General features: G+C 34.1%; 4 protein-coding genes across 7 annotated transcripts; 3 read left to right on the top strand and 1 right to left on the bottom strand.

The window, feature by feature from the left end:
- Window positions 1-14,746: 14,746 nt before the first annotated feature.
- On the top strand, window positions 14,747-22,748 carry FAB1C (FORMS APLOID AND BINUCLEATE CELLS 1C). 2 transcript variants are annotated; one of them, XM_088098418.1, is made up of 11 exons: window positions 14,747-16,221; window positions 16,654-17,451; window positions 17,566-17,719; window positions 17,805-18,149; window positions 18,328-19,083; window positions 19,158-19,489; window positions 19,592-19,715; window positions 19,887-20,057; window positions 20,240-21,700; window positions 21,789-22,055; window positions 22,144-22,748. In XM_088098418.1, the coding sequence occupies exons 1-11, from the start codon at window positions 15,635-15,637 to the stop codon at window positions 22,393-22,395; spliced, it is 5,247 nt and encodes a 1,748-aa protein (XP_087954544.1). In that variant the 5' UTR covers window positions 14,747-15,634; the 3' UTR covers window positions 22,396-22,748. The 2 variants fall into 2 exon arrangements, with proteins under 2 accessions (XP_087954544.1, XP_047148164.2); XM_047292208.2 differs by having other exon boundaries at window positions 20,228-21,700.
- Window positions 22,749-35,840: 13,092 nt separating this feature from the next.
- LOC124820583 (uncharacterized protein At1g66480-like) lies at window positions 35,841-37,776 on the bottom strand. The gene is made up of 2 exons (XM_047292306.2): window positions 37,086-37,776; window positions 35,841-36,221 (listed from the first exon to the last, which is right to left on the bottom strand). The coding sequence occupies exons 1-2, from the start codon at window positions 37,635-37,637 to the stop codon at window positions 36,162-36,164; spliced, it is 612 nt and encodes a 203-aa protein (XP_047148262.1). The 5' UTR covers window positions 37,638-37,776; the 3' UTR covers window positions 35,841-36,161.
- A 12,931-nt stretch (window positions 37,777-50,707) lies between these two features.
- Window positions 50,708-65,870, top strand: LOC148192969 (actin-related protein 2/3 complex subunit 3-like). 3 transcript variants are annotated; one of them, XM_088098036.1, is made up of 7 exons: window positions 50,708-50,914; window positions 50,985-51,119; window positions 51,585-51,658; window positions 55,387-55,443; window positions 55,557-55,665; window positions 55,748-56,017; window positions 65,556-65,870. In XM_088098036.1, the coding sequence occupies exons 4-7, from the start codon at window positions 55,441-55,443 to the stop codon at window positions 65,696-65,698; spliced, it is 525 nt and encodes a 174-aa protein (XP_087954162.1). In that variant the 5' UTR covers window positions 50,708-50,914; window positions 50,985-51,119; window positions 51,585-51,658; window positions 55,387-55,440; the 3' UTR covers window positions 65,699-65,870. The 3 variants fall into 3 exon arrangements, with proteins under 3 accessions (XP_087954162.1, XP_087954163.1, XP_087954161.1); XM_088098037.1 differs by having other exon boundaries at window positions 50,985-51,137; XM_088098035.1 differs by lacking the exon at window positions 50,985-51,119 and having other exon boundaries at window positions 50,709-50,914.
- LOC148192970 (uncharacterized) lies at window positions 56,024-65,351 on the top strand. Its single transcript, XM_088098034.1, has 2 exons — window positions 56,024-56,390; window positions 61,605-65,351. Exon 2 carries the CDS (start codon window positions 63,440-63,442, stop codon window positions 64,055-64,057), a length of 618 nt encoding a protein of 205 aa, XP_087954160.1. The 5' UTR covers window positions 56,024-56,390; window positions 61,605-63,439; the 3' UTR covers window positions 64,058-65,351.
- Window positions 65,871-72,089: the final 6,219 nt, after the last annotated feature.

Below are 72,089 nucleotides of genomic sequence, written 5' to 3'. Positions count from 1 at the left end.
AATTTGACTAAGCTAATTTGTAATAAGCTAATTTGCAATGAATATGATTTTATAAGCATTAGATCTTAACTTGATAGACACAAGTGTATTATTTAATCAAATAGATGCATGACAATTTGCTTATATAACTTTGTTTAATTAGTTTATACTAACGATAAATTACACTTAGACTAAAGCATTTCATAGTACACGTTGAATACTTATAAATTCCTATTCTACGTTTCTTAAGAATGTTCATCTCTTTGTTTCATAGTAGAAAGTTGAAAATAAGACTGATTTATTATTCTCAATCATAAAAAATACATTTTGATACTCTCTATTTGTAATAATCTAATTCTCCTAAAAAGGGAAATAGGGAAATTAGGAAAGTAAAATAAAATAAAAGATTATATATCTAGTTCCTCTAATTCGGAAGATTCTAAATATATTATCTCAAATTACAACAAAATCTCACAATGTAGTTTCTAAAAAAAATCTCTTGAAGAACATGCCTAAAGTTGTTCTATGCAAACAACTTTTCTAAAAAGGTGAAATGTTAGTCTTATGAAAGAGAATGTGAAGCTACAAAGAGAATTAAAAGAGATAAGAAAACATAGTGACAAAGAGATGCAAACATTGAAAGCATAAAATGCAAAGATGAAAAGAAAGTTGAGGGAAGAAGAAGAAGAGGGAAGTCAGATCAAACCTGCCAAGAAACAATAGAGGATAGTGTCTTGGGAATGAACTAAAGGACACTTAGCACCATCAACACATTTTCTAAATTATTAAGCTTTAGGAGAAACTCGTTTATAAATGACATAGTGGAAAAATCATTACCATTAATTATGGACGTAGCTCAAGTTGAGTGAACCAATATAAAATCTGTCTTTTACTACTTTGTTCTTTGAAACGTTTTTCATTTACGCACTCTATTAAAACCAACATCTAAACATCTCATACAAATTATATTTTTTATAAACCATTAGACGTTGTTTTGTGAAAGATTTTCAAAAACACTATTCATCTCCCCCCCCCCCTCCCTGGACCTCTAGTGTTTTCTTGTGATTTCAGTTGGCATTAGAGCTTACCTCTAGGGTGAGTTGCTAATAAAACTTGAGAAAAATATCCTATTGGCCATGGAAAACGAAGGATATGTTGTCAACCAGCCTCCTTTATTCAAGGGGAAAAAGTTTGACTATTGGAAACAAAGAATGATTGCATTCTTTGAATCTTGTCACATTGACATGTGGAATGTGGTTAAGAATAGAAACTATATACCTCTTGATAATAAGGGAGAGTTTGTGCCAATAATTTTATGGTTTAATAAACAAAAACACATGTACCTTCTTAACTCTAAAGCCATAAATTTGCTAATGTTTGTTTTATTTGAGGAAGAGTACATGAAAGTATATATGTTCAAGGGAGCAAAAGTGGAACACCTTAGTTGTCACATATGAAGGCTCAAGTGAAGTTAAAAGAAACAAGTTGAGCTTACTAACTCGAGAGTTCAAGTTATTCTTCATGTTGCACAATGAGAACATCCAATCGATGTTCAATCGATTTCAAATGATCATAAACAAGTTAAGATCGCTAGGTAAGACCTATGATAATTTTAATGACATGCATAATCGTCTTACAATATAAGAACACAAAACCATTTCCATTCTTCTTACAATATACATAATCGTCTAATGACATAACGATGTACTTCTGGAAGACTTGTGCATTTAATATTCTCTAGAATTTTTTACATGTCCTATGACAAGGTTGATTCTTGTACGATCTATGAAACATAGTTCTTTCTCATGCCACTGCTTCAAAACATAAGAACTTTTATTAACTCTCATTATCAAAATATCTTCCTCTATGTGAGTTCAATAATTAATAGAGTTTAGATAATCTCATAATTAACCATCATTCAATGCACCATATAATCATACACATAAAATTTCCTCAGTGGAAATAGTTACACTTACATGATACATATATATAAAATTAGCAATAACTCTCAATAGATTATGGAACAAGTCTTGGCTCTACTCAACCCCGCACATATATATAGATACATGTGTCAATAGTAGATATATGGTCTTTTATCCTGGTTGTACTCAACCCCACACAAATATATCTATATATAATTATATATCCATAGTAGATTATGGCTTGTTGTCTTGACTCTACTTAGACTCATGCGTGCACGCGTGCTCACACATACATATAAGGTGTTAATGTTATTACTAGGGTTTTAAAAGAGTGACTTTTATGTTTTTTCAAGCATGCTCTTGAGTGGTAAGGTGTCAATGCTACTAGTAGGGTTTTGAAGCTTAGTTCATCCCTTCAGGTTTGTTAAGGGAAGCGTCCTTCAACTTTTGAGGTTTTCAAGAAAGGTGCAATTTCATCTCTTGTGATTTTCAAAAAATGTTTGATTTCATCTCTTGTGATTTTCAAGAGAGGTGTGGTTTCATTCCTTGTTCTATGTCAAGGAAGGTGTTTTCATCCCTTTTAGTTATTCAAGAGAGATGTATTTCATCTCTTCTGATTTCAAGAGAGAAGGTTTATTATTCTTTGTGAATTTTTATAGAAAATGTGTATTTTTATCTTGATTGTGATTTTCTATGTTTCACTTGAGATTACTAATTGTAATATCAAATTTAGGATAGTAATTTGTTATATATTGTAAATCACATGTTTCACTTGATATTAATGATTGTAATATCAAATTGAGGTTATTGGATGTAGGATATATTTTGATATAATATAGTATAAAATTTTGTGTATGACTTTTTTTTTATTCTTATTCTCTTTGTTCCGGTGCTATTAATACTCTCCTATATTTATTACTAGGTTTCTTAAAAGACAAGTTTTAAATAATTGAAAAGTTTAAAAAGTTGAAACTTTTAACTTCAAATAAATCACCTGTTTTTTTTTTCAATCTTCCCTTTTATTCTAACATATCTCTCTCGATTTTTTTTAGAACTTAATTTTTGCTTAACAGTACTTACTATGATCCAATCTCTTAGAAACTACATCATCTAAGCTCATTCCACGAGTTTGACACACCTAATTAATGTATCTATTTTTGTTATAGATTACAGAGTAAAAAGCATATATTATGATCGTAACGGGCTATTAACAAAAATAAATATAATGTTTTAGAAAACATTTTTTCCATTTGATTTAAATTCCTTATCATTACTTTTTCGTATTTTTGAAAAACAAAATAAATGTAATGTATATAGTGAAGACGGTTGCTTATTTATCTAAAAACTTAGAATATTCAAATAAAACTGGAAATTTTCTGAAAAACTGTTTTGTTTTTTTCGTTAATCATGCATTTCCTTTATAGTTTATGATTTTTATTATATAATATATTAAAACAATAATAAAAATAATACTCTATCTTTTAATTTTTTATTTTTCTCTTTTAACTACACATTTTTAAATGAGTATACTTTACATTTAATCTACATCCACTCTCTTCCTTTAATTTCTCATATATTAGAGTTGATTGTGATTGGTAATCAAGCAACAATTTCAATAACATCTTTCATTCTCAAAATCATGAAATTTGATTAAGAATTTTTGTTATAGAAAAAAAACAAATCTATTTTATGTTTATTTATCTGAATAAAAAATTAAAAGACATAGTAGATTGTATAAAATAAAACAATTCAAAATAATTCTTTGTTCTTTCCAACCTTTTATTATTTAAAAAAGTTAGAGAAAATGCCTTAAAACTAAAAGAAGTTATCACTATTCAATATCAACTTAAAGTGTATTTACATTACCTGAAAAATAAAAATACAAACAGCTTCCAATTTTTTCACTACTTCAGAATATTAATTTGCTATATTTTTCAAACTAGCTTTACACTTGCTATAATAAAACAACACCTCTAAAGATTATAGCCACTAATTTAAATATGTCTTTCTTTTTATATAGTATTTGGTCTTGCTATTATTGTAAATATAAAAAGTGATGAACTAAAAGAGTTCAACTTGATGCTGACTAATATAAACAGTAAACAATACAACAGCATACGAATCAAAACAAGCAAAGTTTAAAAACCAGAGAGAGAGAAAACAAACAATTAATTAACTAAGGGTACGTAGTACGATTGAAGATAATGTAATTATAATAACGAATAGAATTATAATTATAATTATACTAACTAAACCTAACTAATGCAATAAGCATGCTGACATAGGGCCAATATATAGGAAGGGAGAGAGGAATAAAAAAACAACTAGACTGTTATAATTTAGGCTTTAGTATCATCTGAAAAGGAATCATAACTTATTGTTTATTTTGAGTAAATTACCATTTGATGATTGAATATGTGATGTGTTATTAATTTAATACATAAAAGAATCTCGTAATTATGTCTTATCATTAAATCGTGTGAAACGATTTAATTATTGAAATATATGTTATGTATAAGCACGGATTGTTTTATTATTATGTTATGGAAATAATTTGTTTTTATTTTTCATATATTTAGAGTCTAAATTAAAATTTTCAAGAGATTTTCTCCCAAGCTAAAGGAATAATATCTCCATATATTAAGATTTGTTCTGTTCAATATGTTTTTACTTTTAATACGCATATCCTAAATCGGATTTGAAATTGTTTATTTAATAAATAAAATATTTATTTAATAAATGAATTATTTATTAAAAATAAATTGTTTATTTAAAATACATATATTTCTAAACATGAAAAATGATAATATTACTATTCATTATTATATTTAGTTAGGTTAATGATGAAAATTTAGAGTTGATTGTGATGGTAATGATAAAATTGTTTTGTGTACATGTTTATATTAATAAATGGAAAGAATTTATATATTTGTGTTAAAACAATATTGTCTAAAGAATACACTATTTAAACAACTTACGTTTTGAAATTTAACAAAAGTATCATAGAAAATATCATTTGAAGAGTTGTTTAAAGAAATAATTTAAAAGAAAAATATTTTGTAACTTCTATTTTAGACATAGTCAAGTTTATGAACAAGATTTTCTAGACAGAATTGTATAATGAACTCAATTTATGAACATCGTCTAAGAAAATAAAGTGTCTCTCTTATAGATATTCAATAGATTATATGAGTAACAACCTAAGCATTTTATGAATAAGAAAGTCCATCTCTTTATAACATTAAAGCTAATGAAAGTTTTACTCAATACAATGTTAACTCAAGCAAAGTGTCTTATGATATACATAGTCGAATGCGTCTAATGTTTTACACCATCTGATAATCAAATATATGTATGTTTTACCAAACGATGCATTTATTAATGAATGGACAAATAATAAAATGTTTTGAACATGCAATACAACCTAACACTTATCAACGTTCAAAATATTAAATGCATGTACGATAAAGTGTTTTGATCATTGTATACCTTGTTCTTGATATTTATGCAAATCACTAAAGCAGAAAGATATGATCAGAATCATTGCACCCAACAAAAAGATGTTGTGAGAGATGAACAACATTCTAGGAATGTTTCTCTTGAAGCCTTTTGCTCTCTCACATCGTACAAGATCAATTTTGCTAAAGGCTATGATAAAACTCTGAACCTTTACAAAGTAGACTAAAGTTCGACTTCCCAAATAAAGGTTACCTGTTCTCCTGAAGTCAACTTTTATGTCTAACGATCATCTTTCAAGAAATGCTATATATAAATGAAAGTTTGAAGAGAAGACAAGAAGAATAAGAAATTGAACTCATCAGAGTTATTAATCTATATATTTGTTCATAAAACTGTTATGTTGTAAATTCTGAACAGAATTAAAACACTTGGTGTTTAGCTCAGTTGAGTTAAACAGTTTAGACGTGTTGTCTAGGGTTGAAACCAGGAGTGGTTAGAATACTTATGAACCAGAAGTGCTTAAACTCACACTAGTCGTGTTGACTAGGTGAACGAGGAGTGGTCAGAATAATTGTTATAAACCTGGAGAGGTAAAACTCGTGTAATCTTTTTAAAAGATTAGTGGAACCCCTTAAGAGTTTTTAAAGGAGAACTAGATGTAGCTCAAGTTGAGTGAACCAGTATAAAATTTGTGTTTTATTTCCCTACTCTTTAAAACGTTTTCCATTTACACATTCTACACAAACCATCGTTTAAACATTTGATACTTATGTTTTGTAAGCCATTAGACACTACTTTGCAAAAGGTTTTCAAAAACACTATTCACACACCCCTAGTGTTTTCCTATTATTTCAATTTGGTGTTGTATTTGTGTAGAAAGTATATAAAGTTGTATATTTTTGTTATGGAATAAAATGTTTTTTTTTCTGTTGAATTGAGATAGATGTATATCTTTTGTAAAATAAAAAGAAAATTATGTCTCAATTTAATTTACTTATGTTAATGTGGCTTAAGCAATATAACATTAATGGAGAAAAACCTTTTTACATAGGTTTAAAAAGGCTTTTTATATTGGTTCTCAAACTGGTATAGAAACAAAGGTATAGAAAATATTGAACTTTTTATACTGGTTCCATAATCGGTATAAAAAGCCCATTTTTTATATCAATCCTATAACCAGTATAGAAAATTCTCTTGGGAAGGGATGTTCTATATGAATGACCCAGACATTTTATATCAGTTGTAACACCAACTAATACAAAAAAAATTCACATTCCATATTAGTAAGGCCCTAACCAGTATAGAAAAACATCTCTTCCTATACCAGTTTGGGAATGAATGGTAAGTTTGTATGTATTACCTACCACATACAAACCTGCATACAATATAGTTCAAAACACCCAAATAATGATAATAGTCAAGAACAACCAACCAAAATAATGATAATAGTCAAGAACAACCAACCAAAATAATGATAATAGTCAAGAACAACCAACCAAAATATATATGTCTTCAAAGTTCTAAACTTTACAACAAATATAATACAATTTTAACCTCATAAAATCAATATACATATAATAATGATTATATTTCTTAAACTCATCAAATAATGACTATACATCTAATATTTACATAAAAACTTATAAAATACCTAACATCATCTTCTATAGACACTTAAAAGGAATGAAGCCTACTACTCATGAACTTCCTTCAGGACCTCATGCCTCAATGGAGACGCATCACTGAAAATCTACACAATGAATAGTTTGAGTCCACTTATAGTGATAAATACTTAAGATCTTATTTATAAATTGTATAGATTACCATATCTCATGAGTCAACAATGTTTACGAATATGATTTTTTTACATGTGTTTCATCACATAATATCTAGCCTTAAAGTTTCCAAATTAAAGCGAGCACTACAAGTTAAATTCATAGAATATCATAAACTTTATAATTGTATTTCAATAGTTTGAAAGATTAACTATTTACAATTGACTCAATGAACTACAATTTCTTTCTAGAGGTGATATGTGTTCCTTACAACCTCAAATAAGTCTCAACCACTTTCTAAAAGTTAATTGTACATTTAAATTTGTGCCTAATAAAGAACTTAGTAAAATTAAATCATATAACACAACAAATAAATTATGAAAAAACTTACACTATTAGTGTAATTTTAATTGTCAAAGTGTTTGGTTTCTTGTGTAATGAACACAAGAGAACCACAAAAGAGTATTATGGAAGAATTAGTAGCAATTGTTAGTGACCACAAGAGAACCACAAAAGAGTATAGTGGAAGAATTAGTAGCAATTGTTAGTGACCCTTGCAAATTCAAATAATATTATATACAATCATGTTTTACATAAATATAATTTAATTTATTAAAACCATACTTACTATTGCAAATAAGGTGCTAAGTACACTTGTTTTTTCTTTCCTTTTCAAAGGCATCTAATAGGTACTATTGCACCTCTTCACCTTCATTCCCAACTCCTTGAATGACAATAAGGTCAATAAATTCATATATGTGATCATTCTTTCTCTCAATACATATATGATGTAAATACCTTAAGCATTCAAAATGAATAATGTTAAAATAACATATTGAATACATTCAAACTTCAGAAAAAAACAAATTTACTTAACACCACCAAAGTTTTAATACGAATATACATAACATATCAGTGCTAGAGAAAACTTCAAAAACATCCTTCTGACATATAGAAAAAGGGAGGTGGGATGTCCTGTTTGTGACTTTAGAAGGAATTTCTAACTCTATAGGTGTTGCTACCAATTCACTAAGTTGTTCTAGAATTGTCTATTATGGTGGTTGTGACGATTGTGGTGGTTGTGGCAGTGATTAATTCACATCTTCCTCCCATTATGCTCAAACCTGGTATACTTATTTAAATACTTAAACACGATTAGTATTCACCAAAAAAAAAAATGCGTAACTAATACGAATGATTACCTCTTTTAGAATTGTTTTTGCTAATCTAACTGGCCAAAGGATAAAATTTCTAGTGGCCTGTCCCACTGTCTCAACCTCTTGAGTGGGCACACACACTCGAGCAGTACCATCTCTAATGTCTACAACCACCAACCTTATCATATCAGTTGTAATGGTTTCATGGTGATGGTGGACCCAATGTATACATTTTACCTAAGGTAACCAAATAATATTTGTAAAATAGAACAAAGAATATAATTCAACAAACTCCATCGCAACACTAAAGCAACTAATGACCAGGGAACCGCAAGCAACGACGAGGGTCAATGATGAACAAAGCGCGTGAAGCAACATGATTTAAGTTGGGATACTAGAGAAGCAAAGAAATGGTATAGGAAGCGCGAAAGGGTTGGAAAGACGAGGATTAAACATTCTATATTGGTTATAATGACTAACAAGTATAGAAAGTCTTCTCCAAGATTACAAAAGTGTCACCGCTTAACTTTCTATTCCAGTTCTAGGTCTAACTGGTATAGAAAAACTTTGTAATTTATTATAGTATTACCACCACACCACTTTCTAGATCGGTTATATGTCCAACTGATATAAAAAACTTTGTATTTTGTTATAGTTTTACCACCATGTCATTTTTTATACCAATTTTGGGTCTAACCAATATAGACAAACTTCTCACATATACGAAACTACCATCACGCCACTTTCTATACCTGGTACATTATAACCGATATAAAAAGGTTTTTCTACACTAATGTGACATAAATATAATGTTTTAACATAATATTATTGCTCAAATGTTTATTTAGTTGCTTGGACAATATGATTTTTCACTAAAGTCATTATTCTATCTTCTAAGAGTTTGCATACTCACTTGTTTGGACACTAAACTGAAAAGGATAAAAAGCAATTCACTTTCCTATAATGTTATTTCGCTTGAAAAATGTTCAATTGACATATCGTATGTGATAATAGACTTTTAATATGTGTTATGCATTAGTTATGATGAAATTTGTTTAATATGTGTCTTTTAATAGATGTTGTTATCCCTTTATCCTTGGATTTTATGCAAAGAATGAAAATGTGAATATTGTTTTATGTGGAAAAGACTAACATGCTAACTTCAATAATCCTTAACTAGATGCCTATACATGAAGTTATTTTATGTGGAAAAGACTAATGTCACACAAAAAGTTTTAAGTGAATTAAATATGTTACATGGAACGGAATAAAAGAGCTTTTAATTGGTAAAATATAACATCATATATTATAAGACTTTAAGTTTTTTTTTCTTGAAGATAGATTTGAGGGGAAAGACGTGAGAAAGTAAGGTTGTTTGGATTAAGGGAAAGATGATGTGAAATGAAGAGAAATAAACGAAAACTTTATGAAAGTTACTGAGTGATATGATGAGTTTGATAAATTAAAATAATGTCTTAATTAATGAAATTGGTTGACAAGTAATTCAAAATAAAATGTAATTAGTGCAAATTATGTTAAAATAAAAAGTGACTTATTATTTAAAATAAAAATAATAAAATGATACCCAAGTTATCATAAATCAATATAAAAATAGAAAATGTTTTAATTTTATTTTTAAGGACCTAGAAAATAGTTTAAGAGAAATAATAGTTTATATAGTGATACTCGATTATTTTATTCATAAAAAGCTTAACTATAAATAGATTTTACTTTAATCAAGTTTCATTTTACAAAACCCACAACTTCTCTATAAAGATTTTCTAGAACTTTTTATGCCTATTCTCTAACTTTATGAGTACAATATATTCATGGTAGAGGTTAACACTTTTGATCGATCAAAATCTCAAACAAAATAACTTCACTTTTGTTTTATTTGAGTTACTTTAGGATTTTGATGCACACATAGTTCTAAGATCCATGCATGTTACTCAAAATATATCAAAGTGAATCTTTGTTTGGTTGTGATCGTAATGATATACTCAAACCTGTGATCTGTTGTCTATGTAGTAGTAAGAGCATAATGTGAAAAATAGAGCTTTTTAAGAAGAAATTATGAGTTAAAGGATTTTTTAACAAAGGGAAGGGGAACTAATATTATTTTGCATCATTTGATTTTTCTTGTTTAAATTTAGGTTATGACATATAGACGTATAGACGATTTTGTCTTAACATTGTAGGTGTCCTACTAGCTAGCTTCTAAGCTTTAAGGGCAATGCTTTTTTCTTTTCTCAAAATTCAATCTTATTAGAAGCTCCAGCTCATGGACTTTCAAGATTCCAACAAGTTCCTCTAAGCTCATACCATCAAGATTTTTTTAGGAACTTAGAGCGATAACTTCTAGTCTTTATTGCTTAGGAAGACTGCAAAGAATTTTGTCAATATTATCAAAATTTTCATAAGCCTTACCTAACGATCTTAGTTTATTTAAGATCGTTTAAACTTGTTGAACATAGCTTGAATATTTTTGTTGTCAGCATGGAGAATAATTCGTACTATTGGGTTAGCAAGCTCAACTTGTTTCTTTTTACTTTACTTGAATAATGTTTTAAAACTTTTTTGCAAAACAACGTTTACTGCTTTAGTAGGGGTTGGTCGATCTTCTATAATTGTTAGACGCTAGTGTATTTAAGATAGCATTTAGGAAAATGTTTTATAAAGCAAAGCAATAACACGATTTTTATACTGGTTTGCTTCAACTTGAGCTATGTCTAGTTTTCCCTTAAGACCTCCTAAGGGGTTCGACTAATCTTTAAGAAGATTACACAAGTTTAACCACTCTTGGTTTATAACAAGTATTATAAACCTCTTCTGGTTTCAACTCTAGTCAATTTACTAAATCGTTCAACTAAACTAAACTAAACACTAAGTGTTTTAATTCACTTTTGAATATACAACACAACCAAAACGGTTTTTCAAACAAGTTACAGATTTGATAACTCTCAAAGAGAGGATAAGTTTTCAATATAAAGCAAATATAAAAGACTTGTAAAGATTTTCTTGTTGAATGAGAGCTTTAGACAATGTAGAGAGACAATGTAACAACTAGCTTGATTATATGCATGTATTCTTCATTTCTTCTCTTCATGCGATCATCTTTATATATATATTCTTCTTCAAGAAAGATTTCTTAGACAAAGAGTTGACTTTCATGTAGACTTTTTAGCCTTTTTAGTTAGGAGTCAGACTCAGATCTATGTTGCAGAGCTATTGCGCTTTAATAGAACTTTAACAAAATAGCTTGTATAATTTTGCAGAGCTTGAAGCTTTAAGGAAACATTCCCAGAATGTCTTCCTATCTCTTAATGTCTTTATCCTTCTTATACATGAATTTTAGTAAAGGTCTTGTACTTTAATGATCTGCATAGATAAAGAAGACAAAGCATACAAGCAAAAAGACATTTTTTCATACATGCAATAAATGTTTGTAAACGTTAAGATATATTGTGTGTTTAAAACATTTTGGCACACGTCAGCTTGTTGATAAAAGCATCGTTTAAGGAACAAAGTGTTTCATATAATATCTTTAGACAATAAAAAATGTTATATGCTTATTTTAAAAAAATTGCTGGTACTTAGTAAATCCTAATATTTGTGTTTTCGAGTGTCGTACTCTCGTCCGTGCGAAACAATGGAGATGGGAATGATGCTTTGCATGGACTCCGACTCGTTTACTAAGTTTAGTGCCCGGTATACGATGTACCAACATTTACTCGTAAGTCCTTGAGAAACAAGGAAATAGGTTATTTAGCTGCAAGGGAGAAACGACTTGAACCGCCCTGCTTGGTAGAGTAGGTGCATGAGGTTAGGTATAAGAGATAGAACAATGTCCTTCATGATGATGTTAATGTTGTTGATGTTGATGATGATAATGGTGATGACGATGTCACTGGTGATGATTTTGAGGATGAATGTTTGGTTAATGTGTTGTGTTTATTTGTCATTCCTATATTGTGTTGTTATTAATTATTTTAACAATAGTTTATCCTATACTTTTTTGTATTTATGTTTATGTTTATATTTATATGATGATTGTATGACTTTTGATTCTACTATACGGGAGCAAATGTTATTAAAAATATACGTGATGTTGAATAGAGACACATGAAAGACTTGAAACTTTTCATTCAAAAAATTATTTTTTTCATAAATTTTTAAAACTATATAATTAGATAATATTTTATTTTGTTTTATTTGCGCTCATTTAAATAATGAATTTTTTATATACCGTTTTTTTTACTATTAGAATTTAGAATATGTGGATTTTATCACGACTATCCATTTGGAGTATTAAAAAAATATTATTTTACTGTTTTATTTTTTACAATATCAAATTCAGTTATTTTCTAAAATTAAATTAATTATCTATATATAAAAAGAAGACATGTATGCGTGTACTACAATTACTATAATAATAAGAATATGATTTAATGTTTCGATAGATCCTTATTTTCATCCAGAATCTTAAATAGGTCCCTTTCTTTTTCGGCGTCTCAATTGAGTCCTTATTTTTTGAAAATTGCATCAATTAGACCTTACCACTAAATTGGACTTAACAGCGTTAGTGTAAACTTGACGTGGCACGGTGAACTTTCTGTTTTATTAACGTGGTAGAATGATGTGGATTTGAGTTATTTTAAAATTAAATTATTTGACTCTTTATTTTTTTCTCTACCCTCGTATGTTTCTTTCTCTTCTCTCTCATTCACCATCTCTCTTCTCTCTCATTCACCAGAAATTGAAATCCTCTTCCCCTTATATTTCTCTATCTTTTCTTTCATTCACCAGAAACTGAAAAAAGAAAATAATTATTTCATCTCTAAGAGTAATTACAACAAATAAAATCTGGTAAAACTGGAAAGATTCTATTAGATTTCGATTTCCATTTTTTCTTTCCAAAAATTCCTCTTCACCATCACCGTTCCAACTCCCCTCCAACATTAGATACAACCAATCTTCATCTTCATCATCACAACTTCATATTCCATTTTTCATTTCTCTTCTATCATTCTCCATGGGCATCAATAATTGTTGCCTTTTTCATCATGATTTTTCACAAACACAAACAGATACTCTCCTATAGTTCTAATCTTCTTCTCTTCCCATTCATTAATATGATCAGAGAGTAAAATCACACAAAGGGCAAACATAAGAGTGCCAATGGCCAGTGACCACCTTCAATTGCCGTCGAAATGGCGGTGGTGATGTAGAGGGGAAAAATGTCAGTGACATGGAGGAGGACTAGCGTGGTCGTGGTTGAAGCCCCGAGCGGCGCGGTGTTGTCTTCGGTAGAGGCTACATGTGGATCCCGATTTGGGGCTTAGTGGAAGAAAAATGGAATAGTGTCGCCCGCAACGGGCTCGACGCAATAATGAATGCAACTGATGGAAGCTGGTGCGGTTGCTGGAGGCGATTCAACCGATAGTGCTTCAGGTGAAAGGTATGGCTCGCATATTGGGAGAAGGAGAAAGGGGGACACACGTGCTTGATGAGGAAGGAAGAAGAAGGCAACATAAGAAGAGAATGTCGCCGGAGGCTTATCAGGCCGCGAATTGGTGACAAATCAAGGGAAAACTATGAGAATTTTTTAGTTGTAGACACCAGTTTCAATCTATGCAGAGAAGAGAAGAAGATAAAAAGTCAAATAATTTAAACTTTCATGAAGATGGATGCAGAGAAGAGAGAAAATAAAATAATTTTAACATAATTTAAACTTTCAAATAATTTTAAAATAACACAAATCTACATCATTCAGCCACTTCGCTTAAAAAGACAGTCCACTATACCACATCAAGTATACATTAACGCTACTAGGTCTAATTTAACGGTAAGGGTCTAATTGATGCAATTTTCATAAAATAAAAATTCAATTGAGACGGCAAAAAAAAAAGACGTATTTAAAATTCTGGACAAAAATAGGACCTATCAAAACATTAAACCTAAAAATATAATAATAATAATGATATATTGTGTTTTATAAGGATATTTCTATCTTTTTTTAAGTTCAGATACAAAAAAAATTATAAAAAATTATATTTCTTCATAGAATTTTATAACTATAAAACTAATTTTAATATGAAAACATATATATTTAAAATTTAAAAGATAAAGCATATTTTATTCGAAGGGTGTGCGAGAGTAATGGGTGTTCTTTTTACCGAAAATTAGTAAATTAAAAGTGATAAATATTCTTGATTATTATAATTATAATATTTATTTTAAATTCGAAAAATAAAAAAAAATTATTTAAAACTTATTAGAGCTTAATTTTTTTATGAGAAAGTAAACATGAGGGAGGGTTTGCGTGTTGTTTTTTAGAAATCAACAAATGAATGACATTTATTATTCAATATTTTTTTTGACTCAAACATTAATTATTCATTATAATAATAATTATTGTTATAAAGTAATAAAATAATAATAAGGTGGTGTGGGAAGAGAGGTTGAAGGGAAAAGAAAAGAAAAGAAAGGAAAGCAGTGAGGGAGAGAAAGATGGGTAAGAGGGAAGTGGCGTTGTTGTTGTTTGAGATGCGAGCCTATTCCGGTAGAAAGGGAACCTTCTCCGTACTTCTTCTCTTTCTCCTTTTGATTCTAATTCTTCCCATCATTTAAAGTTTCTTCCTTCCTTCACACTTTCTCTTCTCTCTTTCTTCGTCTTTAGGGGTTCTGTTCTAAGACTTCGCCTTTCAGCTCTAAACAGAAATATAAACTCGTTTCCAATTAAGGGTCTTACTTCTTTTGTTGGGGGTAATGCTGGAATCGGTTCCTCAGTACATTCTGGGTGATCTAGGGATCGGTTAGTGTTGTGGGGTCTCATTAGCATTTCAAAGTTTCGTGCTTTCCTTGCTTTGCTGGGTTTGGAGACAGATTCGCGTTCCTGGTTTGTGGTGTTTGAAATAAAAACATTGTTGTTCGGTGGTTCTTGTGATTCCTCTGGTAGGATTTTATTTTTCCGTGTAAATATTGATTGATGGGTGAATCCTAGATTTTCGTCGTTATAGGGTTGCCTCCTCCTTTGATATTATTTGATTCCCTGGAGGATTTGCAAAATTAAAACTTAAAAAAAAAATAGAAATTATTTTTAATTTGATTTAAAAAAAATACAGTCACCCCCCTAATTTTATCGTGGGTTTACCAATACTCATCACTTGATTTTTTAATTTTAGACAATTTTAGTGATCAGTATTCTGGTGCCAAACGGATTTTCCTTTTTATGTTTTTGGTCTTGTGAAAGAAAATCCCTATACTGAAGGGGAAAGTAGAGTTCTTTTTGTTTTAGTTTTGAGGCAGTGGTTGAGTTCTTTGTTGGGTCATTACATCTTATATGGGAATACCTGATAGCTCACTATTAGATCTAGAAAAAGTAAGGTCTTGGGTTTCTTGGGGAGGAAGTGATTTGTGTTATTTGTCTGAGAAATTTGATATGCACCATAGCGGCAGCAAAATGTGTTGTGAGTGCAATAGGAATTTCAGTGAGATGATTCAGCACAGATACAATTGCAAAAGCTGTGGTCGTTGGTTCTGTGGGAAATGCATCGGGGTTTGTGATCTCCCAAATCTTAAATCTGGAAACACGGGATTCAGGGAAACTATTCGTTCTTGCAAGTTTTGTTTGGATGCCAATATGAGGATGTGTTTTGAGGGCCAGAGGAAGTGTAGTGAGAAAGTGCACCCTTCTGTCTCTCCTCAAGAGAGTCCAAGACAAAGTCCTGAGCCATCTTCTCCATGCTTTAGTGTTGAGAGTGATAGGATCAGTTCTCCTCTGAATGCTGAATTGAATCAGGGATCTCACTTTGAACGCTATTTTCATGACCATGATTATGGGTATTATCCTTGTTCTGAAGTCAACAAGAGTTTGACTTCATCTGCTACTCACCCTTCGTCGCTATCTACTCATCTGTCTACGTTCAGGTAATATATTTCTATCTTTGTTACAGAAAGTTACATGTTTTTGTTTTACATTATCTGGAAGTGCATTAATAAGTTATTACTTATCTGATATCCGAACATAATGATATTCCATGATCTATGACTATTGCAATTTAAATGGTAAATTTTCATTCGCATTTTAATTGATGAATATAGATATATGTTCTCACACATATGAGCATGACGATGTTCCATGATCTATCTATGACTATTCCAATTGGGAGGGTAAATTTTCATTGACATTTTATTTGAAGAATATAATATATGTTCTCACATATATGCTTTCTTATCCTTGAGTTTAGGAACAAATGATCTTTTACAATTGTGTGAAACTCCAAGTGACTTGCATAATTAATTTAAGTAGCCCTTCCCTAATATTCCCCTGTGCTTGATATTTGTTGTGTGTAAATGTAGGAGTAACGAAGAGGGGATGGAGGATTCTGGGAAGGACTTTCTCAGCCAATCACGTACATATTGTGATAATTATTCAGATATAGATTCAAGTAGCGTTAGTGCTAGACATGACACTTACAACTATAATTCTGTGGGCTCAAGTCCTTCAGATAGCCCTTCTAGGATTGGTTTTACTTCTAGTTGGGCTGGGATTCCTGTACAGAAGGAGCAGGAGAAAAGCCCCATCCCTCAGAATGATGGTCCCATTAGTCAACAAAGTATGGCTGTTTTAAGAAAGCCTGAACAAGGGACCGAGGATGCATATACTACTGCTTATTTTTCAGATGACTTGTCTATTTTCCGGAACCAGGATGAGAATATGCAGAGACCATTGGATTTTGAAAACAATGGTCATATTTGGTTCCCCCCACCACCTGATGATGAAAATGATGATGCCGAAGGTAATTTCTTTGCATACGATGATGAGGATGATGATATTGGTGACTCAGGGGCCATTTTCTCATCCAGTAGCAGTCTATCTAATATGTTTGCTGGAAAGGAGAAACATAATGATGGAAACAAGGAACCTTTAAGAGCTGTCATCGAAGGGCATTTTAGAGCTCTTGTTTCACAGCTTTTACAAGGAGAGGGAATTAAAGTTGGTAATGAAAATGATTCTGATGACTGGCTTGACATAGTTGCAACGGTAGCATGGCAGGCTGCTAACTTTGTTAGGCCTGATACGAGCAAAGGTGGCAGTATGGATCCTGGTGATTATGTAAAGGTCAAATGTATAGCATCTGGAAGGCCAAGTGAGAGGTAATGTGTTTTATAATTTGCCTGAATACCTTATAAATCGGTTCCCTGTTTCTTGGCGCTTCTATGGGATTCTCCAATCAACGTTGAATTATAATTTTTTGTTTTGTTTTGCAGCACCCTTATCAAAGGTGTAGTTTGTACAAAAAATATTAAGCACAAGCGCATGACCTCTCAATACAAAAATCCTAGATTACTCCTTTTAGGAGGAGCTCTAGAATATCAGAAAGTTCCAAATCAATTGGCTTCTTTTGATACATTGCTACAGCAGGTACCTTCATGACTGATGAGTTTTATGTCTTGTAGTTACAGTTTTTTATATTTGGAAAGAAGTTCTGATTTGTAAATGCTGGCAGGAAAATGATCATTTGAAGATGGTCATTTCAAAAATTGAGGCTCTTCGACCAAATGTTTTACTGGTAGAAAAAACTGTAGCTTCGTGTGCCCAAGAATATTTGCTCGCAAAGGAAATCTCCTTGGTGTTAAATGTCAAAAAGCCTTTGTTGGAGCGTATAGCTCGGTGCACCGGTGCTCTTATCACTCCATCAGTGGATAATTTATCTAAAGCACGTCTGGGGCACTGTGAGTTGTTCCGGTTAGACAGAATGGTGGAAGATCATGAGACCGCTAATCAGTTAAACAGGAAGCCATCCAAAACATTAATGTTTTTTGAAGGTTGTCCACGGCGATTGGGTTGCACGGTATTCCTTTTCCTTTTATTTTCTTCAATGGTTTCTTTTACATGTTTCTTTATATGTATGATGTGGATACGAATGTGTAATGGGATTGATAAAACTTTTGAATTTGATTAACCAAACAAATACTACTTTGTGCTATACTTAGCTCAGCATCTGTTTCTGATTTTGATTTTCATTACAGGTCTTGCTGAAGGGCACATGTCGGGAAGAACTAAAGAAAATTAAACATGTTGTGCAATATGCTGTTTTTGCAGCCTACCACTTATCTCTTGAGACCTCATTCCTTGCTGATGAGGGTGCTTCCCTACCTAAAATGATAGTAAAACATTCTACTGACATGCCTGAGAGTGCAACTGCTGACACTGATATTTCCATGATGTCTAACACCTTTTCTACAAGCATGCCCCAATCAGAGGTTGGCGATGCTTCTAGAGTGAAAGACATTGTTGGCATTGATTTAAAACTTGAAACTTTGGGATCTGGGCCGGAGCATCTTGATGATCTTAGTTGTCATTCATATACAGACACCATGGCAGATTATAGAACTGAGAGTGTACTCTCTGATTCATACTATAATAATTTAACTTCTAATTTGACTGTAGATTCTGATTATATACATCCGCCCAATGAGTCAGACGGAGACACTATTTTTAGTTCAAGAGACTTTTCGCAATCAGGTTTACTTCAAACCATGGTTCAAGAGGAGGGAGAGTGTGGTGAAGTTGTTGACTCAGCAAAAGACAAGACTAACGAGGATGAGCTTTCTGGTGAATACTTTTCTGCCACTGATGGTCATCAGAGTATATTGGTATACTTTTCAAGTCATTGTGTTTCAAAAGGAACTGTATGTGAACGTACCAGGTTGCTGCGCATAAAATTTTATGGCTCTTTTGATAAGCCGCTTGGAAGATATCTTCGTGATGATCTGTTTGATCAGGTGTGTAGATTTTACTTGTGTTTTGGTGATACTAGTTAAGTCTGAAGTGAACTGACATGAAGTGCTTTTTTCAGGCATGCTGCTGTCAGTCTTGTAAAGAGCCCGCAGAGGCTCATGTCCTTTGTTTTACTCACCTGCAAGGAAATCTCACAATCAATGTTAAACGCCTTCCCTCGGTGAAGTTACCAGGGGAAAGAGACGGTAAGATTTGGATGTGGCACCGGTGTCTGAGGTGTCCATTTGAGGATGGAGTTCCACCAGCAACTCGAAGAGTTGTCATGTCAGATGCGGCTTGGGGATTATCTTTTGGAAAGTTCTTGGAGCTTAGCTTTTCAAACCATGCAACTGCAAACCGAGTTGCAACCTGTGGACATTCCTTGCAGAGGGATTGCCTGCGTTATTATGGGTAAGTCATCCAGCCAATGTATCACCAATCATTTATTTTTGTTATGTAATTTATTCTGGTTGTCAATACTTGAAACGTTACAAACAACTTGATGTATAACAGGTTTGGGAGCATGGTTGCTTTCTTCCGGTATTCTCCTATTGATATTCTTTCTGTCCATCTACCCCCATCTGTGTTGGAATTTGGCCATATCCAAGAGGGGTTTATTAGAAAGGAGGCTGAAGAGGTGATATATCAAAGCAACTATTACTATTTACTGTGCTATTTTAAACGTAGTTCTGAATATATGTGTGTGTATGTGTATGCATGTGCGTATTTTCATTGCAGAGTAGCTTTAAATTTTAGTTAATGTGCTCCTTGGCGTAAACATTTAATTTCACCTTGTTCTTTTTTGCAGCTTTCTATTAAAGTGGAAACATTGTATGCGGAGATATCCAATGTGCTTGGACGGCTGGAAGCAAAGATTGTATCTGCTAGTATTGGAAATGAATCATCAGATACATGTGACATTCAGAACCACATACTTGATCTCAAAGATATGCTTCGAAGAGAAAGAAGTGACTATCATGTGAGCCTACTAATTTATATATGCTGTCTATCTAATTGTCTTATTGTACTTGGTCTTGAAGAACCTCATTGTGTGCAAGTGTTGTATGTTCATTATTTGTTTTTCTGTTAAATACAATTGTATGTATTTTCTTTAATTTTCTTCCTCTTTTCTCATGCATTTGTACGAAGGCTTTGCTGCAGTCAGACATAGTAGCTCCACAACCTGGGAAGACGGCATTAGACATTCTGGAACTAAATCGCCTGAGGCGATCTCTTCTTATCGGTTCACATGTTTGGGATCACCGACTATACTCATTGGACTCTCTCATTAAAAGAAGTTTTAGCTCCAAGGTTAAACAGGAAAATGAACTTTGTGCAGATGTTAAGGAATTAAGAGTTGATTCATTTCACAAGGATCAGAATATTGACTGTGGATCAGAGCAGAATAATACCCGGCTTTCAAAGTTGCATGAGTCTCACAAGAGTAATATGCTTGCAGAGCCAGATGACACACTTGAACCTTGTGCTTCGGGATCATTGACATGTTTTATTGAGGGAGAGAAAGTACATTCAGATGTCGAACTTAACAAAACATTTTCCGAGTGTATCTCACGGAATGAGTCCAATCTTTCTGAGAAAATAGACTCTGCATGGACTGGAACGGATCAACCTCAAGCCAATGCTGTCCCAGCTGGAAGCATTCAGCAGTCTAATCAACATGATAGCCCTCCTTTTAGAAGGTTGACACAGCCAATGAGAGTTCATTCTTTTGATTCAGCAGTAAGAGTTCATGAAAGAATCAGAAAAATCTTGCCCTCATCTTTACATTTATCAACACTTAGATCCTTTCATGCTTCTGGAGATTATGGTAATATGGTCAGAGACCCCGTCTCTAACATATTGCAATCTTATGTTCAAATGTTGCCATGGGAGACACAGAAACTAAATCTGATTCTGAGCTCCACTCCAGCATTCATTTCCTCTGTGTCTACCATAGCTGAAGGGGCTCGATTGCTGCTTTCCCAAACTTATCACGGTGATAGAGTCATTGCTGTCTATGACAATGATTACTCTAGTATAATATCCTATGCCCTTAGTTCCAAGGAATATGAAGATTGGGTGTCTGGTAAGTCAGATCTGACTGAGGGTAGCTGGATTGCTCGTGAGAGAAGCAAAGAAGATTTAGCTGCTTCCAGCTTTTCTGCATGGGGTAGCCTGGACTTGGATTATATAAATTATGGTAGTAGTTATGGGCCAGAAGATGTTCCATCTTCTGTTGTTGGTTCTCTTCTCTGGGACCCCAAAAAGTCTGTACACTTGCAAATTTCCTTTGGTGATGATTCAGTGGGGGCTGGAGGTAAAGTGAATTTTTCTGTCACTTGTTATTTTGCTAAGCAGTTTGAATCACTTAGGAAAAAGTGCTGCCCTAGTGAGGTTGATTTTGTGCGATCCTTGAGCCGATGCCGGAGATGGAGTGCGCAAGGGGGGAAAAGTAATGTATATTTTGCCAAGTCATTGGATGAAAGGTTTATTATTAAACAAGTGACGAAGACAGAACTGGAGTCGTTTGTAGAATTTGCACCTCAGTATTTCAAATACCTGATGGATGCCCTGAACTCCGGGGGCCCAACTTGCCTAGCCAAAATTCTTGGTATTTATCAGGTGAGAACTCATTATTAGGCATTGTTTATAATGGATGGATGATGGACGTAAAATTAATTGTTTATAATGTTTCTTGTTTTGGTGGCAGGTAAGTGTGAAATACCCAAAAGGTGGAAAGGAAACAAAAATAGATCTGATGGTAATGGAGAATCTGTTTTACAAGAGAAATATATCGAGGGTATATGATCTGAAGGGCTCAGAAAGATCTAGGTATAATCCAGACACAACTGGGACAAACAAAGTGATGCTGGACATGAATTTGTTAGAAGCATTGAGAACAAAACCAATATTTCTTGGGAGTAGGGCCAAGAGAAGACTGGAAAGAGCTGTATGGAATGACACATCCTTTTTGGCGGTAAGATTTATTTTTACTTGCAAACTTCCCTTGAATGGTTAAAAGTTTGATCTAGCATTTTACAATGAAGTTTCTTTTTGTGGTGCAGTCTGTTGATGTTATGGACTATTCTTTGCTGGTTGGGGTGGATGATGAGCGGAAGGAGTTGGTTTTGGGGATCATTGATTTCATGAGACAATACACATGGGACAAACATTTAGAGACATGGGTGAAGGCTTCTGGGATTCTTGGTGGTCCAAGGAATGCTGCCCCCACAATAGTTTCTCCTAAACAATACAAGAAAAGGTTCAGGAAGGCCATGACTACCTACTTTCTCACCTTACCTCTTGAAAATGTATAATCACATATTCTTTTCCCAACAGTGTCAAATGTACATGTTACCCATGTATCCATATTGGATACTTCTCCAAGGTTTTCGGATACACCCTTGTTGTAATTTACCTTTTCTCCCTCAATCTATTATTCTAAATCATAATATTACAATAATTTCCTAAATCAATGTTTTCATACGCTCATTATCATCACTCATCACTTGCTTTCTTCTGTCTATTTACCGTGCCGACGGAGAAGGTTACTAGTTCTTCATATTTTACTTACTTGTGTTGTTGATGTTGAACAAACTGCTCTATAACTTCAATAAGTGAATTTGACTCGCAAAAGAAAGGGTCTACTTGCATCAAGTTGATTTTCATCTTTCTACAACTTTTCATTCGTTGCTTATGCTGCTTCATTTTATTTAAACGTCAATCGACGAATATTACTATTTTCACTAAATTAGTCGGATTCATTTTCATTTTATTTTTCTGGACTTGTAAAACTTTACTTAATAATAAACGTACGTTAAAAATTCAAAGATTGTATTAAATTAATCTAATTTGAAATAATTGACCCGACAAACTAAGAGCATGTCAAAGAAATACAATAATAATTTATTTTAAAAATAAAATAAAATATAAAGATTCATTTTGAGGTTTGTGAATGGACATAATGGGTATTGCGTGCATGCGTCCCTTTGGGTTTTTTTTTTTTTGAGTAGAACATCGTGCTTACGGAAGCTTTAACGGTTTACGAGAATAGTCATGTAATTTTATTTTATATATTTGCACATGCTTCAATCAGAAAGGTAGGTGAAATTGCTTCTTAAAAGAGATAATAGACTTTTCTACATGTTCAAGCCACATTTACTGAGTCACTTCATTGACTTGTACGTGAAGTCGTACATTTTGGACTCCACTTTTTTTTATATCACAAACCACTAACCTAATGAATAAACTACATGTTATAATTTCTTAAAACGAGTTAGGAGCAACTTGAAAAAGAAAATTAAACAAATAGGAATACAACAAAAACAATAATTTTAGAGTAATACCTATATTCAAGTATAACATTAATTAATATTAGGGATAAAAACGGTATCTTGTTTTGGTTCGTAAAAAAGCAAATTTAACTGACCTGTCTCACATAAGAAATGTGAACTAGTTTTTCTAGTTTGTCTTGCGTAACTTTTGATCTATGGTCTGCATACAAGTTTTAATATTTTTTTATTTTAATTAAATTAGTAAAAGTAATAATTTGTATAAGCTCATTTATTAAAATAAGTAACATTTATAATTTTATAATTTAAAATTTTTAAGTACAAACCTATTAGAAATAAAATGACGTTAAATTAGATTGAAATAAGATAAGAATACGAATGAAGAAACTATTTTTGGATAAATGAAATGCAAAATGACCAAAGTATATTTGGATGAACTCGAGAAAAAAAATGTGAATGAACAAGTTACTTAAAAGAAAACACACCACATCTTGTATTGGTGTTGTTGGATTTTAGGAAGTTAAGTTAATGTGAAGTATGCAAACCAAATGCATATAAATTGTTATTGACCCACATGTGGTGTTGGTTATGGATGGACCTAAGCGGACTAACGGATTAAAATACTCAATCTATCTTACACTTTTTTCTTGTAAAACAACCATAATCTGTCCAACATTGTTATTCCTAATAAATTTCGATAACTTTTTTAATAATAATAAACTAATATGGTCAGGGAAGTTGACTCTCTCCTTCTCTTTCAATGGCAAACACAAAACTTGAGTTCTAATTCAAGAATATTCGATCATGGTCTTGAACTGGGACAACAATTCCTTCACCCCAAAGTTTCTCTATAAAAACAAAAATGAAATTGTTCGTAAAATAGTAAAAGACATAAGAAATATTCAGCAGATTTAAATTAGCTGCAATATTATTTTTTGTCATATCATTAGTTTCCTTCTAAAAGTTGTTAGTTACATAAGTCTTTGAATTATTTAGGGTATTCTAGGAAACCTCTTTTAGAGGTGTTGTTGAAGGAATTTTTTTCATATTTAAATGCAAAAACTTAAAGGCATATACTGCTACTTTATTTCCCTCCAATTTACAGAATATATTATGTGATAAAACTAGTTTATTTATTCTTATGTTATCATCTATGCACTAGTAAAAATTGCATTTTTAACTCGCACATTACGTTTCAGTTTTAGAAAAACGGAAGCGCATCAAAACACGGTGACTGTTTCGAAATTTTCATAACACTATATGCCTCGGTTGTCAAGCAACCAATGCCTAAAGAGCATATTGTCTCGGTTGGCAGGGTAAACCGAGGCATAAACCCCACGTAGGGATGACAAAAAAATCCGCGCCCATGGATATTTGCGGATAAAACCCGCGATGGATAGTTACTATCCGCGGATATTTATTACCCGCGGGTAACAGGTAGCAGGTATTTTAATATCCGCTTCTAAACGGGTCGGATGCGGGTATTATACTATCCAACCCGCGGATCCCCGTTACCCGAAAAAAATAATAAAAAAAATTTAATTAATATTTTTTACAATTAATTTTTTATTACTCTTAAAAAAGGTAAATTTTAATAACAATGACTTAGGATTCATTTCAATTACTTTTTTTTAAAGAAAAAAAAAAGAAAAAAGGGGTTACATTACTTTTGACCTAACCCTAATAGAGATTTCAGACATATTCATAGAATCCCATTAGAAAATTCTCTCTTAACAGAGGACTCTTTTCTTCTTCCTTCTGGTTTAGCTTGTGCAGGGAGTAGGCTCCATTCCCTCGTTCTCTCTCTCTCTCTCTTGGTTCTGATTGGGGTTTTGTTCCGATTTGGGATTTGAAATTAGGATTTTATTTGTTCTCTAATTTTAGGGGTTTCTTTTGTACGTTTTGATTCGTGTTTTGGGAGTTCGTTTCTTGATTTCTTCCCTGTTGATTGGTGACGTGATTTTGGAGTTATGATTTGAATGAGTGTCTTGAGTTTTTTTGGATTTTAGTTCATTAATGCAGATTGGATTTTTGAAGACCCTAGTGCTTATTACGGTTTGGAGATTTCTGTAACTGAGTTCGTTTTCAGAATTTGGGTTTAAAGTTCCTGTTTGCATTCTCTTGGAAATTCTTTATCTCTTTGTTTCATACATTGATAGGTATTTGTAGGTTAATTCTGTGACTAAATTGAGACTTCAGTTACTGGGTGTTTCTTCCTCATCTTTTTTTTCTCAAAAGTTGTTCAATATTTGTTTTCTTTAACTCTTTTAAAAATTACATTGTATCTTTTTAATATGTAGCAAATATATTAAATTGTTCTCTTTAACTTGTAATTTAATTTAAACCTTATTTAAAAGTTCACAAAACATATTTTTTTAAATATTTGTTGGTTGAAAACGGGTATCCAATGGATATCTGTGGGTTGAAAAAAGTTCGTGAATTTTTTTTATACGGATATCCAGCGGATAGCGGGTACGATTTTTTGCATGCGGGTCGAGTTGCGAGTAGGCATTATCCGTGCCCGACTCGACCCGTTGCCATCCCTAACCCCATAGATATTACACCTAAGTCAAACCTTTCTCTTGGTACCTTTTTGGTGGCAAGATGAACCGAGGCATATAAGCCTATACAAAGAAATTAAGTCAGACGTAGCGTCTAACACCTTTCTAATAAGCGGTTGGCGAGCCTCTTGGGCTTGGACCGTGGGTTTTCAGTGTCTCACGCGAGAGGTGGCAAGGGAAGCACCTCATCTCTTCTCTTTTTTCTCGTGAAAAAGATCAACGACGACGTTGCGATGGCGGCGATAGAGTATCAACGATGCTGTGATGGCAGTGAGAGCGCAGCGACGGTGCGGCGAGGGCGTAGTCGGTGGAGCAGTAATGGGCCGACTTTGGGAGGTGTTCTTCCTTTCTTTTAGTTGGGCTTCGCGGAGTTTCGTGAGATCGGGAGGAAACTCTTTTCTCATGGCGCAGCGAGGACGTGACGGCAGCGGCGTGGTGGCGGTTAGGTGTTGGATTTGCGTTTTGCGTCATTTCCTTCTCGACGAAGAAGTGCTCCAGTGTCTTCGTAGTCAAGTGGAATCATGTTTACGACCTTGAGGTATTGTCGAGTTATGATTTCTGGTCTCGGCGTTGAGCTTCTCTTCCTTGGGTTTTTGCTTCTGTTTCTTTGTAAGTGGATGAAGAAATGGATAATGTTCTCCTTCGTGATCCTCTGAGTTGGGAATTTTCATGTGTCTCGATGTTCATCTTTAGGTTGATGTTTGCTGTTTGGATTCGCCTCTTGAATTGGGGGTTCTACTTCTTAGTTTTCTCTACGGCTTCTGATTGCTAGTTGGGAAAGGTCTTGCTTAGGGTGGATGGTGATGATTGGGGTTGAAAATCTGGGTTGTTAGTGTAGGTTGGAGTTTGCCTGAAAAGAAAGTATGGTTGAGCGAGAACAAGCATTGTCAATGGGTTGTTGCCAAGAGGCTCGCGGTTTGGACCTTTTTGGGTCTGCGAGACTAAAATTGGTTGATATGTGTATAAAGGTGTCAGGCACTACGTTTATGAGATTAAAAAAATTAAAATCACTTTACTGCCTCGGTTGCCCGTAAACCTAGACAGAATCTGAACCCTTTTGTCTCGGTTCAGAACCGAGATAAAAAGCTTACCCCTTTTCGTCCCGCCTGTATATGTCTCGGTTGCGGAACCGTTGTCTATAAGCGAAAATAATTGTTGTCGTTTCTCTTGACTACACTAGTGATTTAAACAACAAAAGATGCTAACTACATTCCAGGCCAGTTCATTCCATCCAAATATATTATAAATGGATAATGTTTACAAATGTATTTTGGTGTTTACATTCCATCCAACATAAATGTAATTTTCAAAAGGATATTATTTGAGTACCCTACATTTTGAATTTTATTTATTTTGATATTTGCAGGTTTTTTCTCCGACAATAATTATTGGAAAGTAGGGTCCTTTACTTGGACATAAAAGTAAAGGAATTTAAAAGAACTGTCACAACTCTAATTATTTTATTTGCGTCTATAGAGCTTCTACTGCAATTAATTACCAAGCAAGTTACTAAAAAGGGGTTTATCTCATCGAGTGTTGTCAATTTGACTTGCCTAATGAAAAAGTTTCAACTCCAAAGTACTTCATAAGGTGAGTTACGAATAAGGTCAAGGAAGATTATCATTTCGAGTATTTGGACACATAAAAATGAAGTTATGTTTAGAAATACAATACTTGATGTAGAGGAGAATTTGGATCACAAATAAGTATTCACCAAAAACTTTTTCTTATTCAAACTAGTGTTTATGTTCTTTGTCATGCATATTGTTCGTTTAAAACATGTAGAACATAATATTATGCTCAATCATTTTACGTTATGAGGTTTCACTAATACTCAAGGGTTATCGTAAAACAACACATCTTTTTCTATGTGCAAGTGTTCATCTGGTGTAGGTTCTTGGTGAATGTAGAGGAGTGTTCGATGAAAAAAGATGCACAAATACAATGCCTTTATGTTATACTTCATGTTATCTTGCTCAATTATGTATTCTACTATTTTTTGGGTTTTCTGAAATTATTGTATTTGTTTTGATTGACGTTGTAGGACGAATTACTTGTTATATATTTTAGATTATTAAAACAAATTTTTCATTCTTACAACAAATTTTCTGAAGTTTGGGAACATGTCAAATTGTTATACACTAATGGTATTCAACATCTTTATGGTGTTTGTCATTATCTTTTCAATGTTGTTGCTCCTCGCCATCAAGACTCTATGGTTGATTAGACCAGTAGCTTATGAAATTCGCTCAAGGAAACTATCTTTTAAGTTCATCGGTCAATATCTGATTTTGAGAAGGATTAGACCAGTAGCTTATGAAATTGCTTTGCCTCCTCAACTAGTTAATCTTCATTCGGTTTTTCATGTATCTTAGTTGAGAAAGTACATGCCTAGTTCATTTCATGTATTGGAAGTTGATAATTTGTAAGTTAAGGAAGACCTTTCGTTGGACGTGTTGTCTGTTAGTGTTGTGGATCGCCAAACGAAATCACTTAGAGGAAAATTAATCAGTTTAGTCAAGGTAGTCTGAGACAGGAGAACATGTGACTCTACTTAGGAGTTAAAGGAGGATGTGAGGAAGTCATATCCATACCTATTTCCTACTAAGTTCAATTTTTCAGGTCGAAAATTTTTGTTGTTGGGGAGAATGTAAGATCCTAAAAAATCTGGTATTGGATGTGGTAGTGTGTTTTAAATAATGATACTCCATTATTTTATTTCAAAAGTATCAAGAGTATAAATAGAATTTCTTAATTTGGATTTTCATTATCTAAGGAACTTTATCTCTCTATATCTTTCTTCTTTAAATTGTTTTCGCCTTTTCTCTAGAAATTCTAACTCCCTATCCATCTATTGGAAGATCAAAGACCGCCTGAGGGTTTCTTGTTATGAGATCTTCGTGTTTAGCCAATTGATTTCATATATAGAGTAAGTCGATTTCTGCCATTTTTCTTAAAGTTCGATGTCTTTACATATAGGGGTTTTCTTCACTCTTTTGGGGTCTGAGTCTTCTTTAAGACTCTCTAATGATCAGTGGTACTAAGGGTATACTCTAATCAAATTCTCATGAATTGTAGGAACAAATAGAGATCTTGGAGCTGTAGGAGAAATTTTAGAGTTCTTGGAATTGTCGGAGCGTGAACCAAGTAAGGGAAGCTAGTTTGTTTGGTTGGATTTGATATGCATATAATATTTGATGTTTGTATAATGATGTGATGATTGAGTTGTGAATTTTAATTAAATTGTGAAATTTGGTATGATTGGGGTGCATGAGAAAGGTGGTGTATTGAATTGAAAACTTATGCATGTTGGGGGTCTAGTTTTTTATTGTTAAAACTTGTTTATTGATGAATTTGTGAATGTAGATTTAGTAAGTTTGAGCTTATATGCTTTTACAAAACTTGGGTATGGAATAAAGTAGTACAAGGGTGAGTTTTGGGCATAAAAATAACGAGTAAGATTCGAATATCATGGTGTCAACACTCAATTTTGTCCGGGTTGTAAAAAATGTGTTTTTATTGGTTTTTTTTTTATTATTTTCCTTTTATTTTATTTTACCTTTTTGTTTTATTCTATTTTAATGTATTTAGCTCTTTGCTTTTAATTCAATTTCTATTTTATTTCTTATATTCATTTTTGTTTTAATAGAGTTAATTAATCAAAATAATTGAAAAATTGAAAAATAAAATTAAAATTAAAAATTAAAAATAAAATAAAATAAAATTGAAATAAAAATAAGAAAATAAAAAACGTGGAGGAGGTGGGGTATGTGAGGCGTGTCTGGGGTGAGGGAGACCAGGTGGTTAGGAGGAATATTTCCAAGATTTTTGGAAAGGAAAAAAAGGGAGGAGGATTCTGGTTTTGGAAAAAAAAGCAAAGGAGTGGATACGGCTTTTTCGGACCTTCATCTTGAGTCATCATTCAGTCACAGAAAGGCATCCACCATTGGCACCGGCAAAGAAAGACAAGGGCCAGAGGAGGAAGGAGAGGAAGTCACCGGATACTCGCAGCTAGCAGCAGCCTTAGAGCTCCGAGAGGTAAGCCTTTTGCTCACCTGTGTGGTCATGTATGCTTACTGTATAACTGCCTTTTATGCTTATTCCATTTTGCTTATGCTACGGTGAGTCTGCCACATTCCCCATTCTATAATCTTATAGCACACGATCCTCCTTTACCTCACGGCCATCATCAATCTTCACCTCCAACACTTGATTCCCCAATACCCGTGATCATCTCCATTCCCTGCTACAACTCCCACCCATCATCACAGGCACACACGCAAACTTTGTATTCCTCCATTTACTCAACCAAACCTCATTCCCTCATCCAATCATCAACCATCATCCATATTCACCCACTGTCACAACCATCTTGGCACCCACGGCCACCACCTATCTTCACTCGTCATTGACTACACCATTAACTGCAAAGAAAAAAATCAAAATCTGTCTTCATTGCTCTGGCAACAAACAACACCAAAACAGATTCAAATCACTAAAAGAGGAAAACCTAAACACAGAGATAAAAGAAATTTGTAGAACAATCATCTGCCACGCCGGCGACGGTGGCTGGGAGTTACGCCGGCGTGAGTTAGGGTCGAACAAGGGGGGTGCCGATGGCGGCGTTTCTATCCCAGGCGTGAAAGAGAGACCCGTGAGGAGACCTGTGAGGAGTGAAGGCGTTTCCAACATTAGCGTTTGCCGTCGGTGATGTCTCTGGTCCAGCTATAGGACGCGGCGGTGTGCATCGGAGGCAGCGGTGGCCACGAACGGAGGGTAGCGTCGATGTATGTGGCGGAGGCAGGACCCTCCCTCAGGATCGCCGTTTTCGAACGGAGAAGAGAGAGAGAAGGTGGTGGCGCCGCGGCCGGCAGTGGATACGGTGGCGTTCGGTGTCGCCGACGAGGCTATGGGATGAAGTGGGTGCTTGAGTGGTGGAGCGAGTATGTGAGGGAGAGACTTGGATCTTGGATGTTGAGTGCAAGTGATAAAATGAGAGGAAGGAAGAAGAACCCCTAATGAGTTTCTGAGTAAAGAAGCTTTGGGCCTAGCCAAGAATTACGTAGCGCACCCCCACTGCCCACTCGCACCCCTGTTCCGTTTTGGGCTTCAGCCCATTCTGTTTCTGCAAACAAAAAATAAAAGAAGAATTGGGCCTGAGCACACCATTTCGGGATGCACCTCCAGTTTCATCCTTACACCCCTGACAGATACAAAGTTGGAGAAGAAAGGTTTTGGCCCAAACTAAAGAGCTTCAATTTTACTCCGCACCTCTGGCTTTTATCTCTGCACCCCTATTCTTATTGGGTTGTTTCTCTTGCTTTATTTTTATGCTTTTGTTTCTTTATTTTTATTATTATTTGTTTGGTTATTAGTTTTTACTATATGTAACCCCTTGAATGATAACCCCCACTCCTATATATGGTGTTTTATTTTTATTTATTTATTGGGTTTGGTTTATTTGCTGCACTCTAAACAAAAAAGGGGGGGGGGGAAATATATATAAAAAAAAAAATAACAAAAATATGTTTTAAAGGTTAAGCACACGTGTGACCGCTCGCATCGTCCTTGTGCTAGAGACCCTTTCTCTTTCTTATAAAAAAAATAACAAAAATATGTTTTAAAGGTTAAGCACACGTGTGACCGCACGCGTCGTCCTTGTGCTAAAAACCTTTTCTTCTTTTTTTTTAAAAATAAAATTACAAAAAATATACGTTTTAAAGGTTAAGCACACGTGTGACCGCACGCGTCGTCCTTGTGCTAAAAACCTTTTATTCTTTTTTTAAAAAATAAAATTACAAAAAATATACGTTTTAAAGGTTAAGCACACGTGTGACCGCACGCGTCGTCCTTGTGCTAAAAACCTTTTCTTCTTTTTTTTAAAAATAAAATTACAAAAAATATATGTTTTAAAGGTTAAACACACGTGTGACCGCTCGCGTCGTCCTTGTGCTAAAAACCTTTTCTTCTTTTTTTTTTAAAATAAAATTACAAAAAATATACGTTTTAAGGGTTAAACACACGTGTGACCGCTCGCGTCGTCCTTGTGCTAAAAACCTTTTCTTCTTTCTTAAATAAATTTACAAAAATATGTTTTAAAGATCGAACACTCGTGAGATCATCCGCATCGTCCTTGTGTTCAATACCTTTTTCTCTTATAATTAAATAATGATATAAGTACTCGTGCGATCGTCCGCATCAGCCTAGTACTTAATATCTTCAATCTAAAAAATTAAATAATGGTATGAGTGCTCGTGTGATCGTTCGCATCAGCCTAGCACTCAATACTCTTAAGTCTTCCTAAATAAGTAGATAACGGTATGAGTGCTCGTGTGATCGTTCGCATCGTCCTAGTGCTTAATATCGTTATTTATCTTTTAAAAAATAATTAAAAATATTTAAATACCATTCTAAAGGTATGAGTACTCGTGTGACCGTTCGCGTCGGCCTAGTACTCATTACCTTCTTTTTCTCGAAAATGTAAAAAAAAAACAAATATATAAAATCTTCCAAAGCTAAAAACATCGACACTTTCAAACAAACAAACAATCTTTCAAAAAGAACTACGTAACCCTGATTTCTCATTTTGAATGAGAATACGTAGGAGCAAGGTCAATCCTTGTCGGGCCCAAAAAACTAAAAAAAATATATTTTTTTTTCTTTAATTTTTTATTTTAGGGATAATTAAACATTTAGCAAACCACATTAAATTCGCGTATTTAATTAAAGGAACTGCCTTAGGCAAGCATTGTAGGGTGCTAATACCTTCCCTACACGTAACCGACTCCCGAACCCGAAATTTAGTTTTCGCGGACCTTGCCTTATCATTTTATGGTTTTTCCGTAGTTTTCCAGAATAAACTATGGTGGCGACTCCAAATCTCTTTTCAAAACCCGTTTCTTTTTGGATCATCGTCCCGTCGCGATTCCGGTTGCGACACATGGTTTAAAGGAAAGTCTCCAGTTTTAGAAATTGTCTTGGGGTCATCTAGGGCTTAGTTAGTCTCTTATTGTACAAAAATATGGTAGATCGTCTGGTAAGAAATCGTTTGGGTAAGGGATCTCTGGTAAGAGATCGTTAGGTAAGGGATCGTTTGGTAAGAGATTATTTGGGTAAAAGTCGTCTAGTAAGGAGTCGTCTGATGAGGAGTCGTCTAGTGAGGGATCGTTTGGCAAGGAGTCGTCTTAGTAAGAGATTGTATAGGTAAGGGATCGTTTGGTAAGAGATCGTCTAGGTGAGGAGTCGCCTGATGAAGCGTTATTTGACAAGAACTAAGTTATGGGCAATATCAAATTTGGGGTTCCAAACATCCGTTTTGTCGTTCTTTAGGTCATTTTTGGGGGCGTGGTTGAACCCTTCCGGAGTTGTTGGTGAGGGTTTCCAAGTTGTTTTTCTTGCCTAGAGTGTGTAACGAGCTAATATGAAGGAAAATTATGTTATGGTGTGGTTGTGATTTCCAGAATATTAAAAATGATTTTATACTTGAAATACCTTGAGTATGTGATGATAGTGATGACTATTATGAGGTGATTAATGGAGATGTGAATACGTATATTTATGATTTATGATTTATGAACATGTTTGTGGGTATGTTTGTGGTTGATGAATATGATGATGATAAGTATGTTATGAGAATGAAAGATGGGTGATGTGATAAGAATCTCAAGGAGAGATTTTGTGTTTAAGTCAGTTGTGGTGAATGTTTGATAATGAGACTTTGGAGATAAGGTATCCTAATATTCTACCAACCATTCAACTCATGTCGAGTGAATGGGGTGGTTGAGAGAATGACATAAGGTCTTACCCTGGCCCTTTGGGTCGTGTAAAGAAAGATTAACCTCATGGAAAAGTAGGTCGTGCAACCCTTGTTTATGATTCTGCAGAGTATAAATACTACAATAGGTACAAACCTTCAATGAATTTTGTCGGATCCGAATCATTTAGTGGAGAGGTTAAACTATGATATGATCATGTGTTTGATAGGTTGTTATGGATGTTGAAATATGGTTTCTTATATTGAATTATAATATGTTGATTTCTTTGTATACTAGCTTACCCTTGCTTTTGTGTTGTTTGCTTGTGTGTGCTACAATCTCTTTGGCAATGATCATCATTTGGTGTGAGCAGAGGATGTTGTAGGTGTTAGCCCACCATTGATAGAGCTAGACGATACGATCGAGTGATATTTGGAGTTTAGCATATAGATAAGTATATAGATGTAGATATATAATTACTTAGACGTTTTGTATAACAATATACCTCTTTGATATTCTATGTTTAGGAGGTTCTAAAAATATGTGTTTTTATTGATATAGTTATTACTTTATATAACTGTAACGATAAATTACATGTTTTCTTGTTTATATGCTATATTTTATCAAATCTATAATATTTTTCTTAGTAGATTACTCTATTAAATGGGATGTTACAATAAGTATAATATAAAAATATTGATTTAAATATAATAAAATTACAACATATTAAACTATCTAATAAAATATATTATTTTTTACATGTATATAAATGATATTGCTTCTAAAAGTTAATTAAAGTTTTATAGTAAAGTCAAACTCACTTTAGCCGTGATTCTAACTCAAGTTAAGAAGGAAGTAGAGGGTTGAATTTTTTATTTATCTTCACTTAAGAGATTTCTAAAAGAGAATTTTTTTTAAAAAAAATGGGTTAAAACTGGTACATGAGTCATGGGTCAATTATATAAATTAGTTTATATATAGATTAATTTTAATTATATAGAACTTTATTATACTTTTTTCTTCTAAAAATATTTGCAGAAAATTTTGTCGAAAAACACACCGTTACTACGTCAAAACAATTTAGGTTTAATAGCCAATTTAATCCTCACTTTGGTTGAAAAATCTCAATTTAGTCCCTCGTTATAAAAGTGTTTTAAATTAGTCCTAACTTTTAAAATAGTGGGTCAGATTGGTCCTTTCTGTTAAATATAAGTTAACAAAATTAATGGATGATGATGTGACACAACTTAAAGCTAACGAGGGACCAATCTAACACATCAGCTTTAAGCTGTGTCACATCATCATCGATTAATTTCGTTAACTTATATTTAACGAAAGGGACGAATCTGACCCACTATTTTAAAAGTTAGGACTAATGTAAAACACTTTTATAACGAGGGACTAAATTGAGATTTTTCAACCAAAGTGGGGACTAAATTGGCTATTAAACCAACAATTTACTAGCTAGTTTACCATTGCAGAATTTAAATGACTTGCTATCCTTTTCATAAATTAAATTCATTTTATGATTAGAGCACAGATTCATGTAACGTGCCCAAGCAAGTAGCTTTAAGGGTGCGCGTGGCGTTATCTTTTTCCCATTTTGTGATAATTGGTAGAAGACTTTAAATTGGCCACTCTCACAGCAAAAGCAAGTTGCCATTCTTGCACTTGTAAAACTGAATCAACTAGTTCACATAGTTTTCCATTCATAGTCAATACAAACTAAATAGAGTAATCAATACTTCACAATGTTTTGTATTTTGTTCACTCATTAAGGTCTATTTGAGTAAATTCTTTTATAAACAATTCAAAATAATAATAAAAAACAAATCCTTACATAAATTAAAATTAGCTTGTATGTTAATGTATAAATGTTCTCTTATGTTAGAATTTGTTAAAAGATGTTTCTTTTTTCATTCAAGTTAATGTTAATTAAAAGAACTTTCTATTTTTTTATTCTTAAAAAGAAATTCACTCAACCAAGAGGAATAAATCCATCGAAACCTATTCTTAAAATGAATATTCACCTTTACTTGACTTCTGATTAAGTCATCTACTAGTAATTTACCATTTTGTTTCAAGTTCTTCTTTGGCTACTAATTATAATTAATTCGAGCTAAACAATATGGTAATGGTAAACAACCGGGAGAAGTGTAAGACAAAAATTAGAAAGTCAATATCAATTTATAATGTATAGTCTCTATGTGAGGAGATCATATAGACACCCCAAAATATGTACACATCATCACGAAGTAATGTTATGTATACAATACATAGATTTAGAACTAGCCACAAATCAAACAGGTGGTGCGCAACATCGGCAATTAATTTTCACTAACATTCTTCTGTTCTGTAAACTGAAACACAAACACCTAGAAAAGTGTACCAAGTTGAAATTGTATGCATTGTATAAATAACATGACTCTTATTTAACTCTGTGTAAGAATAACTCCTTGGGTTGGTGAGTGGTTAATTATGAAGCCGCAGCTATTGGAGTCCCTCCTTCGTTGATCGGCATAAAGCTCACCCTCTTCTGCAAGAGTTTTGAATCGCAAAACAAATTAGTCTTTACATATAGATTTTTGATACATAATATTGTATAAGATGGTTCACAGACACACTCATACATGTATGTATAGTCATAAATAATAATCTTAACCCCATTATTTTTTTCAAGTCAATATGCACTCTGCAAACTACGTGCAACCATATCCTCTGCAGAACCAACAAATTGAATTTCACATAACATTTAATATGACTCAGATGTCATACCTCTTGTTCGGTTGTTGCATGTTATCAAAAAATAAAATACTCTTTGAATTTTTTTTGAAAAGTAAGAGAATCAAAACACTTTAAAATCGGTATCATATTAAGAAAAGAAAAATGGAATTTTAAGTCTAACTCAATTCTATAAAATTAGGTTATAAAGTCAGTTTTGCACTATATAAATTCACGTTATCTATTGTTGAACTTCCAACAAAAGAGAAAAAGATTGATATTCTACATGGATGAAATTCTCCGTTGAAGTATACAATCTCCGGAAAATTCAAACATCATTAGCCTAACAGATATATTTTATTTTTGGAGAACCTAGTCAGTTAAATGTCTCCTCTTCTGAAATCTACTTTACCATGAAATTCTATCAAACTAAAGTAAGTTTTTTTCTTTTGCAAACATGGACAATGAGGAATATTGTCAAATAAAGGGAATTTGAAAATTCCACAACTTTCATACATGACAGTTGTTTAATGAAGCAGAAATTCCAATGAATTCTTTAGACTGGTTTAGAAAAGTAAGTTTGTACAAATCCAAAATGATTCTAACAATTAACGTTAAAAAAACTGAGGTTTAAGGAATAAACAATCGACAAGATGGCATGAGAACAAATATCACATACCTTTGTACTCTCCTTAGCTCTGTCACCATTTTCCTCAGTTTCTCTGCTGCCATTGGCCATGTACAGCTTAACGATCCTCTCTGCTGCCTCTTCCTGATTTTTGCTACCTTGGATTAACTTCTCCACCTCAGCTTTTGGAAGCCTCATTTTCAACCTCACCCCACCATTATTACTATTCTCCTTGCTGCCTTGTTCACCATCACCCATGTTGCTTTGTTTCATGATTGAAAGATCAGAAGCAGACCTTCTAGTAAGCACAAGGTTCTCTAGACGATCTTTGGCACTCATGTTAATGCCAGAACGAACCCTTCTTGGCTTCGTCTCTTTGGGAAGCTCCACAAGAAAGTAAAGCCTCTTCGGATGCAACTCCTTGTGACCTTCCAAAGGCTTTGCTCTCACCCCATAGTGCTTAACTGCCTCAGAATCTAGCAAAACAAGGCCAGGGTGATCCTTAAGAACTTCCTCAACTCTCACCGGGGTCTTCAACTTGAATGTTTCACCATCGATTTTCATGACCTTTGCGGTCTTCTTTGCACCAAAAGTGTTACCCATTGTAGTACCCCAATCAAACAGATTTGTCTTTGGTTACAGTTTTGTGAGGCTGAAGCACTTTAGAGTACAGAAATCGACAATGAAACAAATTTTCTTCCCGGCAATCCTCACAAAAAACCAAAGGGCTACTAACAATGAAGGGTTCAAGACAGAGACATGGTTTTATAGGTGTTCCTGATTTACTATCCTTGGTCAAAAAAGTAGGCATGTTTTAAAAAGGAGACAAATTTTTGACGAATGGCCAACACAGAAAATACTAAACTACGTAACCTATCGCTTTCAAGAGAACAAAAAATATAATACAACCAACGACTCTATTGGTCTCTCAAAAGGCTCAAGTTCAATTTTGTCAACAACCATGGTTTAGTCTTCACACGAGACCCCAGTTGCCTAAGTTATAAACGCTCCCACAAAGTAGACTTTCTGCATTTTTTAAGGTAATTGTTTGGTTTTGGATATCTTCAAACGGTAATCGCGGCGTGGATTAAAGGATTCATGAAATTTCAAAGGCGCGGTGGCAATTTGTTCCATGTGGAGAAGAGATTTAATTTGACTTTAATTTGTTTGCACATGTGGAACTAGTACTTCATTTCATCATCCAAGCTTGTTTTCTAAGACCATAATTGAAGATTGATTCCAGTTCAAACCAAAGGTTTAACATACACCCAGAGAGAAACGATAATGTTTAGTAGTTGTTACGTCCAAGTTTCATTAAATTAACTGTGGAATTTGTTTTACCTTTGTGAAAAGGAAGAAAAGTTGAAATAGTTGCTATAAAAAAGAAATAGAATACATATTTGGCAATTGAATGTAGACACTACAGGCCAAAACAGAAGTCCATGCAGATATTAGGGTCATCAAATTGGAAGAGGTTGTCCTTTCAATAATGAGATTGGACCAAATGGTAAATTCGTTGATTATGCGTAAGAGTACCTTCAAATGTTTGATCAAATCCAAACATCCAGAAGCCCTTCAACTGGCGGGTACCAGTTGTGTTATTTTCAAAATTCTTTCTCAACTTTTCTAGTTTGATGTCTTTGTGTACAGTAGCTTTCTGCATTAAGTCATATTTCTTGACAGAATTTTAGTTCATATAAACGTGGATGTAATATAACTTCTTTATATGTTTCTTGATTTTGGTTAAAAGTCAAATCTTCACCTTTGATATATAGATTCAAGTTTGTACAAACTTTATTAATAGAAAAAATCAATTTACCTTTTTAATACAGAACATATGTTTTTTTTTCTTGCAAAAACAACATTATCGATTGAATAAAAAATACAAAACAATATCAAAATAAATTCATTTAAACATTAGGAAACCAAGTCTATTCATTCGAACTTATTTTTTTAGAATTAGGGTAATATTCTGCCCGACAAGAACATAAATTTATGTAAAACTTACTAGCTGCTGCCTTAGATTTTTTGGTTACTTTTGTTTTTGGATGTTGTTTTATTTACAAATGTTAGTTAATTCAAAAATAATAAAGTTATGTGTATATATATTTACTAAATGCTAAAACATTAAAAACTTTTTGAGATGCTAATGTTAACCAAAACCAATTTTGGAATACCTAAAACTTGCTTAATGTTGTAGTAAGTGCATATATTATGTTCCTGATGAAGAATAGGGACAAAGTGTATGATTGGTTGTAGTAAATATTTGTATTGGTCTTAGCCCTTTGGAATAGCACATAGTTTATTAAGCATATAATGAGAAAGAGGAAACCTATGAAGATGATGCCCCTTTTTCTTCTCTCTCTTCAATAATTTTCTTAAAGACAACATAAAATTTACATATATTATATTAGTGTTTTTATTCTAATTAGAATGAAAATTTGAAAACGTTTTAATTAAAAAATATACAAATACAAATATTGTCATTATATAATGGAACGTAAGAGTATCTTAATATAATTTATAAACATCGTATTTTATACTTTTTAATTCTTGAGAAATATCTTTAAGGGATTGGTTAGCTGCATATGTCACTGTTTATGAGGGTGTACCAAAGTCACATGTCTTCATTATAAATATTTAATATAATTAAAAATAAATAAATTGATAAATAATTTTAGTACGTTACTAATATTTGTATGAACGGTTGATTTTATTATTTATGGGTAAACGATTTTTAACTTTATTTACATGTATTTTTTCTTAAATCAGATTTATTAGTTCTCTTCTATTTATAAACATAACTATAGATAAAATACATAATAACTTGAGCGATATGATACATGAAACACGTATAATTTTGTTTTACCTTATGTAATAGGACACAACATTCTGAGTATCTCAATTTAGACTAATTTTACTCCTTTTCTTGTTTACTTTTATGTTGTATTCTTATTCTTTATTATAAGAACGGTTGAGTATGACTAATACTCTTTTATCCATATCTCTATCTTATTCTTATATAATCATCATTATTATTTTTTATTATTTTCCTAATTGTATAGTATGACTGTTTGGTCTGTAGAAGACTAGACGATACTATCAGCCTAGAACCTAAGACAAGTCGACTGGTTAGCCAAGCGGTAGATTAAAAATGAAGATTAATGTTAAAGAATGATTACGTTAAAGCTAAACAAGACTATTACTAGTTGAGCCGTAATTAGTCGATGTTAATCCGAAACTCATTCCAAAATCTATAAATACAGGTTTGCGGTATTGTGGTAGGTTAGTTAAATTCATTACACATTTACTACTAATATTATCAGATTCCTACTCACTTTGGCATTGAAGTGCCTTCTATAGGTAACTACTCAGTTTGACTGAACAATGGTAAATGTGAAATGAAGGAAGAATTTGTGCTTGGAGTCGAAAGAGTGGACCAAGGAGAAAAGTTGACCTCGACCCATAAACCGAAACATTTTGGTGCCCACCGTAAGGCCCAAGGATGTGCGAAGAAATCCAATGATGACCACGAGAAATATAGGCAATCAGCAAGATCTTATGGAGTTAACAAAGAGATGCAGAGGTAGATGCAAGAGATGTAATGAAGGCATGAAGCCGAAATAACGGCGTTGAGGGCCAAACGTGTTGTCGGTCGTCAAGAGAAAACCACACAACACTCTATGTCGGTCATCCCCACTCCCTCAAACGTGAACAATCAGGTTGAGGGGCCTACCAAGATGAATCAGAAGTTGAGCATTAAGGCAAGCAAGGGAACCCATACAATGCAGGCTAAGGGCCTGTTGCTTTTTACAGCTAATGTCATGGAGGCGCCTATGCCCGAGCAATCAATTACCCAAGTGTTTTAGAAATATGATGGGTTGACTAACCTGGACAAGCATCTATGCTCGTTCATTGATACCTTGGCGTTTTACTCATCTAGTGACCCAATTTGGTGTAGAGCTTTTTCTTTATCTCTGAAGGAAGAAGCGTTGTCCTGGTTCAACACCTTACCACCCAACATAGTTGACTACTTTCCCATTGTCTGCACCCTCTTTTGCCGACAGTACGTGGCCATCAACGTCTAAAGCTTAATGCACCTTCTGTTGGTGAGAACCAAGCAAGGGAAAGATGAATCCTTAAAGACCTTCATGGATCGCTATAACAAAATCGCTCGACAGGTTATAGACGTTAATTAGGAGTTTATCCTCAACACCATTTTGACTGCTTTAAAGACGAGACCATTCGCGGATAACCTGTATGCTAAGCTGCCCAAAACTATGGATGAGTTGCAAGAGCGAGAACCTAAGTTCATGCACATCGAGGATATGTGCACCTTTTGCAAAAAACAACAAGAAGAAGTCATTGCAGCGAACGACAACAAGAAAGACCTAAAGAAATCGATTGACGACGGGGAAAAAGGAAGCAATGAGTGTTGACATCCTTCCCCCGATCAAGAAGAAGCCCACTCCGAGGAATGCATATGGTAAGAAACACTGCAAGTACCACCAAAACCTTGGACATACCACGAAGGAGTGCTCTACCCCCAGTAACAAGATCGAGAAGCTGATCCGGAAGGGTAATCTCCAATGGTATGTCAGAACCAAACGTCCAGAAAGGAGCCCACCTTGAAGATGAAGTTCTGATCGGCGTTCTCGTTGAGATGATCGTGGATACGTCAACAGGCGTCGTAGTAGGAGCAGGAGTAGAAGTTGTGATCGTCCCCCTGCGCGATCACATTAACACCATCTCAAGGGGATTCAAGGGAGGCGGATCATCCTCGTCCGCTAGGAAGAGGCACTTCAAAGGCCTAAAGATTGGCCACTTGGTGGATAAGAAACAGAGATCTATGTCGCTCATTACCTTTACGAATGAAGAGTTCCATGCCCCTAACCCCGATCAGAATGATCTGATGGTTGAACTCGCTCGGTATGGCGTGAGCAAAGATCTTATCGATGAAGGAAGCTTAGTGAACATCCTCTTTCATTGTAGGATTAATTCTCTATGGTTGGACTACATGCTTGTACTCTTCTTCCATCAAAATTTTGTGAATACAGTATGATGGCCTTTTAAATCAGAGAGAGTCCATCCTATAGTCTTTTTATTGTCTTGTAGAATCTTCATTAGTCTCTTCTTTTCATCACTTGTTAAGGCGTTGCTTACAATTACTGGTTTTTCATAATTTTCCTCCAAAGAAACATATTTCAAATGTGGTGGTAGTTGTTTCGGTTCTAGGTTCTACAATTGTGGATTTTTTCTAAGGCTCATTTCCATTTTCTAAGCTAATTTTGAAGGAATTTCTTTAGCTTTATTCAAATATGTTAAGCACTTCTGATTTCCTCCTCCTCTTCTACATTGAGATTTTCAATGAGATTCATCATAGTCGTTCTCTAAGCATCCACAGTTAAGAAGTTATTCTTTGCATTCCAGCACACCTCATCTAAAATGTCCATTTTGAAGGAATATATTTTTTAGCTAAATATTTTAATGCTTTAAAAACATTAAAATTTACTTTCTTATCTTGCACTCCTACCTTCAATTTTCCATTGTCTGCATCTATGATGACTAAATGTTTTCATAAATGGCCTTCCAAGATTAAAGGTACTTCAACATCTTCTTCCATATTCATGATTACAAAATGTATTAGAAGTAGAAATTATCTACTTTCACCAACAAATCCTCTACAATACCATAAGGATGCTTGACAAATCTGTCAGCTAACTATAAGGTGATTCTTGTTGGCTGAATCTTCATTCCTCCAATTCTTCTTAACATAGATAATGATATTAAATTGATGTTTGCTCCTAAGTCTAGTAATGTCTTACCTATTGTGAAGTTTCCAATAGCAATATGCAAGATAAAACTGCCTGGATCCATGGATTTCTAAGGCAAATATGTTTGGACATTGCAACCAACTTCTAGCTCTGTTGTCTCTTATTAAAAGATTCTATTTTTCTTTGTCCACAAGTCCTTCATGAACTTGGCATATATAGGTATTTGTTCCATAACTTCAATGAAAGGAATGTTGATATATAGTCTTTTTATCATATCTAGGAATCTCGTAAATTGTTTCTCCTTATCCTTCCTAGTTGAAGCATGTGGATAAGGAATACTTGTAAGAGAAACAATTTTTAACTCACAAATATTATTTTCTCTCCTATCCTCATTTCTCTTTTGCCTCTCATTTTTTTCTTCTTTCTTCCTTTTCTTTTTTTGTATTTACACTCTCTTCCTTATTCACATCTATCTCTTTCTTTTCTTCACTCTATAATTATGAGTATATAGATAAGTTGTTTATAAACAATATGTATATAAATGGGATGACCTAGTGTTTTAGTTTTGCATGCTCTACAGTAATATTTTAGTGTAGTTGTTTCTACAAGGTGGAAATAACCTTTAACCTTTTTTTATGCTTCCAAAGTAATCTTAAATACTATTAAGTTTTTGAAAGCTTACACATAGTTAGAAAATTACAAGTATTTCCTATATGAGCAAGTAAGGAAAAAAGTGGTAAAAATTAGCTTTTACTTCTTCACATTTTATGAAATTACAAATTTGATTTCTACCATAAGTTATCTTACATCCAACTTGTACTTTTTACAAGTTTGAAAAATTTAGTGTCTTTTAATGGAAAGTATACAAGATAAAGATAAAGTTATAAGAGATGTGACTGAAAAAATAATGATAAAATTTGATAGTGATTTTTTATCCTCGTCTACTTTTCTGTCAAGCCAAGTCTTTTTATGTGAGTTATTTACTTTGTTCTAATTAAATTATTACTTTTTTCATTAAATAAACCTTTTTGACTAATCACATTAGGAATTAAAACACTCAAACTTTAAGTTGTTTCTAAGATGGAAAAGAATCAACTTGATATATGTTATTCAAAGAAGAGTAACAGTCAAGGTTTTTCAAATTTTTCTTTATGACTAATAACTCGTTAAATATCTTAATTACCACAATTACATTTAAATCTATATTCACAATTACATTTAAATCTATATTCTTCATTATTAGTTTGAGGATTCTTAGTAAGTATAAAAGTTGTCTTTTGTAAAAAAAAAATGGAAGCAATTATTTACAATTCCAATTGGAAGCATGGTTTTTGTGATGAATTTTTTTTTAATTTAAATCTAAGTAATTTATTTTATTTTGATAAACAACATTTATATTTTAACTCTTTCTTTTTCAATATCATGTCATATTGAAGATGATGAAGATAGTGACAAAGATGGAAGAGTCGAAGGAACTTGTTCTTAGGGGTGCTTCTAATAATCCTAAAAGGCAAGATGATTAATGTTATGTTAATTTTTTTATGACTAAACTATCATGTACCCTTTGGTTGGTAACTATGCTTAAACAACTTAGCAGGTAACTCTGCTTAAACAACTTAATAAATTAGTTTGACCAGAATAACACTTCATTTTACTATCACAACGTTTATTTAATTGAGTTTAGATTAACTACCAATATAAAATATGTAGATAAAGTACACAAAATTTTAATGTTGCTTTGAATTATATTTGAACCTGATTTTGGATTATATTTGAATATAATTTTGGATTGTAATTAAAATTAATTCGGATTATAATATTGGATAATGAGATATTTAAGCAATTAGATAATATTGAATTGGATTATGCTTGAATGAGGTGTTTAAGCAATTAGATATTGTGTCACATTTGATTTACTATATGTTTAATAACTTTAAGGCAAATGAGAAAAGTCATTCTGCACATTGATAACGTATTTAAGCAAACCCATTGATAGGCTGTCGTTGAAGCTATCAAATTAATACTACTTTTCAAGGCAACTTCAGTATTGCCAAGTAGTATTCAAGAAAGTAGACAGGGTTGAAGTAACCATGAGTCGTCTCCCAACGAACACGGAATTGCTTTTGAATATTTGTGACTCTTACGAATGCTATGCAATGCTTATGAATAAAAGTAATGATTGAAGAGTGTTTAAACAATAAATAAGAAGCTTAAAAACAGTTACGATGAAATAGACTAATTCCACTGCTTTTCCAAGATAGATTCATCATCGGTTATTCACGGATAATTGTTCAATTTATTATTGTTTAAGTTTCAAATTAATTAAAGTACATTCTTAATTAATTTGAGGGCGATCATGCATTTAACCAAAGTAAATTCTCAATCAAATGCAAAACCTTTCTAGATTATTCACAATAAATTCAAACAAAGTACATTCTCAATCAAATTCTATTGTGTTTAATCATGTCTATTCTTAAATCTCCTAACCAAATTAAAAGCTAATCAATCAAAGTAAATTCTCAATTGATTATAGTTGAAATTATTACTAATCAATCAAAGTACATTCTCAATTGATAGTAAAAATCATTTAATCATATGAAAGTTCCTAAGTTAAATCAAAGTAGATTCTCAATTTAAACCTAGAAACCCTAAAACTCATATAATCAATATGCATGTAGATTCAAACACATTATGATGCAAAAATCTTTGCTTTTAACAAGATAGAGAGATGAAAGACATAGAGAGAACAACTTAAATCAATAACCAAAGTAAACAATTGCATTAACTCAATATAACCTCAGAATCCATAATGGAATTACAGCATAATAGCCCTAGATGCTTAGCTCTCCATGAATGAAGTTGAATACAAGATGAAAGAAAAGTGAGAGGAGTATGAGAGAATGAATCAAGTGAAGTCCCCTGGATCTCTTTATATAGGGTTTGATTGGGCTTGAACTCTGAGTATTCAGTTGACAAAATCTTTTATCTTATATCTTCCAAATAACTAAAAGATTTAGATAATTATAACATTATTTGGAAGATATTTTTTGTTGATATTCCCAATTTAAATTAATTCAACAAATGAATTTTATCTTTTAGCTTTTTCTGACTTTTCAAAATTGCACAAAAACCCTGAAATTGTCTCTATCTACACTTTAGCCCCTTCAGAATTCTCCAAAATTGCAACAGAACCCCTGTTGACCAGCTTTGACCAGAGAAAGACCGCGCCCAATGAATGCCCGCCACGTGTCAATCTCCTTCTCCATCCAAAATTAGGGTTTCAGCAAATTGGGGAAAAGAGGTTCCCCCTCCGCCTCTGCCTGCGCCGCGAATTGGAGAGTAGCGCGTTGAGGGTTTCGCTGTTTGGATTTCTCTTCTTGCAGGTGCTCGCGGTGCGAAGACGATGGAGGTTAGTGGTGGTTGCGACACGGTGATGATGATGAACATGCGAGGAAGGGGTGCGTCATGATCAAGCAAGGTGGTTGCGGAGCGATTCTGGATCTGTGTTTCTTTGCAGGTTGAATCGCGATGATGGTCTTCGTGATTTTGGGTGGCTCTGCGAAAAGGATGGTTGACAGTGGTCCGGGGTTGGGCGACGGTGGTGTTGTCGGCACTAGGGAGAAGATGAAGATGGTGACCGAGAAGCGTGGTGGCTGTGTTGATGGTTGCTTGCAGATGGAGAAGGAGCTCGGTTGCATCAATGGCTGCCTCTGGTTCTCTATCGCGATGAAGGAAACGAAGATGGAGAAGCTTGATCTCACCGTTTGTTGATGGCGCGACGGGCATGGGGTTTCTGCGGCGGCGCGATTTCGTGATGTTGATGGTGGTGCGCGACGGAGGAGATGAACAGTGGCGCGATTGGCGTGGAGGCGGCAAGGTGGTGATTCACGGCATCATGGAGTTGGCAGCACAAGGAAATTCTGGACGTTCATGGTGGTCGGAGCGGCGCGGCAGTGCAGTTTCTCGGCATGGTGATGACGGCGGCGGCGGCACGGTAGTGGCGGCTAGGGTTAGGGTTTCAGTGGGTGGAAGATGGAAGATGATGCTCATGGGTTAGGGCTGAGGTGGCGGGTTCTGACTGGTTCACTAGTGAGTGCAAGGATCAGTGATGTGGCATCATCTGAGTGGTTCAATATGTTAGTGGTGGACTGCCACGTGGCATGATCTGGTGAAGTTTGGCTTAGGAGGGGTGTGTATAGAAAACTTAGGGAGGTGTAGTAGAAATGGCTTAGTGTTTGGGCTTGGTCTTTGGCCTGTTTCAGAAATAGGAGTGTATGTAGGAATTTTAGGGGGTGCAAGGGTAAAGTCTGCCTATTTGGCCCATCTGTACATTATTTTTCAAATAAAACCTGATTTTGGGCCTTGAATTGCCATTTGAACCAATAGAACTTATAATTTCAGCTGCACAAACAAACGCAAGAATTTCCAAGAATAATTTATGCAATTAAAATCACTTTTTAAGTCCCTTTTAATTCCAAACACAATATATCAAATCATCACAAATCCTCTTTAAATCAATCATTCAAGCACAATTATCCCATCAAAAATTAGAATTTTAAAGCATAAATGTGGGCATAAATATGCACTCATCACCCATATAAAAAAAACTAATGATAAATTTATTGATGAAATATCAATAATGACACATGATCTTAATTTTGTTCCATGTTTGTTTATTTTAATGATATAAACTATGTATATGAAATCTTAATTTACTCTCAATAAGAATAATTTGAGAGTAAATTTTCTCATAGATGATATGGCGTTTCTTGTGTGATACAAGAAATGCATTACCCAAATATTATGCGGATATTCCATCTATGAACATTTAGGCCTTGTTCACTTGAAGGAATTTGAGAGAAAGTAATTGAGAGGATTTGAAGATAATTTTTTTTTGTTATTTATTTGAATGAATTTGGAGGTAAGTGAGAATGAATTTGGAAGTAAAGTTTGTAAGAATTAGTGTAGGATTTGATTGACGTGACAGATTAAAAAAATTTACTTCCAATTCTACTCTCATTTACCTCCAAATTCACTCAAATAAACAACAACAAAAATTATCTTCAAATCCTCTCAAATCCCCTCAATTACTTTCCCCCAAATCCATTCAAGTGAACAAGGCCTTAAAGAGGAAGTGAACATTTGAGCAAAAGACAGAACCAATTTTACTCTTTTGTTACTTAAATTGTGAGATACTGAAACAAAAGAGTCTTCCTCAATTTTAAGAAGTTTTGACATCTAATTAATGTTGAAGATGATATTAAAGTTAAGGCTTAGTACCACTGTTGGTCCCTATTTTTGTCAGCTTTATTCGATGTGGGACTCATTTTTTTTAATGTTCAACGTAGTCCCTTATATAGTAATTTATGTTCAATTTGGTCCTTTTGACTGACAACATTTAAATCGTTAACGTGTAGAGTCCACGTAAGAAAAATAGAATAAGTTGTCACACAATAATGCTAACAGTGGCTAACTCCCATCATCATCTCGTCACGTCATCACCATCTTCCCCAAATAAAAAACCCTAATTTCTATAAGTTGTGGTTGATTTTGATTTCTGTAGGTTTTTATGATTTAATGGAAAATGATTTGGAGATTTCACTTCTTGCAGATGATTTTGCGTCATCAATGGAGGTTGAATGAGTTCAATGGTGGTGCAGTTTAGGATTTTGCAGGTTTCCACAAAAGATGCGTGATTTTCGCGAATTAGGGTTGATGTTCGATTTCGCGATTTTGCGAATTAGGGTTCAATAGTTATGTGAATTTTGGGGTTTTACTTTGTAGGTTCTCGCGAAATTGAAGTTCTCTAATTCGCGATGGAGAAGATCAAGATGGTGAGATGTTGATAATGGTTCTCATGGTGGATAGTGATTTGGGCTCACGGAATTTGTGTTGATTCATTGTAGTGGAAGGTTTCTTTTACAGATTGGGTTTCTTGGTTGATTCGTGGTGGCTTGTGTAGTTGCTAATGGCGAAGCTCATGGTGGTTCGGCGACGTGAAGAATATGATGGTATGAGTGTGGTGCACGGAGGGGCACTAGTGAAAAAAAAATTAGGATTCTGTCTTAGGAAAGATGGTGAAGACGTTTCGAGATTCGTGACAACTCATTCCCCTTTTTTTGTTACGTAGACATTTAACCGTTAACGATATAAATGTCGTTAGTTAAAAGAAACAAAATTACGATATAAAAGACTATATTAAATATTAAAAAAATGAGTTCTACATCAAATAAAATTGAAAAAAACAGACAAAGTGGTATTAAACCTAAAGTTAATAATACAAACATATATAAATATTTTATGAAGAAGATAAAACGAGTAACAGACCAAATTTATTCACATGGCTAACTTATTATACTTAGTTCTTTAACAGATAAACATAAATAAAATAAAGTAGAAAATAATATCATAATTATAAAATTTTATCATGAAATTGCTTTTAAAAAATTAGGCATTTTCACTTTCCGAAGAGTCTAAAATAATGATATTTTATAAAAGTATAATATGTTGATATAATACTTTTCTAATGGTGCAGAAATATGTTTTAAATTATAGTTTTACGAAGAAGAATAAAAATATTTGTAAAATGTGTTTTTACTTCAATTATTACATTATCTTTTTAATTCTTATACATATTTTTAACAAAAAATAATTTAAATATATCAATTTAATAATATCATAAATTAAAAAGGTAATTTTACAATTTTTTTTCATGGGAAACAAAATGCCGCTCAAGAACTAAATTTATAATTTTTTTTGTAAGTTATAATTTTTATTTGTTAAAATATAAAAATTTATTTAAATACAAATTTTTTTGTTATTATAAAAAATATAAAATGTTATGGAGAAAGGAAAATTGTCATTTAAAATCATTAAAAATAGGCTTAATTACCTACTTAGTCCCCATGTTCAGAGGTAATTTGCTGTTTAGTACCCGGTTTTAAAAATGCAGGCATTTGATACCTATGTTTTGAAATTTGTATCAATTGAATCCTACCCACATAAATCTAACGTTTTTTCTGACTGTGTATGTGATTTGTGGACGAGCGGTTATGGACGAGCGTTCGCTTCGTTGGACGAGCGTCCTCTTCTGCCTGACTGGGCGTTCGCTTCGCTGGACGAGCGTCCTCTTCTGCCTGACTGGGCGTTCGCTTCGCTGGACGAGCGTCCTCTTCGCTGGACGAGCGTCCTCGTCGCTCGTCCACAAACGCTCGTCCACAAATCACATACACAGTTAGAAAAACGTTAGATTTATAACGGCGTTAAGTGGGTAGGATTCAATTGATACAAATTTCAAAACATAGGTATCAAATGCCTACATTTTTTTTTAAAACCGGGTACTAAACAGCAAATTACCTCCGAACATGGGGACTAAGTAGGTAATTAAGCCTTAAAAATAATGCTATTGCAATTTTAAATAGTTAATACAGTATAAACAAAAGTTCTTATGTCTAGCTTTCAGTAAGTGGATCCACATGCATTGTTTACTTTCTTTTTATGATAAATAAAATAAAATTATTGTTGTTAAAATTATAAAAAAAAACATAAATAACTTTTACAATATTTTTGATTTATTTTGAAAATAATACTGTTATTATAGATAGTTATTTAATTTAAAGAAGAGGTTAAATTTAAAAAATAAAAAAATTATTAGATTTAGAATAATGTTACTTGAAAGATAAAATTGATAAAATAATTATTTGAATTTTAAAAAATCACTATTTGAAAAATAAAATAAGAAAAAATATATGCAAAATTTGTATCGATTGGTATAAGGCCAGAGATAATTGTCAAATAGGGGTCTGTAAGTGTCTGATAATTTTTCAGCAAAGATTTAATTACAAAATAATACATTTTACAATTTTTTTCCTTTCATTGTAACAGACCCATCATGCTCCACTCCCACCTCTCTAAAATAGCAAGAGGATTAAAAAGACCACTAAAAACCTAATTACCTAACCCAGTAATATGTAGTCCTGTCCTGTGTATCAAAGGTGAATAAGTGATACAGTACATATCCACAGATCGGTTTGTGGGATAGGAGAAGCAACACCAACACCCAAAAAGGCAGAAGGAGAACCATTGAACCACGGAATTGTTAACCAGGTGCGTTCTGCATAAATCTTGACCTAGGAACAAACAAATCCAGTATCGCTTTTTTTGTTTTTTCTTATAGTGTCCAACCGAGGAGTTCGATAAACCTGATATAGTAGGAAGAGATAGTGAGGAAGACCAATTTTGAAAAGCATTGATTTGACAAGAGGATCAAATCAGGTGTATACCTCATCCTGCTCCTGCTGATGCTCTACATGTACGATCAATCTCTGAGGTGTCAATTGTTCCATACAATCACCTTTGAAATTTTTGGCAAATTGGGGTCTTGAGATGCAATTCCACAAAAGGCAGACAAAGAAACAGTAGTAGCCGAGCTATGTATAAACTTGAGGAAAAATAAGTATATCACTTTGGATGAAAGAAACTGACTTGTATATATATAATAATAAGTATATCATTGCTTGATTTAATCCCCAAATTCATGAATTTGAACCGATTAATTGCATACCTTTAACTAAAAAAATAATTATTAATGTATATTTTTTTATTTAAGTATCATATTTTCGTTGATAAAGCACTATAAGCAGCTTTTCTTTTTGTTTCTTCCTTTCCCACATTGTCATTATGACTAGATATATTGAATGGAGCAATCTCGGCCCGTATTGTTAACTATATCACCCGTGCAGTTCTTATGTTTGACTTAACCCTTTTATGATTCCAGCTTGGGAAGGCATTGAGCACTCGGCCTGACGTATATTACCAACAGTATATCGCCAAGAACTCGCCAAGTTACAGGTACAGTGGCATCTACCTGTCTATTTAATGCACGTTTAATTTTGTGGGTATGTATGTGCCTCTTACAAACCTAGCATAGGAAACATGATCTCTTTCAATTCTTACTTATTCTTTCTCTCTTTCACAGACGTATGGGTATGTGGTTCAAACACACGCTACCTAAGATTTCAAACCTTATCACTCTTCCTATCACTCAGAGTCTTTACCAAATTGTTTGATGTAAAGTTCAAACTAAACATGTATGGTTGACATATATGTGGTGCATATATATCCCTGTTATCATGTGAAGGGCTATCTTCAGGCTCTGCATTATGAACATCACTATATGACATTGTATTTTTATTATATCTACAACATAGGTTTCTAGTTTTATGAAAATAGTACTAGTACAGGTTTGAGTTTGATTTGACCAGTTCAAGACTTTGCTTATGTAACCTTTGGAAATTAAGTTCAAGCTCTTGTATAGGATTCCATACCTAATGGCATTAACTTAAAATTTCAAGTCTTTCCTCTAATGCCTGCTTTTTAATTTGCTTAGCTATGTAGCCCAGGTGATGTCTTTTTCTCTCAACCTAGGTTTTCTATGCTCTTTTCGTTTATTAAGCATGAGGTAATCATGGTCCTACATGGTAAATATCAATTAACATTTTGTGTATGCCTATAATTAGCTTGGATTAAATAATTGATTAATTAGTTATTCATGATTGATAGATGATAATAATACAAATAAGACAACTCTATGGTGATGAACCAATGTGTTTACTTGTTCCTAGTTTTTCTACTATTAAGTTTTATTAGCGAGTCATATCAATTGGGTAAGCATTCTTGTACTAATTGTGGTGCTCATGTGAATAAGCATGTTGTGTCACCATTTACTTTTAGTTCACTATGATATTTGGGTTCCTAGTCACGTTTATTTCACGTTAGGGTATTTTTATTTGTCACTTTTATTGATGAATTCTCTTGATGCACTTGGGTTTTTCTGATGAAGAATCTTTCTGAAACTGAAATCCAGTTAGACTGCAAAATTAAAATTATACTAACAGATTAAGTAAGAGAATATTTGTTTCTCGAATTTCAATCTTTCCTAAACTTGCAAGGGATTCTTCACCAAATATCATGTGCCCACACACCACAACAAAGTGGTGTTGTTGAGTGAAAAAACCACCACTTGATGGAAACTACTCATATGTTGATTGCTCTTCTTACTGCATGTCATCTTATTAACCATATACTTTCTTCAGTTCTCAAAATTTCATGATCCCTTTTTGCATCTTTGGGAGCACATGTTTTGTCCATGATCTCACTCCATGTAAAAATAAACCCTTTGATAAATCTCTAAAATACATTTATCTGAGTTGCTCTCGACTCCAAAAGGGTTATCAGTGTTTCTCTCCTCAACTGCGATGGTATATTGTCTTTGTTGTTGTTACATTCTTTGAGACCACTCCTTTAATTTCTTCTACCGTTGAAGATGTCCCTTTGGAGGGTTCACTTATCGTCCCAACACTTGTAGTAGCTCCTTCTTCACCTCCATTTTTCACATACCACCAGTGGACATGGACACCATTGGAAGTGGCTCTAGTGACCCTCCAACATCATCTCTTTCTCATAATGCTCTTTAACCAATGTTGCTTAGGCCTGAACCTCCAATTGCAATTCACAAAGGTTTTCAATTTACTTGTAATCCTAATCCTTTATATGCTTATGCTCTAAATTGTCACAGTTGGCAACAGGCGATGCTAATTACTTTGAATGTGAGAAACACATGGGAGCTTGTTTTCTTCTCTCCTGACAAAACATCTATTAGGTGTCATTGGGTCTATCAATGAAGATCAAACCTAATGGTACAATTGATCATTGCAAAGCTCATTTGGCAACTAAGGGTTATACTCAATTTTGTTGCCAAGATTATGGTAACACCTTTTCTACTGCAGCCAAAATCACCAATGTTTACTGTTTTTCTTGGCATGGTTGTCATCCACCATTGGTCTCTTAACAGTTGGACTAAGGCCTTTCTTCATGGTGAGTTGCAAGAAGTGTACATGGATCAACCACTTGATTTTATAGTCTCCAGTCACTCAGATTTGGTCTATAGGCTTCATTATTCATTCTATGACTTGAAGCAATCTCCTCATACTTGGTTTAGCCATTTGAGCTTGGTTTTGCTTGAGTTTAGTATGACTCGTTGTGAAGCTAATCATTTGGTGTTTTCCACTTTATTTAGCATGTGCATCTATCTTGCTATATATGTTGATGGCAATATCACTGGGGATGGCCCAGATGTGGAAAGTCTCCTTAATGTAAAAGAAAACGAGTGGTAAGGTAGTGATTGAATGAGGGTGCTGACACTTTAGTGTGTGCAGGAACGAAGGAATGAAAAAAGAATGTAGAGAGAGGTATGGCATTTTCTTTTTGTTGAAGGGGTGGTGTGTTCATCCCGCCCCACACCCTTTTTGTTTTATTCTCAAAGCCACAAGCTCTGAATAAGTTATATGTAGAAATCTGAAAGATCCTCAAAGAGGATTCTGATAGCTCTAAGGACTCTCTAGGATTCTCAAAATGTAAACCTGAAGCAACCAGCAGTATTAATGGAACATCAAAAGAATACAAGAGCATTTGATGCTGAAGACTAACATGATGATCTCTTACTACAGTGAAAACAACGTTGCCATAGGAACGATGGCAAGTTACCGTTTTTTTTTTCTCTGGTTGTATTAGGGGGTTAATACATATAAACTCTTTTTGGATAGTTGACTGAAGGAAAGGTTGGTAAAGCCATCAGGAATTTCTCTAGTTACTCTAAAGAAAGGTCAAGGGAACATAAGAAAGTTCTGCCAATATTTCAGGGATGTCACATTTAAGTGATTTCTTGACAGGTTTAGGATTTCAAGCAAGTCCATGTGACTGAAAGTTTCTGTGGGAATAGGACCTGATATATCGATTCCTGAAAAATCAAGATTAAACAGTTTTTATGCTTAGAATGAAAGCTGAAAGATTATTGTTTGGAAATGTGGGCTGAAAGATTATTGTTTGGATTATCAACAGCTTGTATCATTTCCAACATGCCCAACCAAATGGTATTAAGAAAGGTCAAGTTACATCCGCATTCTTTGAAGTGAGCAATGAGATCATCCCAGATCACCCGACACCTAACCCCCACCAGAGACATCTCATATAACAGGAAAACGAAAACCAAAGTTATATACCTCTATTCAATTGGTAAAGAAGGTGTTGCGAGATGGGTCAAACCTTTAAAAAGCTTGAATGGTGAACTACTGGGAGTAAACAACGATTGAAGGAAGCCTGAGAACGAAGGTGAAGAAAGGGTTTTGGAGCAGCGTTGAATGAAGAAGGTGACCTGAAATTAACTTCTTATATTACCATAAATTTATAAGGGTAAACTTGGAATATACTATTTTAGGGTTGGAGGAAGAAAAAAAGGGAGTGCAGGAAGAAGGGCCTGTTCTGTTTACTTGTCTCTTGAGTGTATTGACATTGTAATAAATAATAAACTAACCACTATCGTTATTGTCAGATCCCATTCCCATTCATAGTTACTTTTTCCACAATCTTGATTTCACATCACCTAACAAATTTGGCATCTCAATTATTCAATTTACTTCTACTTTTTGTTGTTTTGGTACACATTTATCAATTTCTCAGTCTCATTCCAAACAATTACATATTTACATGCTTGAATTGTTTTCTTTTCCTTTCATTTTCAGAAACGCTTGGGTTGCAATTGGAATCTTCTTGTTCTTATCGTGGCCACAATAGTCATGGTACGAGGGGTTCAATTCAATTCGTGCTTATTCAAAATTCATAATTTCGGGCGTTATCAATATTTGATTCCCAATTTAAAATGATTGTTGCCATTGTTGTTATGTATGGAAAGGTTTATCACTCTAGTTTTGTGAACGAAGATGTAGAGAGTAGAGCTTGTGGGTGTCCTCTTCTTCCTCTCAAGAGCCACATCAAGGGACCTGCTCCTATTTCAGATCAAGGTTTTTCTATTTTTTTTTGTTCAGTTCTGCTTTTTGTTGTTTCTGGATGTGGGATATGCTTTGACTGTGATGTGTGGTACAGATACAACTGATATTGTGGATGAAGCCATCACCTTCTTTCGAGCCAATGTGTTCTTCAGAAACTTTGACATCAAGAGCCCTGCTGATAAGCTTCTCATATACTTGACCTTTTACATCAACATCGCTCTTAAGAGGCTTGAAGGTTGTAGAACCTTGGCTGAAGGAACCAAGGCAATCATCAACTTGGGTCTTGAAAAGGTTCCTGTCCCTGGAGAGTCTGGCTTTCCATTTCCGGGCCTTTTCCCCCTTCCTCAATCACACGACGAAGCAGGTGAATCCTGTGATTACTGTTCCTTTACCTTCATGTTCTTATAGTAGACGCATAAGCTTAGCTTAATCATAACATTTAATTGTCTACGTATTCTCCTAGGTAATAATTAAGGATTCAAAAGTGGAAAGCTTTTATTGAGGAGTGTTGAAATGTAACGTTCTTTATTATTATTAATATTTATGTAGGGGAACTTTCTATTAGGTTTTTTAGGAGCTTCCTGACCTAGTATGTTGTATCAGAAGATTAAGTGAAATAAAACAGTTTTAGCTTTTCTAAACTCTTGAAGTTGGTATCCAGAGCTAGACCTCTGGGTTTTCACTTTCTGTCATCGTGGCTGTCTGCTGTTGCTTTTTCTCCGTTGAAGTCAGGTTAGGTGATAGGATGATGAGGGTGTATGTTAGGAGAAAGAAGAGTATGTGAGTAGTTAGTTGCATTAGCTGGCCTAACTGTCTGACAGTTAAAAAGGGGAACACTTATTGTGTATAAATAGTTAAGGGGAATAAGGGGAGAGGGATTGGACAGTTAGTAGTTTCTAAAACAGGATTTGGTTATCCTTGTTGGGGAAGGTTAAGCTTCCTTTGTTCTTCCTATTCTTGCATTCTTTCTTGAAAGTCAATAATATCAGAGGTTATACAGACTTTCTGTACTGTTTCCGAGAGTTGTTGAGTGAGAGATAGGAATTCTTTAACAAGAAACCTATCAATTTGGTCCGACCTGCCGGATTCCAAATTTTGCGAGAAGTGAACGAAGATGGAGAACCATACCGATGCGAGACTGGAGGCAATTGAGATCACGATGGAGGGAATGAAGGCTGAGTCAGCGGCTGTACGACGAGACTTGCAGCAAATTATGAGGGTCTTGGGTACGAGCGTTAATCCACCGGAGGGGAGTTCTGATGCCAGTTCGGTGAACGACAACAGACACCGAGTCGTGGGGGAAAATGAGAATGGAGGGAATGGAAACAGAGGCGAGGAACAAAAGCCGTGGCGGAAAAGGATTGAATTGCCGACATTCGATGGAGACGAGCCTTTGAGTTGGCTCAACAGAGCGGAAAGGTTTTTCGACATTCAGAAGGTGATGAGCGATGAAGACAAAGTGGAAATCGCGTATGTGAGTATGGAGGGAAGCGCAGCGTACTGGTTTACGTTCTGGAGACAGAAAGCAAGAAATCGCTCCTGGGACGGTTTGAAGGCCGCGATGATCAACCGGTTCGGTGGGGGATTCAGAGGAACGGTGTTCGAAAGGTTGGCGTCGTTGAGACAGGAGGGCACGGTGGAGGAATTTGTGCGCACCTTTGAGGTATTGACTGGACAGACGAGGGGCATTCCGGAGGAGCAAGTACTCGGATATTTCCTCGCCGGACTGCGGGAGGACATAAAGGGGCAGGTTCGAATCCAGAACCCGCGGGATTTAATGGAGGCAATGAGGGTCGCTCGGGACGTGGAGGATGCGATGGTGAGAGCGCAAGGGGGTTTTGCGAGTGGGTTCCGAATGAACCCTGTAGGGGCGCGATCATCGGGAGGAGTGATACGAACAGACCCGATTCGTAATCCGGCAAACCAAGGAGGCCGAGTGGAGACGGCGGGAAATGCGAGAAGAGATGGGGGTATCGCGAACGCGAATACGAGACCGAATATTGCGGGTGGGAACGATAACCGTGGAAGAATGGTGAGAAACCTACCATATCCGGAGTTTCTCAAGAGAAGCAAGGAGGGTCGTTGCTTCCGGTGCGGTGGCCCATTCGCGCCCGGCCATCGTTGTGATGATAAGAGTTTGAGGGTATTATTGTTAGCGGAAGACGAGGAGGAGGAAGTGGGAGAAGAACCCGAAACCCAAGGAGAGAAGCTCTTGGAGTTATCGGCCTGTTCTGCAGAAGGGCTAACGTCGGCCAGAACGCTAAAATTGACGGGGATGATCGGAGAAAGGAGGGTGGTGGTGCTGATAGACAGCGGCGCCAGTCACAACTACATAGGCCGGAAGCTGACGGAGGAATTAGCATTGAAGGTGACGGACACCCCGGCGTACTGCGTGAGTTTGGGTGATGGCCATCGGAGAATGACGCGGGGCCGGTGTGAGAAGGTGACGGTGAAGCTGGAGGAAGTCGATGTGGAGGAAGATTTTTACGTCTTTGAGCTGGGGGGTGTAGATGTAATTTTGGGAGTTGCATGGCTGGCCAAACTAGGAGAAGTAAGCACCAATTGGGGAAAAATGACTATGGTTTATAAAGTGGGGGACAAGAAGATACGTATAAGGGGCGACCCATCATTATCGAGACAGGTGGTGAATGCTAAGAGCTTGTTTAAACTAGTGGAAGCTGACTCAGGGGCTGTGGTTTGGAATCTGTGCAAAGTGGAGAAGGAAAACTGCAGTGAGTGGGATAGTGATGTGACGGAAGAGCAGAAAAAACAATTACAGGCGGTGCTACAGGCGCACTATTCCGTTTTCCGTGAATTTCAGGGGCTGCCTCCAAACCGAAACAGAGAACACCGCATCCAACTAAAAGAGGGAGTAGACCCCATAAATGTGAGGCCATATCGCTACCCTCACCTCATGAAGGGGGAGATTGAGAAGCAGGTGGAAGATATGTTGAAGGCAGGCATCATTCGTCCGAGCACGAGCCCATTCTCTAGTCCAGTCATCTTGGTGAAGAAGAAGGATGGGAGTTGGAGATTCTGTGTAGATTACCGGGCCCTAAATAAAGCAACTGTCCCCGATAAGTTTCCTATCCCCGTGATAGAAGAATTGCTAGATGAGCTGACCGGTGCACGTTACTTTTCGAAAATTGATTTAAAATCTGGATATCACCAGATTAGAATGGAGGAAGGGGATGTGCCCAAGACTGCTTTCCGCACTCACCTCGGCCATTTCGAGTTCCTTGTTATGCCATTTGGGCTCACCAATGCCCCTGCTACTTTCCAGAGTACGATGAATGAGCTATTGCGGAAGTATCTTAGGAAATGGGTGTTAGTTTTTTTTGATGATATCCTTGTTTACAGTTCCACATGGGAAGACCACTTGCTGCATTTAGACGGAGTGCTACGGGTGCTAGAGGAGAATGGATGGGTGGCCAACCAAAAGAAATGTGAGTTTGGAAGAAGGAGGATCCAATATTTAGGCCATCAAATCTCAGAACAGGGGGTGGAGATGGATGGTGATAAGACGAAAGCCGTGGTGGAATGGGGAGAGCCGAGGAGCTTGAAGGCATTAAGGGGTTTCTTGGGGTTAACGGGTTACTATAGAAGATTCGTGGCGGGATATGGAAAATTGGCCAGACCATTGACGGAGCTATTGAAGAAGGGTAAGTTTGACTGGTCCGAGCAAGCAAAACAAGCGATGGATACGTTGAAGGCTGCGATAACCTCAGCTCCCGTGTTAGCTTTGCCAAACTTCGAACAAGAGTTTCACATCGAGTGTGATGCCTCTGGAGGTGGGGTGGGAGCTGTGTTGACCCAGAATAAGAGACCGATAGCTTTTTTTAGCAAGGCTTTGTCTACGGCTTCTCTAAGTAAGTCAATTTATGAGAAAGAATTAATGGCTCTCGTTTTAGCCATTCAGCACTGGAGACCTTACTTGGTGGGGAGGAAATTTACCGTGCACACTGACCAGCGCAGTTTGAAATACTTGATGGAACAGAGAATTACCACTCAAAGTCAGCAAAACTGGTTGGCAAAATTAATGGGATATGACTTTGAGATCGTATATAAAAAGGGAAGTACCAATAAGGCTGCTGATGCCCTCTCGAGGAGAGATGAAGGAGAGAGGGAAGAAAGAGAATTACAGCTCATTTCCAGACCCTTTTGGCAGGATTTTAACGACATCCTGCGAGAGGTAGAGGAGGACGTGACATTGCAGAAAGTGATTGCTGATCTGAAACAGGATTCAAACTCTCATGGAGCTTACACTTTAGAAAATGAAAGATTGCATTACAAAGGCCGGATGGTGATATCGTCCAGTTCAGTTTGGATACCAAAGTTACTTGATGAATTCCATGTAACCAAAACTGGGGGGCACTCGGGAGTCTATCGTACATATAGGAGGATAGCCCAATCTTTGTATTGGGTGGGGATGAAGAAGACAATCACTGAATTTGTGGCGAGTTGTGCAGTATGCCAGCAGCATAAGTACTTGGCAGCAAATCCTCAAGGGCTACTGCAACCCCTACCCATTCCGCAAGCTGTTTGGGAGGAAATCAGCTTGGACTTCATAGTAAGATTACCTAAATCCCAGGGGTATGATGCCATTATGGTAGTGGTGGACAGGTTGAGTAAATACGCGCATTTTATAGCATTGAAACACCCATATTCTGCTAAAACCGTAGCTGATGTGTTCACCAAAGAGATCATCAGGCTACATGGGATTCCGGTTTCTATGGTGAGTGATAGAGATCCCTTATTTCTGAGTATTTTCTGGAAGGAATTATTCAAGATGCAGGGAACACAGCTCAAAATGAGCACGGCGTATCATCCAGAGACGGATGGGCAAACTGAGGTGGTTAACCGCATTGTTGAAGGATATTTGCGGTGCTTTTGCTCTGAACAACCAAAGAGCTGGTATGCTATGCTTCCTTGGGCTGAGTTTTGGTATAACACGAGCTATCAAGGAGCTGCAAGATGCACGCCGTTTGAAGTTGTATATGGGAGAGCACCTCCCTCATTTAGCCGGTTCATTCCGGGGGAAACACCAGTGGAGGCAGTGGCGCAGGATTTGATGACAAGAGATGAAGCCCTCAAACAGCTAAAGTATCACTTGAATCGGGCTCAGGAATTAATGAAGCAGCAAGCAGATAAGAAGAGGAGGGAGATAGATATAAAAGTAGGAGATTGGGTGTACTTGAAGATTAGACCACACCGTCAATCTTCAATGCCAACTAGACTACACCCAAAACTCTCGGCACGTTATTTTGGGCCCTACAAGGTGTTACAGCAGGTGGGGAGTGTAGCTTTTCGATTGGAGTTACCTGAATCTGCCAGGATTCATTCAGTGTTTCATGTGGCACAGTTAAAGAAAGCGGTGGGGGACCATGGGATTGAAAAGATGTTGCCAGAGGAGTTGCAAGCTGACGGTCCTGCTTTTTGGCCAGCAAGAATTTTGGAGCGTAGGCAAATTCAAAAAGAAGATGAAGTATGTCACCAAGTTCTGGTAGAATGGCAGACAGGGGGAAAAGAAGGAGCAACTTGGGAAGATCAAACCACAATCCAGGAACAGTTTCCAGAATTTAACCTTGAGGACAAGGTTATGGATGGAGGGGGGGGTAATGATAGGATGATGAGGGTGTATGTTAGGAGAAAGAAGAGTATGTGAGTAGTTAGTTGCATTAGCTGGCCTAACTGTCTGACAGTTAAAAAGGGGAACACTTATTGTGTATAAATAGTTAAGGGGAATAAGGGGAGAGGGATTGGACAGTTAGTAGTTTCTAAAACAGGATTTGGTTATCCTTGTTGGGGAAGGTTAAGCTTCCTTTGTTCTTCCTATTCTTGCATTCTTTCTTGAAAGTCAATAATATCAGAGGTTATACAGACTTTCTGTACTGTTTCCGAGAGTTGTTGAGTGAGAGATAGGAATTCTTTAACAAGAAACCTATCATTAGGTGTGTCTCGAGAAGTGAGATTCATCCCTGGTGGTCACCGTCTCATCTACCTCCACATGCACCTCCACATGCACGGTCACGCGCCACCTTTCTCCTTCGAGCCTTGGGCGTGTGTTCCTCATGCCCGCCTTCTCCCTGCCAAACAACTGGCAATTTTTCAAACACTGAACATCTTCCCATTCCCCCAAATCTCCTAATAAGTGCTTCCGTCAACTCCTCCCAAATGGGATTCTAGTGACTGGCTCGCCCTTCCAAGGGAAGACATCCCCTTCTACACAGGACAGACCCTGTTATGCAACAAAACACTCGACAACCTTCCCCTAGACATGCCCCCTCCTTAAAAGATAAAACTGCCTAACTGCTAATTAAAACTCCTCCTAACTGCTGGTTAAAACTCCTCCTAACTACCCTAACCACTTCTTACTAACTTCAATGTTTTTTCCTAACGTAAACCTTCAGGGTTCTATCAGTATTTGAGTTGTTCCTTAATCATTGTACTTTTCAGTTTATTGCTTACCCAAGATTTGACACCATTTTCACATTTGCTGGCTAACTTCACTTTAAACCCGCATGGCCAAATGAGTCTGTCTGTACCTCAATGTCGGGGTGGCATTGCTTTAAAGACAAGAAATTGTAACAAAGCTTAATCTTTGTGTATTTTTAGTACACACCCAACAAGGAAAGTCTGGTCTTTGGCAATGAACTATTCGAATATCTACCTTCATTCGTTAAAAGTTTTCTGAAAGTAGGCATGTAGGTATAGCTCTAACCATGAAGCCAGATAAGTATATCTAAGTTAATTTCCATAATACAGTCATGGATTGGAATGATACCAAATGTCCTCAGTGATCTGAAGAGATTACTCAAGTCTGGAAAACTGTCATTCAGATAGGTTCATTTTAAACAACTAACTTCACTAGCTATTGATAGGTGGTAAGTTGCCTTGATTTCGAGGATCAAGGGTCTCCTAAGAAATAAAGAGTGGGAAGGTGAAAAATATTCTTTTCTGCCCCTTTTCATTCCATTCATCAGTTATATAAGGCCCTCACGTCACCAAATGATTGGTTACCTGTGATTTGTGGAAACAGAAATATTACATACTGTTACGATCTAAGGTAGGGGTAATAATAAGGGTTGGAAAGTATATGAGCAGAGAGAATATTTAGTATAAGTTAATTAGAGTAAATAAATATAGTATAAGTTAATTAGAGTAAATAAATATATATTTAGGAAAATATTCAATATAAGATATTTATAATTAAGGATATATGCTAGGATAATATCCGGAGAGATATTTATATTAAATATAGGGATATTTATATTAAATATTAAATATAGGGATATTTATATTAAATATTAAATATAGGAATATTTATATTAAATATTAAATATAGGGATATTTATATTAAATATATTCTAGAGAAATATTTAATAAGAGATGGCCGGGAAATAATTAGTATAAATAAAGTTAGAGTCTAGGGTTAAAGACAGGCTTTTGATTATTGAGTTTTGTGACAGACATTATTGTCTTGTGAGGGAGGTTATGCTCTCAAAGTAATTGAAGGAGGCTACGCTCCCAATTATTGTTTACCCTTGTTTATTCATATATTACCATCAATAAAAGAGATTCATTCATCCATTGTTATTCGTTTATTGTTCTATTACGTGTGAGAGAGTGTGAAAGGTTGTATTTGGCTAGTTTATGTACTCAGGTACGTAACAATTGGTCCGACCTGCCGGATCGTCAAGGGAGGAAACTGCCGGATCGTGAGGAAACTGCCGGATCGTCAAGGGAGGAAACTGCCGGATCCTAATAGAGACGAGTGAAAGACATCATGGAGGGAAGAATGCATGCAATTGAAGGGAAACTGGAGAGCATGGGGCACAGACTAAAGAACATGGAGTTGTCCTTAAGGAGGTTGAAGGCAGAGTTGAGTGGAATACGCCATGAAGTCCAAGCTCCAAATGGGAAGGGACTGCTGAAACCGATCGATAGTGGACTAACGGATCTTAATGTGAGCGAACTGTCAGAGCCGAACGATAGCAGACTGCTGGATCCGAACGTGAAAGAACGGACGGAACCTACAGAGAGAGGACTTATCGAGCCGAACGAGAGGAGACAGCCAGAACCGAACGTGAGAAAACTACCTGAACCAAACGGTCTAGTATTGGAAGGAAGAATGAAGGCTTTGGAAGGAAGGGCAGATGGAAGAATCAATACCCTGGAGAGAACAATGGAGTCTGTGAAGAGATGGGCCGACAAAAAGAACAGGGGGCTTGCAGTGTTTGGTACACTGGAAGAAGGAAGAGAGCGACGTGAAGTACTGAAAGACATTGAAAACCATTCCCTCAGGGCTTATGATTCAGGAAAAGTGGTAACCAGAATGCTGGACGAAGAATGGAAGACATTAGAGAAGGTTTTACCACCACCCGAACCTCCAGACATGAATTGATGAGGAGCCATGAGATCAAGCTCCCCGTTTCCAACCTTGAGGACAAGGTTGTTTTGCAGCGGGGTGTAATGTTACGATCTAAGGTAGGGGTAATAATAAGGGTTGGAAAGTATATGAGCAGAGAGAATATTTAGTATAAGTTAATTAGAGTAAATAAATATAGTATAAGTTAATTAGAGTAAATAAATATAGTATAAGTTAATTAGAGTAAATAAATATATATTTAGGAAAATATTCAATATAAGATATTTATAATTAAGGATATATGCTAGGATAATATACGGAGAGATATTTATATTAAATATAGGGATATTTATATTAAATATTAAATATAGGGATATTTATATTAAATATTAAATATAGGAATATTTATATTAAATATTAAATATAGGGATATTTATATTAAATATATTCTAGAGAAATATTTAATAATTGATGGGCGGGAAATAATTAGTATAAATAAAGTTAGAGTCTAGGGTTAAAGACAGGCTTTTGATTATTGAGTTTTGTGACAGACATTATTGTCTTGTGAGGGAGGTTATGCTCTCAAAGTAATTGAAGGAGGTTATGCTCCCAATTATTGTTTATTCAGATATTACCATCAATAAAAAAGATTCATTCATCAATTGTTATTCTTTTATTGTTCTATTACGTGTGAGAGAGTGTGAAAGGTTGTATTTGGCTAGTTTACGTACTCAGGTACGTAACACATACTGTAATACTGTAAGGAATCTTAAAACGGAAAATACAACTCAACAAATATTTTAGAGGAAATTCTACTCAGTGACATAGTCACTGAGGTAGTTTTGAATCATGTGTCCTCTCTTGGGCCTTTCATTCTTGGACTCCCCTTCGGTTCCTTGATTACCATCCTTATCAACAATAATGCCTATATTGATGGGCCTATTGCTATCAGCTATTAAGTAACTTTATATGGATGCTGTAATCCAAATTTTGTAGTCTTGTTCAGGTTCGCTGCTGCTCAGATTCCAACTAAAAGAAATAGGAAGTATAAGAATACTTTATAAAATAGACTGTAATATGTACTTGACGTGTAAAAAAGCAGTCGGAATGGGAACTTCAGTTCTATTACTTTCTGCACCTATGAGGAAATTTCAGCTTGTATTTATACGAATACATGTAGGTTTTATATTTCCTTGTATTATCGATCCTTTTTGAAGCGTCAAGTCAAGCGACTTTTACATATTTTTTCAAAGAACTGATGATCTGTCATTGTCCGAACAGTGTGTTGAAGCTCATTTAATATGAATGTAATCTATGTTTCTCAGTGCAATTGCCATTGCCTTACATGATTGATGGTTAGAACACTGTTCACATATTTGAGAATTTAAAATTGCTCATACTAGCTTAGATTGAACTTTTATAAATTGTGTTTACTCTACTTGATGCAGTTGCAATTTACTCAACCTTTTTACGGGTATGAATTTATTTATATTCATATTCCTGTATTTTAAGCTTTGTGATCTCAACGATGCAGAATTGTTCAGAAATTATTTGAAGCAGATAAGGGAAGAAACAAGTGGGAGGTTATTAAGTGTTGCATACAGACCTAATGGCACTCCAAATAAATGGTGGTTGGCATTTGCAAAGAGGAAATTTATGAATATAATCATTCCTTGAACTGTTGGCGGTCATGCAATTCTTAAACCATAGGTTGTGCTGTGAAAAGTACACTTAAATACTGTTGATCTGACAATAAAAAAAATATAGTGATTATTGAAAGGCGTGTTAGTTGTGTGGTTTGAAACTTCCATTTTGATTTGATTATATTCAAACCACTTGCTTGGTAGCACCCATTTTCACATATTTTAGTGGTGGCCTCTTCTTAGCCCCTCATATAATGAAGTCAACAATCATAATTGGATTATATCTCCAACCTTGTCTCTGCAAATGGTGATGCTATGTTAGTTTTATTGTCTTTTAAGTATTTCAAAACTGCATCAATCACACCTCAGCTTCGGATTATCAGTATAATGAGTGTCCATTATGATAACTGCAAAATTTATTTCAGGTATTTTTTTTTTCAGATATGTACTAAATGTAATTCAGAGTAGCTGTTTCTGGATCGTGTTATTTTTTTCTTCTTTCAATTGATAATGCTAGTTATTTCTGTCTATTTAAGAAATTCTTTGAATAGGTTTTCTTTTAAAATCATTTTATATATAATTTATAAGGATAAAAGGTAGATACTTTTTCATCTCCTTATCATTAAGTTTTAAATTAAATAATATACATTCTTTTTAAATTTATCGATCATATTTTAATAAAAGGCTAGTGAATGTTGAAATAATGTGAATGAAAATCTGAAATCATTCCATTATCAAATATCAATTTAAAGTGGTCTGTTCTTTCCTCAGCTTTAAATATTTTTTCTCTCTACACTTGACCCGTGATAAAAAATGTGCATTACAGTTTAGAAAAAAGGGGATTTTCTATCATTTACAAATTTGTATCTCTGAAATAACATCCAACCTAAAAATACTCTCCAATCTGATTTCTGAAATCAAGAGGAGGAATTAACAACAAATACTATAAATAATCCCCTTGCCAAAAGAAAAATTGACACAACATTAGGACTTGCCCGCATTAAAAAAATGATGACATATCCATGTCAAGTAAGAGAAAGAAGGAAGTTCATCCTTTTTTTTACTTTATGCCTCCTTTGTGAGTATGCAAATCTTCTGTGTGGTTTGCTTTACTCCAATTATTATGGCTCCTTATTTCATTGTTTTCAAATAAAACGTGAATTAGAAAATCTTAATAAATAATATATATTTTTTTACTTATAAAAGTGACTATAAGAATGTAGTTGGTAAAATTAATAAATTACCTATTAGTTTATTTGAACAATTTATAAATATTTTGATCATTATGAAAATGTTTAATATCTTATTTTAGAAGTTTAGTTTATAAAATTACAAACTACTTTATCTAGTTTATATCATTTAATTTGTAACTTTTATAATTGTCTTATTATTATACTTTAATTTTTTTATTGATTTTTTCTATTCTTAAATTTTTACATATTATTATACTAGGACTTAACTACTTAAAAAATTAATTAATACTCATTCAATAAACTATATTAAACAAAATTACTATTCCAAATATATATATATATATATATATATATATATATATATATATATATATATATATATATATGATTCTTTAATAATAAAAAGATGTACCAAAAAATTAATTATTTAAAAAATATACAAATAATTACATAATCTTATTTTTCTAAAAACCACAAATTTTATTTACTCATTAACATGATGTAATTATATATGTTTATATTGTATTATCAAGTACTTTAGTTAAATACTTATAATAGCCTAATGTATTGATTCCAAACTTTAAAATTAAGATTTTATTAAGAATTAGTTTTAGTAAACATATTCCTTATATAATTATTAATGGCAATAATTTTGAGAATAGTTTCGAGTATGTTGTTAAACTTTTTTCCAAAGTTAAAAGCTTCATAAAAAAACATTGTTCGTGTTCACTTATCAACCTGGAAGAATGTGTATAAATTTTGTATACAAAAAGAGATATTTGTATACTATGAATAATTTTATGATCTATTAATCACTGTCTAAACAATATATTCATCATAATAATGATTGTTTGATAAATAATATTTAGCTATAATCTAAGAGCGTTTTGTTGTTGTTGTACAAAAAAAATACTCAATTAATTTAATAACGCCTGACGGAAATAATACTCGACTAAGTTAAAAGTTACTTATTAAAAAACTATTTTGTTAATTAAAAATAATTGGTTAAAAGAATTTTGAATAAGTTAAAAATAACTTATAAAAATAACATTTATTTAAAATAGAAGTTGGTGGAAAAAAAATGTGAAAATAAGAAAAGCACAAAAAAGAGAGAGTTGAATTATGTTTTACCAATTTTTTATAGCAATTTATGTTTTTTTTTTTAAAAATGTTGTTTGATTAAAAATATTAAGACACTAGTTTTATGTATTTAGTACAAGTTAAATGCATACTTTTAACTGTAATGATTTCTTTTAAAGTATATATGTTATTATATTACTTATCTTTTTATTCTAAAGTTTAAAAGTGTAATATCCCAATTTATCATATTTACACTATTAACTAAATTATTATAAATTTGATATTAAACAATAAATAAAAATATAAGCATATAATATACATTTACAGTCTTTCTTAACACTCAAGATAAATTTCTCAGGATATATGAAATTTTTCAACAAATTGATAAGTACTTAATTTTTCAAAAATTTCTTATTTATTTGCATTGTTTTGGGTTGATTTAAGTAGTTAATTCCTAGTTTTTAGAGTATATTTAGTTTAGAAGGTAAAATTTTTAGTTTTTCTTAATTTGTGTTAATTAACTTTTTTTAAGTCTTTTTAGTGTAAGTCTTAATTAGTTTTAGTTCATAACAGTATAATCTTGTTGTTAGTTGTTTAGTTTCATTTTAAATAGTATTAGAATAGATATTAGATTAATAGTTCTGAATAAATATAGATTTCAGCACTTTAGTTTTAGTATTTAGTTAGATTTGTTAGTTTAGCTTAGTCACCTTTATATATTTTATAGCCTAGAGTAGAATATTGTAGTCTAGTATAGGTCATAGCATTGCTAATTTCAACAATTTAATTATAGAATCAGATTAAGTGGGTGGTTAATTGTTCGTGTTGTTTTCTATTTTGTTAGTTTTATAATTCTGCATTATTAGGATAACTTTATTGATTTTACATTTTAGCTTGGTTTAGTGTAGCTTAGACTAATTTCTAGTTAGTTTCAATAGCTTATTATAGATTAATATTACTTTGTATTCCATTTGTACAGTTTTATTGGTTCATATATCTGGTTTAGAATAGATAATTTTTGGTGCAATTTTGGTTTATAGTTTAAAAAATATTTAGCTAGTTAATGACTTAGGATATGTTTTTGTTTCATCCTTTGAGCATCCAAATGTTCGTTGAAGAGTCATTAAAAGTCACACACTTGTTTGACAAATCTATTTTACGTTTTGTTGAATGATAAAGATGTCTAAATGGTTGTTGCATTCAAAGCAACACCTTGGTGTTTTTCCATTGAATGAAGTTTCCCTTTTCCTCTCTTCTCATTTTAATTTTAACTACCAACAATAAACATCATTACTATTACCATTATTGTCACCTATTCACAATAAATACAACATACTCAATTTCTCATCATTTTCTTCTTTTCTTCTTGGATTCAATACTCTTTGCATAGAGATAATGATAAAAGACTTTTTGTGTCACAATGGCCTCATCAAATAAAATAAGTTTCTTCATTAACTAATATAGTATAGAGGTAAACCTAGGTCAGTATGAGGAATATATCATGTGAGTTCATTGATTGAATGTAAAAGAATTTTTTTTTCGTGCAAACAGAAAGTAGTAATAGATTAAACAACACTAAAACTGAGAAAATGAAAATGCAACACTAGAATGTAAAATGCAACACATATTAAATGAAATACATAATCAAACTAAAGAGTAAAAGCAGATATCAAAAGAAAAACATCAACGAAACAACAAGTGCTCCATCCCAATGCTTAAAAATATGAAAATTGGTAGCAAATAACATAGTAAAACATTGTATAACTAGTTTTTGAAATACTAGTTCAAGAAATCAAAGATTAACACTAGATTGGAGTTCATTGTGCAAAACTAAAATTAGGTGGAAGGACAATAAAATAAGAGAAAATGGAATAGTGAAAAGAAGAACCTAAAACATATGAAATTAAAAACAAACAACTAAAAACAGGTCTACAACATTTCGAACAATGAAAAATAGAAAAACATAGAAGCTTTAGACGTCTCCTCCTCTCAACACTTGAAAAAATTCAAGCTAGACTCTCCTTGCCTATTACATTCCTTCAATATATAAAAAAGAAAACATTTGTGTCTCATGGTTGTTGTCACCAACCCCAAAATAAGAATTCTCCATAAAGAAAATCCAAAACGCTACAAAAAGTTATGTCCACTTTGTTTGTAATAGAGTGTATTGTTGTCATAACAAAATTAGTTTTTGTTTTGTTTGCTAACGTGGTAGTGTAAAACCTTAAGTTCAGCTCCATTTAGGCACCTATAGTGAAAGTTATGAGTGAAAATATTTCTCTGGACCGAACTTGTCCCCTATTGGTTTAACTTCTCCTTTGATGCATGAGCTTCTCCTCTATTGGTCGAGCTTCTCCTCTAATGCTCAAGTTTCTCCTTTACTAGTTGAGCTTCTCCCAGCTGCTTGAGCTCAAAGGGGAACGAAGTAGCACGACTTGAAATTTTCACTTGCTTCAAGTATCTAATTAGCAACTTTTGGCTTACCTCCTTATATAGAACTGTCACCTCATCCTTCTCGGACTTCATCTTGGTTGCATCCTAATTCAATGCAGCTCTTAGGGTCGACCTTCTTCAACAACTTCAGGTCAACTCGACAACTAATCTCAATACATCACAACAACCAAAACTAGGTTGTTTAGCAACATGGCATGACAAATGTAAATCCTAAAGCTTCCTAAGATACTAAATCTAAGTTAGAATTAAAAGATAAAAGAAACAAAGATGCTAAACGAGTGTAATAAGTTTCAATATGAGAGTATAGAATTGAGTTATCATATACATAATTTCTCTTCTTCCGCTTCTTGTTCCAGATTCACCTACATTTGAGTTCTTTATTTCTTTATTCTTGATTCTTTTTAATTTCATTTGTTCCACAAATAACCTTTGAATAAACATCTAATGTTCTATACCATCTGATGATTATACATGTTATATGTTTTATCAAATGATGGATTTATGAATGACATGACAAATGATAAAATGTCTTGAACACGCAATACAGTCTAATGCTTATCAATGTTCAAAATATTTAATGCATGTATGATAAAGTGTTTTAATGCTTGTAGACTTTGTTCTTGATATTTTTGCATATCACTAAAGCAGAAATATATTATCAAAATCATTACACGTAAGAAAAAGACGTTGTGAGAGATGAAGAACATTTTGGGAATGTTTCCTTTGAAGCCTTTTACTTTGTCACATTGTATAATCCTAATTTTTCTAAAGGCTTGATAAAACTCTTAACCTTTACAAAGTATACTAAAGTTTGACTTCCTATCTAAAGGCTACCTGTTATCCTAAAGTCAACTTCCTTGTCTAACGGTCATCTTTCAAGAAAAGCTAAATATAGACGAAAACTTGAAAGAAAAAAAATGATAACACTAGAAGGATAAGATAAGAAGAATAAAATAGTGAACTTAAGTTTATTGTACTTATACATCGTCTAAAGATATATTTCTTTTGAGAGAAAAACCTTAGTAAATCAAAAAATTATATGTGTTGCTTATATTGAGAGTTATTATTTGTACCTTTGCTCATAACACTTTTTTGTGTTGTAAATTTTGAAGAGAATTAAAACACTTGTTTGGATGTGTTGTCTAAGGTTTAAATAAGAAGTGGTTAGAATACTTGAGAGCATACGTGGTTAGAATACGTAAACCAAAAGTGGTTAAACTCATACTAGTCGTGTTAACTAGGTGAACCAAGAGTGGTAACAATACTTGTTGTAAACCTCGAGAGGTAAAACTTATGCAATCTTTATAAAAGATTAAGGAACCCCTTAAGAGTTCTTAATGAAAAATTGGATGTAATTCAAGTTGAATAAACCCATATAAAATCTATAGTATATTACTTTGTCTTTGAAAATCCATTTACTCGTTAATATAAAGTAGCGTCTAAACATTTTACAAATTATATATCTCTTCTATAACCATTAGACATTGTTTTGCAAAAGAATTTCAAAATCACTATCCACCCATATAATGTTTTTTTTTTTCAAATTGCGTTCATTTTATAGTTTTATTTTATTTATTAATGTAATAAATATAGTAATTATAAAGAAAACAGTTTAGATGCATATTCGATGCCGTACAATTTATTAGACAAAATAACCTTTTACAAAATAAAATATTGATTAATTATAAATTAATCTAT

This window comes from Vigna umbellata, chromosome 9 (assembly GCF_029865625.1).
Source record: "Vigna umbellata cultivar VRB3 chromosome 9, Vumbellata_1.0, whole genome shotgun sequence".
Taxonomy (NCBI): Eukaryota; Viridiplantae; Streptophyta; class Magnoliopsida; order Fabales; family Fabaceae; genus Vigna; species Vigna umbellata.
Note: the sequence above shows the minus strand (reverse complement) of the source record. Positions and strands in the feature narration are given on the sequence as shown.

Coding starts and splice junctions, on each gene's coding strand:
- FAB1C (XM_047292208.2), top strand. CDS start 15,635: ATGGGAATACCTGATAGCTCACTATTAGATCTAGAAAAAGTAAGGTCT. Junction 16,222..16,653: donor ACTCATCTGTCTACGTTCAG/GTAATATATTTC, acceptor GTGTAAATGTAG/GAGTAACGAAGAGGGGATGG. Junction 22,056..22,143: donor ATGACACATCCTTTTTGGCG/GTAAGATTTATT, acceptor TTTGTGGTGCAG/TCTGTTGATGTTATGGACTA.
- LOC124820583 (XM_047292306.2), bottom strand. CDS start 37,637: ATGGGTAACACTTTTGGTGCAAAGAAGACCGCAAAGGTCATGAAAATC. Junction 36,222..37,085: donor GAGCTAAGGAGAGTACAAAG/GTATGTGATATT, acceptor AAACTCTTGCAG/AAGAGGGTGAGCTTTATGCC.
- LOC148192969 (XM_088098036.1), top strand. Junction 55,666..55,747: donor TGCTCCTATTTCAGATCAAG/GTTTTTCTATTT, acceptor TGTGTGGTACAG/ATACAACTGATATTGTGGAT. Junction 56,018..65,555: donor TCAATCACACGACGAAGCAG/GTGAATCCTGTG, acceptor TCAACGATGCAG/AATTGTTCAGAAATTATTTG.
- LOC148192970 (XM_088098034.1), top strand. CDS start 63,440: ATGGAGGGAAGAATGCATGCAATTGAAGGGAAACTGGAGAGCATGGGG.